Source organism: Aegilops tauschii, chromosome 7 (genome assembly GCF_002575655.3).
Source record: "Aegilops tauschii subsp. strangulata cultivar AL8/78 chromosome 7, Aet v6.0, whole genome shotgun sequence".
NCBI lineage: Eukaryota > Viridiplantae > Streptophyta > Magnoliopsida > Poales > Poaceae > Aegilops > Aegilops tauschii.
The window spans coordinates 406,287,023-406,359,111 of NC_053041.3; the positions used below are offsets into that span (position 1 = coordinate 406,287,023).

At 54.7% G+C, this 72,089-nt stretch overlaps 1 protein-coding gene and 2 long non-coding RNA genes across 3 annotated transcripts; 2 read left to right on the forward strand and 1 right to left on the reverse strand.

Annotated features, from left to right (window-relative positions):
- Nucleotides 1-9,634: 9,634 nt before the first annotated feature.
- On the reverse strand, nt 9,635-14,010 carry LOC141028078 (uncharacterized). Its single transcript, XR_012190335.1, has 3 exons — nt 11,721-14,010; nt 11,242-11,353; nt 9,635-11,148 (listed from the first exon to the last, which is right to left on the reverse strand). It is a non-coding gene; the product is annotated as an uncharacterized lncRNA (long non-coding RNA).
- Nucleotides 14,011-27,966: 13,956 nt separating this feature from the next.
- LOC109779890 (protein IQ-DOMAIN 18) lies at nt 27,967-30,450 on the forward strand. Its single transcript, XM_020338500.4, has 5 exons — nt 27,967-28,385; nt 28,523-28,825; nt 28,926-29,204; nt 29,297-29,443; nt 29,568-30,450. The coding sequence occupies exons 1-5, from the start codon at nt 28,257-28,259 to the stop codon at nt 30,345-30,347; spliced, it is 1,638 nt and encodes a 545-aa protein (XP_020194089.1). The 5' UTR covers nt 27,967-28,256; the 3' UTR covers nt 30,348-30,450.
- An 847-nt stretch (nt 30,451-31,297) lies between these two features.
- Nucleotides 31,298-33,667, forward strand: LOC109779891 (uncharacterized). Its single transcript, XR_005764475.2, has 3 exons — nt 31,298-31,623; nt 32,472-32,581; nt 32,711-33,667. It is a non-coding gene; the product is annotated as an uncharacterized lncRNA (long non-coding RNA).
- The last annotated feature ends 38,422 nt before the right edge of the window (nt 33,668-72,089 follow it).

A 72,089-nucleotide genomic window follows, 5' to 3' on the forward strand; every position in this document is an offset into this window, starting at 1 on the left:
ACCGACACATTCTTCTTTCGCTGCAACTCAGTGACGGTAACGATTGTGATCCCAACCCATTATGAATCTTCATATTGATCTTGGGTGATCGTAGGTGCGATTTTTTGTTTTCTACTATATTTTCCAAACAGTAGCATATATGTGGTGTCATGCAACACTTTATTTAATAGATTGTAGACTCATCTTGTCTTGGTATGTCTGATATTACTCATAGTGTGAGTAACTAACTATGTTACTCAATTGGTCTCTCTCCTCATTAATTAGGTGCCACATCATCTTTTTTCCTTAGGTGTCATCTATGTTACTCCCACTATGGGTAGTCTCATTCAAGAACGGAGGGAGTAGTTGTGTTCGTGGTAACACTCTTCTTCAACACACGGCTCTTGACCTGGCTTGTCCACCACCGATTGGGTCGCGCCTAGGCCTTTGGCTAGGTTGACTATCGGCATAGGCCTACCCGGTGGGGATTCCGTGAGTCCATTAGGGTCTCGCTGCAAAGGACGAATGTGCCTTGCATGGAAATGATTCCAATTAACACCTATACGTCCATTTTCATCACTAGTTCTTATTTAAATTTAGTCTTTATTAATGATAGTTTGTACATTATTGCTCAATTCTAATGCTTTTCTCCCATCAATTTGCATCTGATATTATGTTTTTCATTTCTGAGTTTACAACTATGTTCATTCTCTATTCCTCTGTTTTTGATGTTTCTATACATTTTGATGTTATGTATTCCAGCATTCTAAACGGCCAGCGATACTAGTTCGAACATTGCACAGACTGATCTAGCCTGCCTCCTGGGTCGCTTTCGCAACTCCAGAGCCCCCCACGTCGCCACCTAGCAAAAGTTCCGCTGCGGGCCACCCTCCACTTGTCGTCACAAGAGGAGGCCCAAGGGCGAAGTCCCACGGCAGACAGCGGCAGCGAGGAACTGCGTGGCCCCATCCATGCTCGCTTCCCTCTATCTTCGCACCACCTCCACCCATTAGATCCAACTCTTGTGCGACTTCCCCGATTGGTTGTGGCGTTCTGGAACTTTGTTCCCTGGCCAGTTGTGGCTTCTCCGGCGGCCGGCCACGTCCCTCACCCCTCGCAGCTTCGGTTCGCCCCCTCCAGGCGGCGGCCTTCGAGTTGCTAGTGGTGCCTCGCGGCTGCTGCCTCTTGTAGTGCACCGGTTGGAACTTGACTATGCGCGTGCCCACCACCACGACCACCAAACATCTCTAGCAGGGGCGACTCCAGCCCAGCGGCCATGGCCGGCTGGGGCGGCTCTGGTCCCAGCGCTCCCCAGGAGTTGTGCTCCTTACGGCTCATTCGGCTCGCCAGCACCTCGATGCCTCCGCACCCCCACACTGATGATGCCCTTGCTGGGCCGCCGCGCATCTTCTATTCTCACGCACTACGAGAGATGTGCCCCCTCCAGCTCCTTGGGCCCATCAGCGTCCTTGCTACTCCGGTCTTGGTGACCCGGATCTGGGCTACTCTTCGGATCCTGGCTCGCTAATGACCCACAAGTATAGGGGCTCGCAACAGTATTCGTGGGTAGTATGTCACCCAAATTTATTGATTTGACACAAGGGGAGACAAAGAATATAAGCCTTAGCAGTTGAATTGTCAATTCAACCATGATACGTCTCCGTTGTATCTATAATTTTTTATTGTTTCATGCCAAATTCTACAAATTTCATATACTTTTGGCAACATTTTATGTTATTTTGGGACTAACATATTGATCCAGTGCAAGTTCCTGTTTTTTGCATGTTTTTTGTTTCACAGAAAATCCATATCAAACGAAGTCCAAACGCGATAAAATTTTACAGACATTTATTTTGGAATATATGTGATTTTTGGGAATAAGAATCAACGCAAGACGGTGCCCGAGGTGGCCACAAGGCAACAGGGCACGGCCAGGGGTTAGGTCGTGTCGTGTTGCCTTTGACTCCATCGTAGGTCGGTTGCAGTTCTTCTTTTGTCACAAGAAATATAATTTCCGGATAAAAATCCCTTCAATATTTCAGCCCAATGGGAGTTATGGGTCTCCGGAATATAAAAAATGGTGAAGGGGTCCAAAAATAGACGTGAAACAGAAGAGAAACACACACACACATAGAGAGAGATAGATAGATAGGTAGAGAGAGAGAGATCCAATCTCGGAGGGGCTCCTGTCCTCCGGGAGCCATGGCAGCCATGGACCTGAGGGGAAACTATGCTTCCATCTAGGGGGAGACGAAGGAAAAAAGAAGAAGGAGGGGGCTCTCTCCCCCACTCTCCCGGTGGCACCGGAAGACCGTCGGGGCAATCATCATGACGATGATCTACACCAGCAACTTCGCCGCCGCCATCACCAACTCTTTTCCCCTCAATGCAGCGGTGTAACCTCTCTCTTCCCGATGTAATCTCTACTTAAACATGGTGCTTTATGCTACATATTATTATCCAATTATGTGTTGCCATCCTATGATGTTTGAGTAGATTCGTTTTGTCCTATGGGTTGATTGATGATTCATTTTGGCCTTCTGACTCCCTCATAAGTTGGTTGCAGCCCTTCTTTCGCCGCAAGAAAGATAATTTCCGCATAAAATCCCCTCAAAATTTCAGCCCAATCGGAGTTACGGATCTCCGGGAATATAAAAACGGTGAAGGGGTCCGAAAACAGACGTGAAACCTAAGAGAAACACACACACACAGATATCCAATCTCGGAGGGGCTCCTGCCCTCCGGGAGCCATGGCAGTCATTGACCAGAGGGGAGACTCTCGGCCCATCTAGGGGGGAGACCAAGGAATAAGAAGGAGGGGGCTCTCTCCCCCTCTATCCCGATGGCGCCGGAACGCCGTCGGGGCAATCATCATGACGGCGATCTACACCAACAACTTCGCCGCCGTCATCACCAACTCTATCCCCCTCAATGCAGCGGTGTAACCTCTCTCTTCCCGTTGTAATCTCTACTTAAACATGGTGCTTTATGCCACATATTATTATCCAATGATGTGTTGTCATGCATCCTATGATGTTTGAGTAGATTCGTTTTGTCCTATGGGTTGATTGATGATCGTGGTTGTTGCGTATGGGAGTAAAGAGGACTTGTTACTTAATGCTATGGTTGGGTTTTACCTTAATGATATTTAGTAGTTACGGATGCTTGCTAGAGTTCCAATCATAAGTGCATATGATCCAAGTACCGAAAGTATGTTAGCTCATGCCTCGCCCTCATATAAAATTGCAATAATGATTATCGGTTTAGTTATCAATTGCCTAGGAAGAAATTCTTCTCTTGTGTTACAAAAGCTTTCTACTAAACAACTAACTTTTATTATCTTGCAAATTACTCCTTGTTTTATTCTCGCTAAGTACTTCTAGTTTTTTTTTCTCGTAAACTTATCCTTACACCTACAAAGAAGTTTTATTCTTGTTCTAGGTAAAGCGACCGTTAAGTGTGCGTAGAGTTGTATCAGTGGTCGATAGAACTTGAAGGGAATATAAATTCTACCTTTAGCTCCTCTTTGTGTTCGACACTCTAACTTATCGAGAAAGGCTATCCCCTATACTTGTGGGTTATCAGACCACGCCCGAGAATCACTTCGTTGCATTAATTTATTATTAGCACAGTAATATGATAGTAGTGATAAAAATAGTAACGGTAATAGTGGCAGTAACAGTAGTAGCAATTTTGTAGCAAACAGAGCAGCAGTAGTAACTTGAGCAAAGCAATGATATTAAAGTGTAGGCATGGAGTAGCGATGGATATTTAGATAAGGTTCAATATGTAGCAGTCACAACCTATAGCGATACACAATAACTCCAATTCATCAATCATATGTAGGCATGTATTCCGTGTATAGTCAAACATGCTTGTGGTAAGAACTTGCACGCCATCTTTTGCCCCACCTTTCATGGCAATGTGGTCATAATGGAAACTAAGGGTAACTAAGGCGCTCTTTTTAATAGAGAACCGGAACAAAACATTAGCATAGAGTGAATACATGAACTCCTTAAGTTAAAGTCATCCCCGTTGATATCCCAATCATTGTCACCCTGGGGTCTAAGGTTCAGAATGATAATAGGTGCAGAGAACTTGCAGGTAAGATCAATATATCAAATATATTCACAAAAGTATAAGTGCTCAGATACGAAATCATGGCACTCAGGCCCTAGTGACAAGCATTAAGCATAGGAGAGTCATAGGAACATTAGTCTCAGAACATAGTGGATACGAGGGATCAAGCCCTAAAAAATTGAGACGATTACATAAGAAATCCTATCCATCTCCTCTACCTTCAGCATGCCTACAAGGGAATTACTCAATAATGATGGTGAGCATCATGAATTTTTTTATGGAGAAGGGTTGGTGATGACAACGGCGATGAATCCCTCTCTTCAGAGCCTCGAACGGACACTAGATTAGGGCTCCCAATGAAGAACAAGAGGTGGCGGCGGCTCCGTATCGTAAAACACAATGAAACTTTCTCTCTGATTTTTCTCTCGGGAAGACGGAATTTATAGGCTTGCAATTCGGTCAGTCGGAGGTCTGTGGGACCCACAAGCCAGCATGGCGTGCCCCTCGCTTGTGGCCTCATGGTGGCCCTCCTCTGGTACTTCTTTGCTCCAGTATTTTTTATATATTTCATAAAAAAATCTCCACAAAATTTTGTCCAATTTCGAGAACTTCTATTTCTACACAGAAATAACACCAAGATAGTTCTGCTGAAAACAACATCATTCCGGGTTAGTTTAATTTAAATCATGCAAATTAGAGTCCAAAACAAGAGCAAAAGTGTTTGGAAAAGTAGATACGTTGGGGCCGTACCTCTGACCACCGTCATATCCCCCACCGCCTCCCATTCCGCCCAGCCGCCTACCTCTGTGCCTCGTTACTCCCGCGTCTGGCGGCACCTGGAGCCTCTTCGACGGCGGGCGTTGCTCCCCTTCTTGCGTTCATGGTTTCGGCGCATTCCCGACTTTCTCTTCTCCCATTCGTGCTCCGGCGGCTTGGGATTTACTCGAACTCTGGCCAGGGCAAAATCCTTGCATCCTATGCTGGCAGCGACAACACCAGCGGATGTCGTCCCCTTCTCGGAGGCGCTGTCACGCCAGTTATCTGTGCCCCTCCTCGAACAACAAGGGAAACTCTAGGTCCGGTTCTCCGGATCGGACGGCGACGACGTCTTGGTGTCGTTTTCCTTCGTGAAGGTGATGTCTTGTTTGCTGAAGGCGTCCCCGGTTCTGGATCTGGAGATGTTGGCCGTCTGTTGTTGGTCTGGGCTACTTCTGAGGGTGGCGAGTTTAGCTATGTTTTTCTCTGTTTGGGCCAAGCATCTCGTGTCTCTCTACTTCGGGCATCATGTTCGCACCTCTTACGTCTGTAACATGTGTTGTACAACATCTTTTACTCGCTCTAACTTCTTCTATCAATAAAATAATACGCAAGCTTTGATAACAAAGATATTACTTCATACGAAGATAAAAGGGTGCAGCATTGCGCAGCATAGCAGGCCGGCGAGTGCATATGCATTCATGCATGTCCAACAAGTTCCCGTGAATATCTGGGAGAAAGCAGAACTGGCATGTACTAGCTATGCATGCATGCGGATGCAGTGGCACCATCACATCATGCAGTACAACTAACCTGTTCTGTGTTCAGGCCAGGGCCAATCGGCTCCCCGCGGGCGCTATAGCTCAAAATACTCGCCAATTAGTTCAGCTTAACTTATTATATGCCTGCCGCTGCAGAAAGCACGTGATGGGGTTCGATGGAAACGATTGGTTTGACCGGGATTTGACCGTAAGATTAGTGGCAAACGCCGCATGTCCATGAATGGGAGATCGAGCTCGAAGGGAAAAAGAATGGCCTTTTGGCGTCCCCCCAGGGCGGAATCGTCAGAGTCCCAACGCCAACAGTTGCGTTGAGTGCGCCGGCCGGAGATGCGTTACGCATGTCCTGTCTGTGCCGCAGACCCATTGGGAGGCCGAAGAAGGCCCAACAAACACCCACCACTGTGGCACTGCATACCGTGTGTACATAGCGTGCATTGGAACAGCGTTTGGGAAAACAATTTCTTTTCATATGGTGACAAAGACTGAAGACTATTGTATAATTATACAGCTTGGTATTTTGGCGCCAAGAAAGAAGAGTTCGAAGACCCACAGAAGAGAGTATGAGAGAGATTAGCCACATTTCAAAGCTAGGACGAGGAAGAAAGAAAAAAAGTCACCTGTATATAGACACTAGGAAGAGCACAGTGACTAGTCGTCTAGTGCAGCTACTAGCAGTACCACGAAAAACGAAAAACACAGTACGATGACATGTCAAGCGTGTTGGCTGTGCCTCTGTCCGGGCCAGCGAAGGCGATGCCCGGTGCGGTCTGCAGCCGTCCATGCCAAGGCGGCAGTCACCCGGTCGGCTCGCGTCCAGCATCGATTCCCGTGCGCATTGCCTCGTTTGCCGCGACGCACCACCACCACCCCATCGGCCTGCACCCACAACAGCCAAAAGGTACCTCACCAGTGCGCGCGCCCGCCCTGCCATTCCAAACCTCCAAATTATCTTAATCCTCTTGCGAGAGTACTAGCAAACAAGTGTCACGATCTTTTCAAGTTCAGGCAAGTGTTAACCCAAACCCGACGAGGACGCACAGAGCAGACCAACCATATATGAAGGCAAAGCAGCGTCACGTGCACCCAACCCAATTCGTCCATCGATCCAGTGGATGGCATATGGTGGGGCACTCGTAACGATGGACCTTGCCTGCCCTGTAGACGCCCCGCACGTACCTAAGGAGACAGGTCTTGTTATGTAGTGGTGCCCTACGAACGTGCAGATGAGATGACCTGACCAGAACCTTAGCTTCATTCTCCTTGCATATCATCCATGGACCTATACATTTCTCCAAAATCACAGTTTTAACCGTTTAGTCGAAGGTTAGCACGATTTGATCCAAACTTTGCTCGGACCAGACCCTTCAGGTAACGCAGTAATTGTGACGGTAAGAGCATCTACAGCCGGCCGCCTCCCCCGTCGGGAGCGGACGCCCCGATCAATGATCGGTCAAAAAAAAAGCCGACCCATAAGGACATCTCAAATGGTCCCCAAACGCCAGGGCTAACCGGCACCCCTTATATTCAGCTCAAATATGGAGAGTATATAGAGAGGCCTGGGCGCGTCCGCCACGTCGGACTGACGACTGGGTCCCACACGGAATCGCCCGAAAACCCAAGAGTTTGTCGAACATCTTCTCCGATAGGGGTGTGGACGCCGCGTGGCGCCACTCTGGCTCGTCCTTCGAGGCCAAAATCCGGCAATTTAAGCCAGACGGCGTCCCCAACCCTAGCCACAACCTCTTTCTCCCTCTCCGAGCCGCCATCCCGAGCACATATCTCTCCGTCTCCACCTTCTTCCTCCCTCGTCGTCCGACATGGCCCGACAGAAGCAGACCACTTACTCTATGCTAACGCCGGAGCGCCACTTCCAGATCAAGGAGGAGATCCAGGCGAGGCGCGCGGCTCGGATCGCAGCGAGCCTGCCTCCGGACTTGTCGGAGCTGGAGGAGGATGATGGGGAGGGGAGCAGCAGTCGGAGCCCACGGAGGAGGCGGATCCAGAGGAGGCAGATGCGGCGGAGCCAGAGGAGGAGCCAACGCCGGTTGCGGGCTTCACCATGAAGGAGGCCATGTCGGAGTTCGCCGTCGCCCAAGCGGCGGAGATGGCGGAGTAGACAACCATCCTGGAGTCCATCAAGGATGATGCGTACACTAGTAGAAAAAGGGGCTTTTGTCCCGGTTGGTAAGGCCCTTTAGTCCCGGTGTCGTTACTAATGCCTCTCCCCTTTAGTCCCGGTTCTGGCCACGTGGAGCTCCACCTTTAGTCCCGGTTGGTGTTACCAACCGTAACACCAACCGGGACTAAAGGAAATTTTATGATTTTTTTTGAATTTTTTTTTTTGATTTTCAAATTTCTGAATTATTTTAACCTCTAATCTCTAATCATCACCCCTCATCACTACTCAATTTATCCTCTAATCTCTAATCACCCCTCATCATTCCAAATCATCTAACTTCCCGAACGGTCACCCATCCTCCCACTTCCCTAGCCTGAGCACGCTTAACTTCCGGGTTCTATTCTCCCTCGTTTCCAAGTCTGCACTTTTTGTTTTCCTGACAATAGTAAGATGTCAATCCTATTAACCCTCAGGAATTTTGCTTGAGCATGAAGTGACACATTTCACTGTTTGAGTTTGAAACTATTGTTTTAAAAAACAATAATTATTTAGTAACACTAATATTTCTTGAACAATTAGTTTGACCATTGTTTGACCACAGTTTGACCAGATTTGACCAAAATTCAAAATAACTGAAATAATTATTTAGTAACACTAATATTCTAGAATAATTAGTTTGACCATTGTTTGACCACATTTTGACCACAGTTTGACCAAAATTCAAAATAACTAAAATAATTATTTAGTAACACTAATATTCTAGAATAATTAGTTTGACCATTGTTTGACCACAATTTGACCACAGTTTGAAATTTTTTCGATTTTTTCCACTCTAGATCTTAAAAGCCCCGTAACTTTTTTTCTGTTAGGTTTTTGAGGATTTTGAAAATGTTTAACAAGGTTCTCCCGTTAAATTCAGATGTAACTTTTCGAGTAGATGATTTTTCATATAAAAAACTTTTTCATCCGAGTTCGTATGCAAAAGTTATGCCCATTTTACAAATTCCAGAGAGATTTTGCAAATAAAGTCGAAATTCATATTTGTTAATTTTCCCAACAACTAGACCACATATCACATGGGAAACTTATTTTTTTTATTTTTTTTACATTTCCATCATTTTCTTTTGTTTTTTCTAAAACTGAAAAGGCGGTCCGGGGGGGTGTAGAGTTTGAAAATGGGACCTTTAGTACCGGTTCATGCCATGAACCGGTACTAATGCCTCAAAGCCCATTAGTACCGGTTGGTGGCACCAACCGGGACTAAAGGTCACCAACCGGGACTAATGGGCATCGCACCCTTTAGTCCCGGTTCGTGGCACCAACCGGGACTAAAGGGCCCAAGTGAACCGGGACTAATGCCTTAGCCACACGAACCGGGACGAATGTGTCATTCGTCCCGGTTCGTGACTGAACCGGGACTAATGTGAATACTGCCCTGTGACCAAAGCCCTGTTTTCTACTAGTGGTACCTCAAGTCCAACCGGCGCTTCCTTCGGCAAGAACAGGCGAAGATCGACGTGCTCTTCGACGAGGTGGAAGCGGAGATGGAGGTAGAGGCAGAGGAGGAGCCGGACTTGCGTATGTCCCCCATGTACTCGGAGCCCGGAATGGAGATAGTGGACATCTTCGACGACAACAAGTAGCATAGTCAAGGACAGTTCATCTACGTGCTACCTAGATGTTTTCTTTGCATTGTTTGTATGGTTTTAAGATTTGACATATGAGGTGTTCGGATGTAGAGAGAGTTATTTGTGGAGGCCTTAGTCACTGCCCGTGGACGCGCCTGACGCGGGCGTTTGAGGGGACAGATTTGGTGACCACGCCTGTAGATGCTCTAAGGGTACATTACGTATTTCCCGAGGCCCTGGTGGAAGGGACTGGTTGCCGCCCTAAATCACAGTGATGTGGCAAAAAAAAGGGCCCAACGCTATAGCCAACATCCGTAGGCCCTTTACCTTACCGTCAGGCCCTTCGAAGGTAGACCCATGATGGAGTAAGTGGCTAGGGCTCGCGGGTGGGCTACACACCAACCCATTCACCCCACTCTCCCTCCTACCTAAATTATTGGCCTCCTTCCTCCCCACCATTCAAACCCCACTCAAATCTCTCTCTCAGATTGGACCCGTTTGTCTAGTGAATTGGAGGCATTTTCATCCCTTGAGGTAACCTCTCTCATCCCCCACAATTTGGTTGGTTGGAATCATGTTATTTGATAGCGTTTTTTTTACTTTTCAGCAAACCCTAGTTTTGATGATCTCTCTTAAATCCATTGCTAAAATAGTGAAATGTAGGGTTTGAACGTCTACAATGTATCTATAATTTTTGATTGCTTTATGCTATTATATTATCAATCTTAGATAGTTTATATGCAATTTTATATCATTTTGGGAAATAACCTATTAACTCAGCGCCCATTGCTAGTTCCTATTTTTGCCTATTACTAGGAAATTGCCCGTGCGTTGCAACGGGGACATAAGTATTCTAGTGGTTCAGCATTAATTGTATGAAATATGTATCTCTGATAGGATGCACCTGCTATAAGATAACATATTTAATACAAAATAAACCATAGCCAACATTTTTGGTACCACATAATCACTCTATTCTTCTCCCACCAAATTCAATAAAGCGCACACTATCAAAATAAAATTAGAACTAAATTCTATCATATATAATTTAAACCAAACCAGTTCAACGAACAAGTTAAAGAGAATCAATATAGGAATCAAGCACACTGTACTTATATAATTATTATAGATATGGATGTTGTGTGTCTGGTCCAATGCCATCACGAATCAAGTAGTGTTTACTGGTTAAGATTTGTGAGCTATGTGAAGATCACATCTTGGACTTTGAGTTAAATTCTCTTGAGCGCTCCTTTCTCCTTTGTTCCTTTTGCTCCCTTGAGTTCTTCCTTCCTACAAAATAGTTAAATGTCAGTACCAGAGTAAAAAGGCAAAAAAAAAAAGTACATCAATGCAAAATTTCAGTACGGAACCTCGTCAGAGAGGGCCAACAAGGTAAATTATAGTACAACAGTAACATGTTAAATGTTAGTACAAGAAGTCTGAGTATCTTGACAAAAATTCAGTAGAAATCAAATTTCTGTGCAAGGGAGTATTTCAATGACTACAGAAAAAGGCAGTACAAGCAAAAAATTCAATATCCCCAGAGAAATTTTTGCATGAATATGAAACGAAAGTGGTCTCCGAGAAGGAAAGTTCCTGACAAGGTACATCATCTTATAATCCACATTGAAGGTGTACACATGAATAATACATTCCAGGTCATGATTCCATGGTTATAAGAAAAAAATTCACCATTTGTACAAGTGTTCATAGAGATTATTAACAAACTGTGCCAGCTATACATCAAAGCTGAATAAGGTTTCAGAATTTTCCACTGAAGGGCATCCTCCGCTGGACGAACATACTGCATGCAAACAAAATAGTTATTTTCAAGAGTCCACAGGAAGTTGCAATTGCATTACATTAGAATTAACCTAAAAACGTATATCTAGTTTACCTCGTTTTAGCTTCCAAATTTGCAAGATCTTTTGAAGCAATATACATGTATAGACTTGTACTTTGAATATACCAGTGGGGAATAGATCAATCACGACATGCTTTTTAAAGGCCTGCAGAGGGCAATAAGACAACCATCCTGACATGTTTTTGTTCAATAACAAACTTGCAGACATTTAAGAAATTAACAGAGCGTGTAAGAGGTGAAACCGCACAAAAAAAATTACAAAGAAATTCATTAGGTCAGCTTCGGTCTCTCAGTGCACCAGCTGGAAAAAAGTCAGCTTCTGTCTGCCATCACGCATACAACAACGCTCAAATTCGAAGCCAAATTTTCTATTTCAAAAACCCTATCTCATAAAATACCAGTAGATCAGAAGACTAACATGGAGGGACAAATAATGATGATAGTACAATCTATCTTGTACCAAATGCATGGTAAACATTCTGTTGAACAGGTTGCATGCTGAAGTGTTGTACCTGCACAAAACAGACATGCAGCAGGATGCCGCGTAGGGCGGAAGCATGGAAGGATGAGATCTTCCCGGCTTCACGATATGACTTCCTCGGCGAAAAACCTAGCGGCGCCGTGTGAAACCTGGAGCGAGGTAAGGCACATCGCTGGAACAGCTCCAATTGCAACAGTGCTCGCTCTCCCTGGTCCAAGATGAGTGCAGTGCATCGGGGTGGGCGTGATGGAGATGGACGGAGAGAGGCGCACCGTCTCCTGAAGCGCGGGCACGCGTTGCTGCCTCCGCCGGAGAAGGAGGGGGTATGGCTCGAGATGGCATGTTGCTATCAGTGTGCGGAGGATAGGATGGCATGCTGCTGTCAGTGTGCGGGTAGTTGGGGTGGTGGAGAGCAGCATGATGGAAGCCCGGTAGATGGAGCGGTGAAGAGCAGCGGCTGCATGGTCACGACCTCACCAGCGGGCGGAGGTGGGAATGGGGAAGGCCCCGTGACGGCAGCCGGGAGAAGTGGATCGATGGTCGGATTGGATGAGATCGTGTGCGGGGGTGCGGGGGTGGGATTTGATCAGTTCTTCCTATATCCACAGTTGCAGGGTGGATAGGCGCTCGCCTTGCACACCGATCGACCGTGCCTCCAGCAGCAAGCACCGCGGCTGATCTCCTCGATGTTCCGCTCATTCTCCCACTTAGCATCTTTCATGGGTGGAGCAAGAGAAAGAACGGGATGTGAGGCAACCCCTCCTCTAGATTAGATCGAGCGGGGCCGGAAGATCGGGCAGGGCATGTTTGTGAGGACGAAAAGCAAGGAAAATGAACGGGAATTACGGGAGCGATTAAATCAGGGAATCGCGACATGGATTGCGACCGGACTAAAAACAGGAAACTCAACAGGAATTACAGAAGCGAATAAATAAGGGAATCAGGAGGGACGAGATGTTGCATGAAGGGAAGACTGGGGTTGGATGTGTCGACAAAACCATTGACGTAAGAGGGGAGAGGGAACTTTACGTATCTTTTCCTAAAAACGTATATCTAGTTTACCTTGTTTTAGCTTCCAAATTTGCAAGATCTTTTGAAGCAATATACATGTATAGACCTGTACTTTGAATATACCAGTGGGGAATAGATCAATCACGACATGCTTTTTAAAGGCCTAGAGAGGGCAATAAGACAACCATCCTGACATGTTTTTGTTCAATAACAAACTTGCAGATATCTAAGAAATTAACAGAGCGTGTAAGAGGTGAAACTGCACAAAATTTTTTACAAAGAAATTCATTAGGTCAGCTTCTGTCTCTCAGTGCACCAGCTGGAAAAAAGACAGCTTCTGTCTGCCATCACGCATACAACAACGCTCAAATTCGAAGCCAAATTTTCTATTTCAAAAACCCTATCTCATAAAATACCAGTAGATCAAAAGACTAACCAATGGAGGGACAAATAATGACGATAGTACAATCTATCTTGTACCAAATGCATGGTAAACATTCTGTTGAACAGGTTGCATGCTGAAGTGTTGTACCTGCACAAAACAGACATGCAGCAGGATGCCGCGTAGGGCGGAAGCATGGAAGGATGAGATCTTCCCGGCTTCACGATATGACTTCCTCGGCGAAAAACCTAGCGGCGCCGTGTGAAACCTGGAGCGAGGTAAGGCACATCGCCGGAACAGCTCCAATTGCAACAGTGCTCGCTCTCCCTGGTCCAAGATGAGTGCAGTGCATCGGGGTGGGCGCGATGGAGATGGATGGAGAGAGGCGCACCATCTCCTGAAGCGCGGGCACGCGTTGCTGCCTCCGCCGGAGAAGGAGGGGGTATGGCTCGAGATGGCATGCTGCTGTCAGTGTGCGGAGGATAGGATGGCATGCTGCTGTCAGTGTGCGGGTTGGTGGGGTGGTGGAAAGCAGCGTGACAGAAGCCGGGTAGATGGAGCGGCGAAGAGCAGTGGCTGCGTGGTCGCAACATCACCAGCGGGTGGAGGTGGGAATGGGGAAGGCCCCGTGATGGCAGCCGGGAGAAGTGGATCGATGGTGGGATTGGATGATATCGTGTGCGGGGGTACGGGGGTGGGATTTGATCAGTTCTTCCTATATCCACAGTTGCAGGGTGGATAGGCGCTCGCCTTGCACACTGATCGACCGCGCCTCTAGCAGCAAGCACCGCGGCTGATCTCCTCGATGTTGTCGCTCATTCTCCCACTTAGCATCTATCATGGGTGGAGCAAGAGAAAGGACGGGATGTGAGGCAACCCCTCCTCTAGATTAGATCGAGCGGGGGCGGAAGATCGGGCAGGGCATGTTTGTGAGGACGAAAAGCAAGGAAAATGAACGGGAATTACGGGAGCGATTAAATCAGGGAATCGCGACATGGATTGCAACCAGGCTAAAAACAGGAAACTCAACGGGAATTACAGAAGCGAATAAATAAGGGAATCAGGAGGGACGAGATGTTGCACGAAGGGAAGACTGGGGTTGGAGGTGTCCACGAAACCATTGACGTAAGAGGGGAGAGGGAACTTTACGTATCTTTTAGGTAGTAGAGATTTTGTTTCGCAGAAAATCAATACCAAACAAAGTACAAACACGATGAAACTTTACGGTAATTTTTCAGGACCAAAAGGGGCCCTAGAAGCTTCCCGAGGAGGCCAGAAGATGTACGAGAGGGCCAGAAGATCACACAGCGAGCCCCCAGGGGGCATGTCACCTGAGCTTGTGGGCCCCACGTACTCCGTTTGACCTAATTCCGCTTCTATTAATTCTCATAAATCCCAAAACCAACTGAGAGCCACCCGAAACAATTTTTCTGCAGCCGCAAGTCTTTGTTCTTTCGCGATCCCATCTGGAGACCTTTCCCGGTACTCTGCCGGAGGGGGAATCGATCACGGAGGTCCTATAAATAAACCTTGTTGCACATTCGATGATGTGTGAGTACCTTACCATAGACCTACTGGTCCATAGTGATTAGCTAGATGACTTATCTCTCTTTGATATCCAATACAATGTTCTCCTCGGAGTTCTATCCGTTGTAATCTTCTTTCGCGGTGTATTTGTTGGGATTCGATGAATTGTGGGTTTATGCTCAGATTATTCATTGAAAGTAGTTGAGTCTTTTTGAACTTTATTATGCATGATTATTATAGCTTTTTATTTCTCTTTGATCTATTCGTTTGGTTTGGCCAACTAGATTGATTTATCTTCCGTGGGAGAGGTGCTTTGTAGTGGGTTCAATCCTACGGTGTCCTGCTACCTCTTGAGCATGTGTTGATTTTTCCTTGAAGAGGAAAGGGTGATGCAGCAAAGTAGCATAAGTATTTCCTTTAGTTTTTGAGAACCAAGGGATCAATCCAGTAGGAGATTACACGCAAGTCACCTAATAACTGCACAAACAATTAAGAACCTTGCAACCAACGCGATAAAGGGGTTGTCAATCCCTTCATGGTCGCTCGCAAAAGTGAGATCTAATAAATATAGTAAAGTAAATATTTTTGGTATTTTTGTTGTATAGATTGGAAAGAAAAGATTCCAAAATAAACGGCGACAGAAATTGGCAAGTTGACGGGAAACTAATATGATGTAAAATAGACCCGGGGGCCATAGGTTTCACTAGTGGCTTCTCTCATGATAGCATATATTATGGTAGGTGAACAAATTACTGCCGAGCAATTGATAGAAAAGCGAATGGTTATGAGAATATCTAGGCAATGATCATGAATATAGGCATCACGTCCGTGTCAAGTAGACCGAAACGATTCTGCATCTACTACTATTAGTCCACACATCGACCGCTATCCAGCATGCATCTAGAGTATTAAGTTCATAAGAACAGAGTAACACATTAGGCAAGATGACATGATGTAGAGGGATAAACTCAAGCAATATGATATAAACCCCATCTTTTTATCCTCGATGGCAACAATACAATATGTGCCTTGTTGCCCCTACTGTCACTGGGAAAGGACACCGCAAGATTGAACCCAAAGCTAAGCACTTCTCCCATTGCAAGAAAGATCAATCTAGTAGGCCAAACTAAACCAATAATTCGAAGAGACTTGCAAAGATATCAAATCATGCATATAAGAATTCAGAGAAGAACGAAATATTATTCATAGATAATCTTGATCATAAATCCACAATTCATCGGATCTCGGCAAACACACCGCAAAAGAGTATTACATCGAATAGATCTCCAAGAACATCGAGGAGAACTTTGTATTGAGAACAAAAGAGAGAGAAGAAGCATCTAGATAATAACTATGGACCCGAAGGTCTGTGGTAAACTACTCACGCTTCATCGGAGAGGCTATGGTGTTGATGTAGAAGCCCTCCGTGATCGATTCCCCCTCCGGCAGATCGCCGGAAAAGGCCCCAAGATGGGATCTCACGTGTACAGAAGGTTGCAGCGGTGGAAAAGTGGTTTCGTGCCCCCCTGATGTTTTTAGGGTATAAGAGTATATATAGTCGGTGGAGCTCCGTGGGGCCCACGAGGGTGGGGGGGCGCGCCTACCCCCCTGGGCGCACCCTCCTTCCTTGTGGCCGCCTCGCGGAGTTACAGACTTCAACTCCAAGTCTTCTGGACTGTGTTTGTTCCAAGAAAGATCATCGCGAAGGTTTCATTCCGTTTGGATTCCGTTTGGTATTCCTTTTCTGCAAAACACTGAAATAGGCAAAAAAACTGAAACTAGCACTGGGCGTTTGGTTAATAGGTTAGTCCCAAAAATAATATAAAATAGCATATTAAAGCCCATTAAACATCCAAAACAGATAATATAATAGCATGAAACAATCAAAAATTATAGATACGTTGGAGACGTATCAAGCATCCCCAAGCTTAATTCCTGCTCGTCCTCGAGTAGGTAAATGATAAAAACAGAATTTTGATGTGGAATGCTACCTAACATAATTTTCAATGTAATTCTCTTTATTGTGGCATGAATTTTCAGATCCATAAGATTCAAAATAAAAGTTTAATATTGACATAAAAGCAATAATACTTCAAGCATACTAATAAAGCAATCATGTCTTCTCAAAATAACATGGCCAAAGAAAGTTATCCCTACAAAATCATATAGTCTGGCTATGATCTATCTTCATCACACAAAGTATTTAATCATGCACAACCCCGATGACAAGCCAGGCAATTGTTTCATACTTTTGATGTTCTCAAACTTTTTCAATCTTCACGCAATACATGAGCGTGAGCCATGGACATAGCACTATAGGTGGAATAGAATGGTGGTTGTGGAGAAGACAATAAGGAGAAGATAGTCTCACATCAACTAGGCGTATCAACAGGCTATGGAGATGCCCATCAATAGATATCAATGTGAGTGAGTAGGGATTGTCATGCAACGGATGCACTAGAGCTATAAGTGTATGAAAGCTCAACAAAAGAAACTAAGTGGGTGTGCATCCAACTTGCTTGCTCACGAAGACCTAGGGCAATTTGAGGAAGCCCATCATTGGAATATACCAGCCAAGGTTCTATAATGTAAAATTCCCACTAGTATAAAAGTGACAACATAGGAGACTCTCTATCATGAAGATCATGGTGCTACTTTGAAGCACAAGTGTGGTAAAGGGATAGTAGCATTGTCCCTTCTCTCTTTTTCTCTCATTTTTTATTTGGGCCTTTCTCTTTTTTATGGCCTTTTTTTCGTCCGGAGTCTCATCCCGACTTGTGGGGGAATCATAGTCTCCATCATCCTTTCCTCACTGGGACAATGCTCTAATAATAAGGATCATCACACTTTTATTTACTTACAACTCAATACTTAGAACAAAATATGACTCTATGTGAATGCCTCCGGCGGTGTACCGGGATGTGCAATGATTCAAGAGTGACATGTATGAAAAAATATGAATGGTGGCTTTGGCACAAATACGATGTCAACTACATGATCATGCAAAGCAATATGACAATGATGGAGCGTGTCATCATAAACGGAACGGTGGAAAGTTGCATGGTAATATATCTCGGAATGGCTATGGAAATGCCATCATAGGTAGGTATGGTGGGTGTATGATACCAGCGAAAGATGCGCGGTATTAGAGAGGCTAGCAATGGTGGAAGGGTGAGAGTGCGTATAATCCATGGACTCAACATTAGTCATAAAGAACTCATATACTTATTGCAAAAATCTATTAGTTATCGAAACGAAGTACTACGCGCATGCTCCTAGGGGGATAGATTGGTAGGAAAAGACCATCGCTCGTCCCCGACCGCCACTCATAAGGAAGACAATCAATAAATAAACCATGCTCCGACTTCATCACATAACGGTTCACCATACGTGCATGCTACGGGAATCACAAACTTTAACACAAGTATCTCTCAAATTCACAACTACTCAACTAGCATGACTCTAATATCACCATCTTCATATCTCAAAACAATCATAATGAATCAAACTTCTCATAGTATTCAATGCACTTCATATGATAGTTTTTATTATACCCATCTTGGATGCTCATCATATTAGGACTAATTTTATAGCCAAAGCAAATTACCATGATGTTCTAAAAGACTCTCAAAATAATACAAGTGAATCATGAGAGATCAATTAAAATAAAACCACCATCGCGCTCTAAAAAGATATAAGTGAAGCACTAGAGCAAAATTATCTAGCTCAAAAGATATAAGTGAAGCACATAGAGTATTCTAATAAATTCCGATTCATGCGTGTCTCTCCAAAAGGTGTGTACAGCAAGGATGATTGTGGTAAACTAAAAAGGCAAAGACTCAAATCATACAAGACGCTCCAAGAAAAACACATATCATGTGGTGAATAAAAATATAGCCTCAAGTAAAGTTACCAATAGACGAAGACGGAAGAGGGGATGCCTTCCGGGGCATCCCCAAGCTTACGCTTTTGGTTGTCCTTGAATTTTACCTTGGGGTGCCTTTGGCATCCCCAAGCTTAGGATCTTGTCACTCCTTATTCCAAAATCCATCAAATCTTTACTCAAAACTTGAAAACTTCACAACGCAAAACTTAAACAGAAAATCTCATGAGCTCCGTTAGTATAAGAAAATAAACCACCACTTTAAGGTACTGTTATGAACTCATTCTTTATTTATATTAGTGTTAAACCTGCTGTGTTCCAACTTCTCTATGGTTCATACCCCCTGATACTACTCATCGATTCATTAAAATAAGCAAACAACACACGAAAAGCAGAATTTGTCAAAACAGAACAGTCTGTAGCAATCTGTATCAAACGGATACTTCTGGAACTCCAAAAATTCTTAAATAAATTGTTGGACGTGAGGAATTTGTCTATTAAACATCTGAAAAAAGAATCAACCTAAAAGCACTCTCCAGTAAAAAAATGGCATCTAATCTCGTGAGCGCAAAAGTTTTTGTTTTTTACAGCAAGATTGCAAAGACTTCACCCACGTCTTCCCAAAGGTTCTACTTGGCGCAAACACTAATTAAAACATAAAACTACATATAAACAGAGGCTAGATGAATTATTTATTACTAAACAGGAACAAAAATCAAAGAACAAAAATAAAATTGGGTTGCCTCCCAACAAGCGCTATCATTTAACGCCCCTAGCTAGGCATTGATAATTTTAATGATGCTCACATCAAAGACAAGAATTAAAGCATAAAGAGAGCGTCATAGAACACGTGATAAACACATCTAAGTCTAACATACTTCCTATGCATAGGCACTTTGTAAGCAAACAAATTTTCAAGGCAAGAAAAAACTAGCATATGCAAGGAAAAAGAAAGAGACGATAGCATTCTCAACATGAAGAGAGGTAATTTAGTAACATTAAAATTTCTACAACCATATTTTCCTCTCTCATAATAATTACATGTAGGATCATAAGCAAATTCAACAGCATAGCTATAAAATATTCTCTTTATGAACCACATGCATGCAAAGTTGACACTCTTCCAAAATAGTGGGATTAACATTTAACTAAAGTCATGACCTCTCCAAACCCACTTTTATCTAAAATTTCATAAGATTGAAAATCCTCCAAATATGTGGGATCTAAAGTTTACACTCTTCCAAACCCACTTTCAATATTATTGCAAACACTATGATCAATTTCATATTCATCATGGGGCTTAAATAAATTTTCAAGATCATAGGAAGAATCACCCCAATCATGATCATTGCAACAAGTAGACATAGCAAAACTAGCATCCCCAAGCTTAGGGTTTTGCATATTATTAGCACAATTGACATCAAGAGAATTTATAGTAAAATCGTTGCAATCATGCTTTTGATTTAAGGAACTATCAAGTATGGGTGCAATAGCAATAATCTCATGTTTAACATAGGGAACTATAGCAAATTCATCTCCATAAATATTGGCATCATGGCCATAAGAATAGAAAGCATGATGTTCATCGAGGGATATTTCAATCAAATCATCGGAATCATAATTATCTATAGATTTGTGCATATCATTATTTTCTTCCAAAGCAACGGTCATTCTCTCAATAAATTCCTTAACATAGGCATTATAAGCATAGTTTTCATAGCAATATTTAAGTATGTCGGAATTTTCAGATTTGTAGAGAGTAATATCATACTTTTCAATCAAAGAAGCAACTTCATGAGCACCCTTAAAAACGACAAATTCATCAATTTGTTCGATATCATAGTAACTATAAACACCCTTTTCATAAGAAGATAAGATTTCATTATCATTAAACACATATAGGTAGGGAAGGTGTTTTTAGGGTTCTTAGAGCAACAAGTAAAATCATAAATTTCACAAAGATTCTAAGCATAGCATAGCAAACTATTTATTTGATACCATAAGAGCTTCCCCTTTTCAGACAAACGATGACGCGCAAAATGAGCATGCTCATCTAAAGATTTTCCCTCAACTAAACTAGTTGGGGTTTCAGCACGAGCACATATAGATCGAAGATGATCCAAGTAGAACGCTTTAAGTGGATCCATATCAATAGATTTTTAGCAAGCAAAGATGCAAGCAAATAGAAGGCACATGGAAACACAAACAAAAAGACATACGGGAAGAAGGCGAAGAAAAGGCAAAGGTTTTTCAAAAATCGTTTTAGAAGTGGGGGAGAGGAAAACGAGAGGCGAATGGCAAATAATGTAATGCGAGGGAGAAGAGTTTATGATGGGTACTTAGAATGTCTTGACTTGAGCGTAGATCTCCCCGGCAACGGCGCCAGAAATCCTTCTTGCTACCTCCTGAGCATGCGTTGGTTTTCCCTTGAAGAGGAAAGGGTGATGCAGCAAAGTAGCGTAAGTATTTCCCTCAGTTTTTGAGAACCAAGGTATCAATCCAGTAGGAGATTACACGCAAGTCACCTAGTACCTGCACAAACAGTCAAGAACCTTGCAACCAACGTGATAAAGGGGTTGTCAATCCCTTCACGGTCACTCGCAAAAGTGAGATCTAATAAAGATAGTAAAGTAAATATTTTTGGTATTTTTGTTGTGTAGATTGGAAAGTAAAGATTGCAAAATAAACGGCGACAGAAATTGGCAAGTTGACGGGAAACTAATATGATGTAAAATAGACCCGGGGGCCATAGGTTTCACTAGTGGCTTCTCTCATGATAGCATATATTACGGTGGGTGAACAAATTACTGCCGAGCAATTGATAGAAAAGCGCATAGTTATGAGAATATCTAGGCAATGATCATGAATATAGGCATCACGTCCGTGTCAAGTAGACCGAAACGATTCTGCATGTACTACTATTAGTCCACACATCGACCGCTATCCAGTATGCATCTAGAGTATTAAGTTCATAAGAACAGAGTAACGCATTAGGCAAGATGACATGATGTAGAGGGATAATCTCAAGCAATATGATATAAACCCCATCTTTTTATCCTCGATGGCAAAAATACAATACGTGCCTTGCTACCCCTACTATCACTGGGAAAGGACACCGCACGACTGAACCCAAAGCTAAGCACTTCTCCCATTGCAAGAAAGATCAATCTAGTAGGCCAAACTAAACCGATAATTCGAAGAGACTTGCAAAGATATCAAATCATGCATATAAGAATTCAGAGAAAAACCAAATATTATTCATAAATAATCTTGATCATAAATCCACAATTCATCGGATCTCGGCAAACACACGGCAAAAGAGTATTACATCGAATAGATCTCCAAGAACATCGAGGGGAACTTTGTATTGAGAACCAAAGAGAGAGAAGAAGCCATCTAGCTAATAACTATGGACCCGAAGGTCTGTGGTAAACTACTCACGCTTCATCGGAGAGGCTATGGTGTTGATGTAGAAGCCCTCCGTGATCGATTCCCCCTCCGGCAGATCGCCGGAAACGGCCCCAAGATGGGATCTCACGGGTACAGAAGGTTGCGGCGGTGGAAAAGTGGTTTCGTAGCTCCCCCTGATGTTTTTAGGGTATAAGAGTATATATAGGCGAAAGAAGTACGTCGGTGGAGCTTCATGGGGCCCACGAGGGTGGGGGGCGCGCCTACCCCCCTGGGCGTGCCCTCCTGCCTTGTGGCCGCCTCGCGGAGTTCCAGACTTCAACTCCAAGTCTTCTGGATTGCGTTTGTTCCAAGAAAGATCATCACGAAGGTTTCATTCCGTTTGGATTCCGTTTGGTATTCATTTTCTGCAAAACACTGAAATAGGCAAAAAACAGAAACTGGCACTGGGCCTTCGATTAATAGGTTAGTCCCAAAAATAATATAAAAGATCATATTAAAGCCCATTAAACATCCAAAACAGATAATATAATAGCATGGAACAATCAAAAATTATAGATACGTTTGAGATGTATCATGTCCTCACCTCATGACAAAAGGGGTAGCAAGGCACGTATTGTATTGTTGCTACTAAGAGAAAACGACGCGGTTTAATTATATTGCTTGGTTTTACTTTGTCTACATTATGTCATCATACTTCATGCATTACTCTGTTTGTTACGAACTTAATATGTAGAGAGGCAAGCATAGATGCGCTCTCGAAGTGGACTAATAGTAGTCGATGCAGGCATGAGTTGGTCTACTTGTCATGGACGTAATTCCTATATACATGATCATTGCCATGAATAACGTCATAACTATGCGCTTTTATATCAATTGCCCAACAGTAATTTGTCTACCCGTCGTATGCTATTTTTACGAGAGAGAGGCCTCTAGTGAAAACTATGGACCCAGGGTCTACTTTAATCATATTACAAAAAAACAAATTTAGCTTGCTATAATTTTAATTCTTTTATTTTACTTTGCAATTTATCTATCACCTATCACCACATTTGATCCTTGCAATTAACGAGTACAAGGGGATTGGCAACCCTCTTGCGCGCGTTGGGTGCAAGTATTTGCTCTTGTGTGTGCATGTACCGTTGACTACTATCCCCATCCTGGTTTATTAGTCCTCTTTGTATTTTGTGCCAAACTTTGAACTTAAATTTAACCAACAAATGTTAATGCATGTCATAAAAAATAATATCATTTAAAATTATGTTCAAGTACGAATCCAACGATATAATTTTTTGTGAAATGCACTAACATTTTGTCAGTTAAATCTATAGTCAAAAGTTAGCACAAAACGCGAAGGGGACTGATAAGCCAGGACGGAGGTAGTAGGTGTTTGCGTGGTTCTCCTATTGGTTCGATAACATTGGTTCTCACTGAGGAAAATACTATCTGCTACTATATTGCTTCACCCTTCCTCTTGGGGGAAAATCCCAACAGAGCTCACAAGTAGGATGGTTCTTTGAGTTTGATGATTTGTAGTAGGCATTATCCTTGTGGTTTGTAAAGAACTAGGGTTAGGGTATGTGTCAGGTAATGCCATGATTTATTGAATATGTTAGTTGTGGCGTGCTTTTCATATAATGCATTACCAATGCCTCCATATAATACATTGGACTTGGCATTGATACATTAAGTTTCTTGTCATTATTTCTAGATGGCGAGACTCGTTAATGTTCATCATTTGGAAAAGGTGACATTTTTTATTAACAATGCTGACATTCTTGACAACAATGAGAAAGTCATGGTATTTAATACAAGTCCTAGTTATGAGGAGGTTGTCGAGAGGGTACAATATGTGTTGAATTGGATGGACCCGAATGATATAGTTCAACCAATACGAAGGTATGATGCTGGAGTGTGATCAAAATCTCGATTGAAGAATATACCTATCACCTCGGATTTGCATTGGGAGATATACAAGGATAAAGTTGCAAAATTGGAAGATGGGTCACTGGAATTGTTTGCTGCCATGGTCGAAGGTCGACATTTGGAAATTGACTTGAACCAACATGTGTCCTTCCCCAAGTCATGATATGAGCCAGAGTAGAAGTCCGTGGTGTGTTGATGATAGGGTTGAGATGCATGCCCCCAATGCTTCTAGCCAACCACCAACTAGCCAAGAGGTGAATTCTAGTGACCGAGTCAATGAAGAAGATGGTGATGGTGGTGATTATGGTCATGGTGGTTATGGTGATGATTATGAGCAAGAGTATGAGATTCATGATAATGATATCGATGACTTGGAGGGCCATGTCGCATAGCAGAACATAGACCATGAGATCCCCTCGAATGACCATGGTCCGGAGAAAGAATTAGACGAGGATGGATTCGCGGAGAAAGAAAACCAAATTTGCTTAGAGGTGACAGGACTTGAAATTAGAACTCCATTGTTTCATGATCATAGCTGTGCCTATAAGGCTATAGCTGATGGTGGCATGAGTAAGGCTATAGCTGATGATCGCCCTATATAGCCAACCTCACCTCACCTCCCAAACTCCCGCCACCACTCCCCCCTTTCAAGCTTTCCCTTTCGCGCGGATCAACACTGACGACTAGGTAAGCGACCCTTCTTCTCTGGCCATCGGTTCATGGCGGTGGCAATTCTAGTCCTTCACTTCTCCAGCATGTTTCGTGCCTCCTTTCGGCTACATCGATGATTGTGAGTTCGATCACCCCCTCCTCTCTACTTATTCGTCTTAGCTAGATCTGCGAGTGTGTGATAGGATTAGTCATGTGGCCATATTGTAGCATTGTGCACTGTCGATATGTGAGAATGTGATGTTCTAGTTGGTACAAGTGATGGTTTTATAGCATGCTGGGAGTTGTTTGCAAGCACGTGTGGTATTTTGTTGACCTCCTTTGTATGATTTGAGCTGGTGTGTCGAACTAAATGATGTGTCTGTAGTTGTGTGGTGTTCGTTCATACTGTCCATATGTAGTGCTCGTTCATACCATCCATGTTTAGTGCTCGTTCCTACTGTCAATGTAGTGTGCTCCACTCTTGCCGATGCTTATGTTTGTAGGACCGAGCACACAGGAGTTTAGTCAAGCCATTGTCTTGTCCCAGAGTCAATTCATGTTGTCCTACGTCGAGGACTCCCAGCCTCTCATCGAGGAGCATAGTCCTCCTGATTCAGATGTTTTCGAGGTGTCTGTTATGATTCCCCCATTCGTTCCTACAACATATGTGCTGGTTGAGCCCAATGTTGCAGCTACTGATGCTGCTCAAAAGGCACCCGCCAAGGTAAAGAAGGATGGCAGGAGAAACTCCATGGAATAGCCGCCGTTCCTATCGACATTCGTGCTTAACAAGACGTGTGAAATCATAACAAGTGGGTGAGGACTGAGGACTGACAAGGGCTTCGAGGAGGTGCACTTAAACTCTGTTGCAAAGCAGGTGTTCGAGGTTTGTGGCGAGGAGGCCACGTCGACCAAGGTCTACAACCACCTCCGGGAGTGGAGAGCGAGATGGATCCAAGTGTCCAAGCTCACACACCTGAGCGACATTTCATGGGATCAGGAGACCCGCTCGATCGTTTTGGAGGTGGAGCACTACCAAGGCCACACCGCGGTTAGCTCACGTACCACCTGTTTAAGCCTGTGTACCATGCCAATCACAACTAACCAAGATGTTGTGTAACTAACCACGTTGTAGTGTTTCTTTCTTAGGATCACCCCAAGGACGTAGAGTTCCTCAAAACACCCATTCAAAACTACTCACAGATGCAGCAAATCTTCTTCTTTGGGCCGGCAACCGGCAAGCATGCCCTGGACTCCGGTCAGCCACTCGGTCTGCCTATGCTCAACTATCCAGACGCCCTGAAGTTAGATATCATCGCCCTTTATGGTCCTAATAAGGATGGTGATCACGCTCCTGTGCTTGATAGGAAGTGGAAGAGGGGCGGCTTGATGGATGAAGAGCTACGCGCCTTCAACATCATGACTCAGGCCGTCAAGGAGGTGGCAGCCGTCCTCAAGGAGAGCAAACCGGTCGACGTCCACCCTGACCTCTAGATCGTCATAATGGGCCGAGGTGGCTTCAACCCAGAGGCTCTGATGGCTGCTCTGAGCCACATGCTGGACAAAACGGCTCAGGCTGTTGGGTTTGTTGCCATGGCAAACTCCCATAGGGTGCTCTGGCTTACGACCTGATCCTCGACGATGATGACGATGGTGATGACAATGTACATTTTGTGGTAGTTAGGGCTTGAACACCGATGCTGCCCTACATATTTTGATGATGTGGCATATACTAACCCCTCACACTGATGGCAAACTTACGGGGTAGGAATACACCCTCTTTTGGACGTGGTGGTAGATGACACCATAGTAGATAGGATGAATTTGCTCTGCCTTGTGATCATGCATCCTTAAGTTTCATCTGTTCCATGTGTACTGATGCTACTTTGATTATTGCTTGAATTCTTACTCTCCTGTCATTGCTAGGACAAGTGGTATGTGGTGGACAAAGGGAGGATTCCAGTGATTTACAGTTTCTGGGATGCATGCGAAGAACAAGTCAACCATTACCCAAAGAACTCCTACAAAGGGTTTAAGACTAGACAACACATAGTGGACGCTTACTCCAAATTTGTGCACAAGCATTGCAAGTAATGTCGTACTCCCTCCGTTCCTAAATATAAGTCTTTTTAGACATTTCAAATGGATTACAACATACGGATGTATGTAGACATATTTTAGAGTATAGATCCACTCATTTTGCTCCGTATGTAGTCGCTTGTTGGAATCTCCAAAAAGACTTATATTTGGGAACGGAGGGAGTAGTAGGCAAGGCTCCTCGTCAGTTTGGCTGTGTGAGATGAGAACTTCATCATCGTCGTCCAGTTCATTTGTGATTGCAGTGATGTTTTATTGGTGTGATCGGTGTGCATATGTGTAAGGTGTAGCTGATAAGCTCAGTACATAGGGTACACGATAAACAGACCTTGTTTTTGCAAGCAATCGAACAATATGTGATAGTATGAAGCCAGCCAATGTAGGAACCAAGCACATGGCCTAGAGTTGGCGCTACTACGCACATAACAACATACAGACAAATAAACTACATGCAGATGATGATTTTTACCTTGCATTTGTTCAACCGGGCTCAAGTGAAACAAGTATGCAAAGTGAAAAAACGCTGGAGCAACCAAACGCGTTGGCGTTGCAAGTTGCTTGGCGTGCAGTGCATGCATGCACGCAGGTGCGATCATCTGCACGTACTGCGATCCACGATACGCACTCCCATTTTTTCCTTGGGATACGTACTCCCATTAACTATACCTGGCCCATCAACAAAACATTCAATTTTTGCAAGTACTTCAAACTGGGTGCGTATGGGCAGCCAACTAGCCGGTGTGGCTGCTGGTCCGGTCCGGACCACGCATGTGTCACCAATGCGGGCATGTGACTTGCTGGAGCGCGCACGCGGCTGGACCCCCACCGTATCTGCGTCCCACTACTTGGGTTGAGGCAGTCAACCCTAGATCGGTCCATCTCAGCACACACAAAAACAGAAAATGATTCGTCTGCATGAGGTGCAGTGCGTGCCGACAAATTACATAAATCCATTGAGGATAAGAAACAATCATGCTCACAAGTTTATTCAAATGTATATTTGTTCCCGGTTGGTGGTTACATGGAGTCGTACCTAGCTAGCTAACGGTGCCAACTCCCCCTCTAGACACTTTCTTCAGTCATTATCAACTCATTTAGTATCATCTACATATAATCCTAAAAAAAAAGGTATCATCTACATATACTCCAAAATGATGCTCGTAGTAGAAAAATGCTGCGCGAATCATTTCGCACCTGCAGCGCACACGTCCGTCCACTCATCATCACACCCGAACGGATTAGACAAACGGCTCAAAAGGCTTTCCCCCCGGGCTCCACCCCATCGTAACGTTCACCCACCAGGACCCTACCCACCCCACCACAGCATGGGGAAAGGATACTGGCCCCACCTGTCGGCGAGTGAGCAACTGGTAGCAGCAGTGCCGACGGCAGCACAGTCTTCTTCACTCCACTCATCCACTCCGCTCCCCTCTGCTGCGCGTCTGCTGCTAATGGATGCTCCACATAAAAGACGCAGGGAGGGCGCGTGAGTCATCAAACCCCCCACTGCCCGCGCCAGCCAGCCGCGGCAATAATAATAACTCCGCCGCCTCCTGCCATGCCGCACGCTAGTAGTAGCACGCTAGGATCGAGTAGCTCGTAGCGTAGCCGTGCGAGGGAGGGAGGTGGGTCGATGCCCGCGGCCGTGCAACCACAGCAACCGCGAGCCGGTGGTGTTGGCCATGGGGAATAAGAAGGGCGGGTCGTCGTGGCTCACCGCCGTCAAGCGGGCCTTCCGCTCGCCGTCCAAGGAGGACAGCCCCAAGAAGTCTGCACGCCTCCGCGAGGACCCTGACGCCGACGAGGACAAGGTCTTCCCCTACCCTTCCCCCGTTTCTTCTCTCAATGCATCTCCTCTCTGGCCGTCCTCCCCGGCGTTCGATTCTTGATTAGTCTTTACGAGTTAATGCGTGACTGACGCTGTGTCTCGTGCGCTCGCACCGCGCAGACCAAGAGGGAGAGGAGGAGATGGCTCTTCAGGAGATCCTCGTCCCCGTCTCCGTCTCCGGCGTCTGCCCCCGCGCCGCCGGAGCAGCAGCAGTCGGCGTCGAGGTCGGCACCTGCACCCGCTGTGACGGACGAGCAGCGTCACGCCATCGCGCTGGCCGTGGCGACCGCGGCGACGGCCGAGGCTGCCGTGGCCACGGCGCAGGCGGCGGCCGAGGTCGTCCGCCTGACCCGCCCCTCCTCCAGCTTCGTGCGGGAGCACTACGCTGCCATCGTCGTACAGACCGCCTTCCGAGGCTACCTGGTAGCTAACTGCGTGCAATGGCTGCGCCTCACTTGCCGTCGATCTCATTCTCCATTCTCCCTCGAGGTGTTTGCCGTAATGCGTTTTTGCCCTTGCACAGGCGAGGCGTGCTCTGCGCGCGCTCAAGGGGCTGGTGAAGCTGCAAGCGCTAGTGCGCGGGCACAACGTGCGGAAGCAGGCCAACATGACGCTGCGGTGCATGCAGGCGCTGGTGCGCGTCCAGGCGCGGGTGCGCGACCAGCGGATGCGACTCTCCCAGGAGTCCTTGTCCGCCGCCGGTGCGGCTGCGTGCGGCAGCAGCAAATCCTCGTACAGCGTTGACACCTCCGCTTTCTGGGACTCCAAGTACACCCAAGAATACGCCGAACGCCGCTCTGTGGTCCGTCTCTACCAACCAGCATTCGCATCTGTCGATCTCGTGGCGCTGCTTGTTAGTACAAGTTTGATTGTGATGGATTGATTGGGTTGCAGGAGCGGTCGCGAGACGGCAGCAGCTTCGCCGCCGAAGACTGGGACGACCGGCCGCGGACGATAGAGGAGATTCAGGCGATGCTGCAGACGAGGAAAGACGCTGCTCTCAAGCGTGAGAGAGCGCTCTCATACGCCTTTTCTCACCAAGTAAGAAACTCAGTGCATCAACAAGTCCACTCCAGCAACATGTTTGTTGATTGCATTTAAAGTTTTGACAAATTTTTGCACAAGTGTTCGATCTTATTGTTTGCTGTTGTGTGGTTGCTTAAAGATTTGGAGGAACGCCGCGCCGTCAGTCGAGGAGGAGATGAACGTCGACGGGCAGCCGCGCTGGGCGGAGAGGTGGATGGCGTCGCGCGCGTCGTTTGATACAAACAGGAGCAGCGCCCGAACTGCCGCGGCGGCGGCTGCTGCGGCACCAGGGCGCGCGTCCACGGACCACCGCGACCAGGTCAAGACGTTGGAGATCGACACCGCACGGCCATTCTCCTACTCCACGCCTCGCCGGCATGCCCCACCGTCGCAGCACGGGAACGGCTCGCCGATGCACCGTGCGCACCACCAGGCTTCGGTCACGCCGTCACCGGGGAAGGCGAGGCCACCGATTCAGGTGCGCTCCGCGAGCCCGCGAGTGGAGCGCGGCACAAGTGGTGGAGGAGGAAGCTACACACCGAGCTTGCACTCCCAGCGCCACGCGTCCTCCGGCTCGGCGGTGCCGAACTACATGGCGGCCACGGAATCTGCAAAGGCACGTATCCGCTCCCAGAGCGCGCCACGGCAACGCCCTGCAACCCCGGAGCGCGACCGGCCACAGACCGCCTATAACCCCGCCGGAGGGAGCGCCAAGAAGCGGCTGTCGTTCCCCGTCCCGCAGGACCCGTACGGCGTTGGGTACGCGCAGAGCCTGCGGAGCCCGAGCTTCAAGAGCGCGACGGGGCGGTTCACCTCCGAGCAGCGTTCGACCGTCTCGTCTCTGTCGTGCGCAGAGAGCGTCGGCGGGGAACCAGTCTCCCCGTCGTCCACCACTGACCTCCGCCGCTGGCTCCGTTGAGTTGAGCCCCCGGCGAGGTGTTCGTTGTAATACCTGCGTTGCTAATTTTCTCGTAATCTCCTCGGAGAAAAATGACCTTCTCGTAATCTATTTTTTTGCTGCCTTTTGGTGTCATTCTGTGCGGTGGGGCTTGAGTGTCAGGGCGCAGGCTGTAAAGGGCAGTTCGTTAATTGGGTACTGTTGGAGTTCGGGAAAGTGGTAAAAGCGCTGGCTTTTCGTGCGGCGTCTTACGCTTTTCACGTAGTGCAGCGGCTCCAGCTGTGTGCGTGCTCCCACGAGTACAACCGGAGCAATGCTACGGTAAATTAGGGGCATTTGACTGATTTTCAATTGGATTTCACTCAAGTTTCCTGACAAATAAACATAAGACACCTGTATGTCCAACCCCCCAGACAATTATATGTAGGGGTTCGCTCGAAACGACTCCTTGGCGATCGATCGCGGGAGCGATCGATTCCGACCGAGCGCGGCGCGCGTCCTATTCCCCTTCCCTTTCCTGCTCGTTTCCTTTTTTTGGAAAAAGCCCACCCGACCGCTATCTATTCCCTTTTCCCTTTCGCCATCCCCTCCTACTCTGCCCTGCCGCTTCCCCTTCTCGCCGGCGGCTCCTCCCTCGCGGCAGCGACCAATACGGCGAGACGCCGCAGCCACACGAGCGACCACGAGGTCAGCGGCGAATAGGCCGAGGCGCCGCGGCCGCACGAGCGCCCGCGAGGTCAGCGGTGAATACGGCGAGGCGCTGCGCCCGCACGGGTGCGCCGAGGTCCAGGGGCGGAAGCGGCCAATACGGCGAGGCGGTGGCTGTCCGGCGGCGTACTTCCTCCTGCCTGTGCTCGACCTCCCGCTGTGCGTCCCCACCCGCATCACCAAGCTTCCGAGCGGCGTCCGCGTCGGCTCCGAGGATGTCCCGGTACCCCCCCCCCCCCCCCCCCCCCCCCCCCCCCCCCTCCCCTCTTCCTTTCGATGAGTCCATAGCTGACGGCGGCCACCGTCTCCGAGCTCACGAAACACCCAGATTTGGCAGGGAGCAGCACATGGATGTCGATTTTGGCAGCTCTGCTCTCATGAAGGTAGCATGGATAGGTAGTTCCCGTCACGCACAGTTTGCTCGTTTTCAGCATCAGGAGAAAGAAGATGATTCAATTTTCTTGGAAGGACTAATCCAGTGAGGATGCTGAACAAGAAAATATGGAATATGGAACTCAACACTGAAGAAAAGCAGGCCACCTTGGTGGCTCTGTGCTCAGAAAAGAGGATTGTTTACTGTTTCACAAAAGTATGATTTTTCGACAGCAACTCATCCGCCTCAGTCTCGTCTTTCGTTGGCGGCGGAGCACAATGTAGTAGTGTTCGTGGGCGCATCTCTGTGAAAATCCATACAAGTATCGGAACCGACTGTCGAGATGGGAAAGAGAAAATCCCTAAATGCATCTGTGAAAAAATGACATTTTTTCAGTCAATGAACTAAGACTAGCAGTTCATTTTTATTCTGTAGGGGGAACTTTTTTGGGTGAAATTCTGAACGCTATTCAAAGATATAAGCAGCTGCCATTGTCCAACAATGCACTAATTATCTGAACATTGTTTTGTTTTTCTGTAGCAAGTTATTCTATAAATACTGAACACTACGCAAGGAAATCAGCAGTTGCCACTGTTCAGAGAATGAGCTAATTCCCAGAAAGTCGTTTTGTTTTTCTGTAGCAAGTTATTCTATAAATATTGAACACTATGCAAGGAAATCAGCAGCTGCCATTGTTCAGAGAATGAGCTAATCTGCTGAAAATCGTTTTGTTTTTCTCTAGCAAACTATTGTATGGATTAGCTAAGAAATTGAGCTCTGAACATTGTTCAAACAACAGAGATAGAGCACAGACTGTATATGCATTGAGCATTAAGCTAGAAGAATTCTTAGCTAATCCTTGACGAGACATTGGTGTGCTGAATGATCTCTGCTACCCACCATAATTTATTTATTTTTATATGAAATATGCATGCTTGTATGTGCTGTCCCATTTTAGTACTTGCGGTTTCATCTTCAATTTTGTCATAAATTAGGATTTTGTTTAGTTATAAATTCTAGGTTTCTAATCTGGTGCCTGCTACTCCTTTTGACCATTTTTGCAGGTCAGAGTTGAAACAGACCCATAAGACAGAACTCAGCTCCGGATTAGTCCTTCCGGAGCTAAGTTATTTTACACCAGTTTACCCCCTTTTAGCAGCTGCCATTATTCCTGGTACTCCTTTTGACCATTTGTTCAAAGAAATCAGCAGCTCCCCTTATTTTACATCAGTTTACCCCCTTTTAGCACAAAGGAACAACTCATTTTCTCGCTACTCCAATTTTTTATTGTGCTTTTGTGTAGGAGGAGAAATTGATTCTCAGACCACAAGAACCACAGAACAGCAAGGGTGATATTCAGGTTGAAATATCTCCATAGACAATCTAACCTGTACAGGGATGAGTAAGAGATGAAACACTTCAATTGAAAGCACCGCGAAGGTATCTAAGCAATGGCAACATCATTTGAAGAACATCCTTTTTCTTTTCCTAATTTTTTGTAGGTTAATAACTTACAGCGAAAATGTCAATAACTTACAGCATAAATATCTTCTTATAGGCAGTCTTTCACACTAAAACGACAACACAGGCCTTACATACACATAAGTAAAAATGCTCATCGTTTTTCTCTGCGCCCACCATGCAAAAAAACAAATGTGCCCCAACAAGATAATTGCCTCCTTTTCTTTTCCCATAGCATCCTATGCGCGTTGTAGCTCTTTGGTCCAGCCCACGGCGCCATAACAGATAAAGGGAATTAGTTCCTTCTGCTTCTATATAAGAAAATATGATAGCCATAATAAACCCTATAAGATTAATACTGCTAGTCCAGAAAATTTAAGCATTACTGGGTTCTTTTGGGGACATTGTGGCTTTCGATGGCCTGGCAGCTTGCACTTGGAACACTTCTTTATTGCTGACTGCAGATTTTTTTAACCTTTCTTCCAATTGTGTACTGCAGATTTTTCTCACTACTAAAATACATTTTGTTTTGTATGCGGATCATCACAATATGATTAAACCATGTCTCAAAGCTCCCGGACGATCACCCAAGGACGGCAAAATGCTGGACACATGACAATGACTCATCGATAAGAGGATTTTCCGGCGAAATACTATTTTTTAGATAAATAGTTTTCTTGCTTTTTAGTACGGACACACATACAATTTTATTGATGCTTTTTTTGGATAGAGATGACATTTTTGTCCGACGCTATTTTTGATTATTTTTGTTTGGATACAAATTAATTGATACCACTCTTACCCTGTCTATCTTAGGGTTACGCGAGTCGAGGCGGACGTCCTCGCGGTAGCGACGACGGATGCCGAGATGAGCACGTGACACAAATTTTAGGATAACGCGAGTCGAGGCGGACGTCGTCACGGTAGCGACGACGGACGCCGAGAAGAGCACGTGATACCACTGCCACCCTGTCTATCTTAGGGTAACGCGAGTCGAGGCGGACGTCGTCGCGGTAGCGACGTCGGACGCCGAGACAAGCACGTGACATCACTGCCACCCTGTCTATCTTAGGGTAACGCAAGTCGAGGCGGACGTCGTCGCGGTAGCGACGACGGACGCCGAGACGAGCACGTTACACCACTGCCACCCTGTCTATCTTATGGTAACGCGAGTCGAGGCGGACGTCGTCGCGTTAGCGACGACGGACGCCGAGACGAGCACGTGACACCAGAGCCACCTTGTCTATCTTAGGTTAACGCGAGTCGAGGCGGACGTCGTCGCAGTAGCGAGGACGGACGCCGAGACGAGCACGTGACACCACTGCAACCCTATCTATCTTAGGGTAACGCGAGTCGAGGCGGACGTCGTCGCGGTAACGATGACGGACGCCGAGACGAGCACGTGACACCAGGGCCACCCTGTCTATCTTAGGGTAAAGCGAGTCGAGGCGGACATCGTCGCGCTAGCGACGACGGACGCCTAGACGGTCACGTGACACCACTGCCACCCTATCTATCTTAGGGTAACGCGAGTCGAGGCGGACGTCGTCGCGGTAGCGACGAAGGACGCCGAGACGGGCACGTGACACCACTGCCACCCTGTCTATCTAAGCGTAATGCAAGTCGAGGCGGACGTCGTCGCGGTAGCGACAACGGACGCCGAGACGAGCACGTGACGCCAGGGCCACCCTGTCTATATTAGGGTAACACGAGTCGAGGCGGACGTCGTCGCGGTAGCGACGACGGACGCCGAGACGAGCACGTGACACCACTGCCACCCTGTCTATCTTAGGGTAACGCGAGTCGAGACGGACGTCGTCGCGGTAGCGATGATGGACGCCGAGACGGGCATGTGATAGCACTGCCACCCTATCTATCTAAGGGTAACGCGAGTCGAGGCGGACGTCGTCGCGGTAGCGACCACGGACGCCGAGACGAGCACGTGCACCAGGGCCACCCTGTCTATGTTAGGATAACGCGAGTCGAGGCGGACGTCGTCGCAGTAGCGACGACGGACGCCGAGACGACCACGTGACACTAGGGCCACCCTGTCTATCCTAGGGTCACGCGAGTCGAGACGGACGTCGTCGCGGTAGCGACGACGGACGCGGAGACGAGCATGTGACACCAGGGCCACCCTGTCTATCTTAAGGTAACGCGAGTCGAGGCGGACGTCGTCGCGGTAGCGACGACGGACGCCGATACGAGCACCACTGCCACCCTATCTATCTTAGGGTAACGCGAGTCGAGGCGGACGTCGTCGCGGTAGCGACGATGGACGCCGAGACGAGCACGTGACACCACTGCCACCCTGTCTATCTTAGGGTAATGCGAGTCGAGGCCGCGACGACGTACGCCGAGACGAGCACGTGACACCAGGGCCACCCTGTCTATCTTAGGGTAACGCGAGTCTAGGCGGACGTCGTCACGGTAGCGACGACGGACGCCGAGACGAGCACGTGACACCACTGCCACCCTGTCTATCTTAGGGTAACGCGAGTCGAGGCGGACGTCGTCGCGGTAGCGACGTCGGACGCCGAGACGAGCACGTGACATCACTGCCACCCTGTCTATCTGAGGGTAACGCGAGTCGAGGCGGACGTCGTCGCGGTAACAACGACGGACGCGGAGACGAGCACGTGACACCAGGGCCACCCTGTCTATCTTAGGGTAAAGCGAGTCGAGGCGGACGTCGTCGCGGTAGCGACGACGGACGCCGAGACGAGCACGTGACACCACTGCCACCCTATCTATCTTACGGTAACGCGAGTCGAGGCGGACGTCGTCGCGGTAGCGACGATGCACGCCGAGACGGGCACGTGACACCACTGCCACCCTATCTATCTAAGCGTAACGTGAGTCGAGCCGGCCGTGGTCGCGGTAGCGACGACGGACGCCGAGACGAGCATGTGACACCAGGGCCACCCTGTCTATCTTAGGGTAACGCGAGTCGAGGCGGACGTCGTCGCGGTAGCGACGACGGACGCCGAGACGAGCACGTGACACTAGGGCCACCCTGTCTATCTTAGGGTCAGGCGAGTCGAGGCGGACGTGGTCGTTACGCACGCGGAGACGAGCACGTGACACCAGGGCCAGCCTGTCTATCTTAGGCTAATGTGAGTCGAGGCGGACGTCGTCGCGGTAGCGACGACGGACGCCGAGACGAGCACGTGACACCACTGCCACCCTGTCTATCTTAGGGTAACGCGAGTCGAGGCGGACGTCGTCGCGGTAGCGACGACGGACGCCGAGACGAGCACGTGACACCACTGCCACCCTGTCTATCTTAGGGTAACGCGAGTCGAGGCGGACGTCGTCGCGGTAGCGACGATGGACGCCGAGACGGGCACGTGATAGCACTGCTACCCTCTCTATCTAAGGGTAACGCGAGTCGAGGCGGACGTCGTCGCGGTAGCGACCACGGACGCCGAGACGAGCACGTGACACCAGGGCCACCCTGTCTATCTTAGGGTAACGCGAGTCGAGGCGGACGTCGTCGCAGTAGCGACGACGGACGCCGATACGAGCACCACTGCCACCCTATCTATCTTAGGGTAACGCGAGTCGAGGCGGACGTCATCGCGGTAGCGACGATGGACGCCGAGACGAGCACGTGACACCACTGCCACCCTGTCTATCTTAGGGTAATGCGAGTCGAGGCCGCGACGACGTACGCCGAGACGAGCACGTGACACTAGGGCCACCCTGTCTATCTTAGGGTCACGCGAGTCGAGGCGGACGTTGTCGCTACGCACGCGGAGACGAGCACGTGACACCAGGGCCAGCCTGTCTATCTTAGGCTAATGCGAGTCGAGGCGGACGTCGTCGCGGTAGCGACGACGGACGCCGAGACGAGCACGTGACACCACTGCCACCCTGTCTATCTTAGGGTAACGCGAGTCGAGGCGGACGTCGTCGCGGTAGTGACGACGGACGCCGAGACGAGCACGTGACACCACTGCCACCCTGCCTATCTTAGGGTAACGCGAGTCGAGGCGGACGTCGTCGCGGTAGCGATGACGGACGCCGAGACGAGCACGTGACACCACTGCCACCCTGTCTATCTTAGGGTAACGCGAGTCGAGGCGGACGTCGTCGCGGTAGCGACGATGGACGCCGAGACGGGCAAGTGATAGCACTGCTACCCTCTCTATCTAAGGGTAACGAGAGTCGAGGCGGACATCGTCGCGGTAGCGACCACGGACGCCGAGACGAGCACGTGACACCAGGGCCACCCTGTCTATCTTAGGGTAACGCGAGTCGAGGCGGACGTCGTCGCAGTAGCGACGACGGACGCCGATACGAGCACCACTGCCACCCTATCTATCTTAGGGTAACGCGAGTCGAGGCGGACGTCATCGCGGTAGCGACGATGGACGCCGAGACGAGCACGTGACACCACTGCCACCCTGTCTATCTTAGGGTAATGCGAGTCGAGGCCGCGACGACGTACGCCGAGACGAGCACGTGACACCAGGGCCACCCTGTCTATCTTAGGGTAACGCGAGTCTAGGCAGACGTCGTCACGGTAGAGACGACGGACGCCGAGACGAGCACGTGACACCACTGCCACCCTGTCTATCTTAGGGTAACGCGAGTCGAGGCGGACGTTGTCGCGGTAGCGACGTCGGACGCCGAGACGAGCACGTGACATCACTGCCACCCTGTCTATCTGAGGGTAACGCGAGTCGAGGCGGACGTCGTCGCGGTAACAACGACGGACGCGGAGACGAGCACGTGACACCAGGGCCACCCTGTCTATCTTAGGGTAACGCGAGTCGAGGCGGACGTCGTCGCGGTAGCGACGATGCACGCCGAGACGGGCACGTGACACCACTGCCACCCTATCTATCTAAGCGTAACGTGAGTCGAGCCGGCCGTGGTCGCGGTAGCGACGACGGACGCCGAGACGAGCACGTGACACTAGGGCCACCCTGTCTATCTTAGGGTAAAGCGAGTCGAGGCGGACGTCGTCGCGGTAGCGACGATGTACGCCGAGAAGGGCACGTGATAGCACTGCTACCCTCTCTACCTAAGGGTAACACGAGTCGAGGCGGACGTCGTCGCGGTAGCGACCACGGACGCCGAGACGAGCACGTGACACCAGGGCCACCCTGTCTATCTTAGGGTAACGCGAGTCGAGGCGGACGTCGTCGCGGTAGCGACGTCGGACGCCGAGACAAGCACGTGACACCACTGCCACCCTGTCTATCTTAGGGTAACGCGAGTCGAGGCGGACGTCGTCGCGGTAGCGACGTCGGACGCCGAGACAAGCACGTGACATCACTGCCACCCTGTCTATCTTAGGGTAACGCAAGTCGAGGCGGACGTCGTCGCGGTAGCGACGACGGACGCCGAGACGAGCACGTTACACCACTGCCACCCTGTCTATCTTATGGTAACGCGAGTCGAGGCGGACGTCGTCGCGTTAGCGACGACGTACGCCGAGACGAGCACGTGACACCAGAGCCACCTTGTCTATCTTAGGTTAACGCGAGTCGAGGCGGACGTCGTCGCAGTAGCGAGGACGGACGCCGAGACGAGCACGTGACACCACTGCAACCCTATCTATCTTAGGGTAACGCGAGTCGAGGCGGACGTCGTCGCGGTAACGATGACGGACGCCGAGACGAGCACGTGACACCAGGGCCACCCTGTCTATCTTAGGGTAAAGCGAGTCGAGGCGGACATCGTCGCGCTAGCGACGACGGACGCCTAGACGGTCACGTGACACCACTGCCACCCTATCTATCTTAGGGTAACGCGAGTCGAGGCGGACGTCGTCGCGGTAGCGACGAAGGACGCCGAGACGGGCACGTGACACCACTGCCACCCTGTCTATCTAAGCGTAATGCAAGTCGAGGCGGACGTCGTCGCGGTAGCGACGACGGACGCCGAGACGAGCACGTGACGCCAGGGCCACCCTGTCTATATTAGGGTAACACGAGTCGAGGCGGACGTCGTCGCGGTAGCGACGACGGACGCCGAGACGAGCACGTGACACCACTGCCACCCTGTCTATCTTAGGGTAACGCGAGTCGAGACGGACGTCGTCGCGGTAGCGATGATGGACGCCGAGACGGGCATGTGATAGCACTGCCACCCTATCTATCTAAGGGTAACGCGAGTCGAGGCGGACGTCGTCGCGGTAGCGACCACGGACGCCGAGACGAGCACGTGCACCAGGGCCACCCTGTCTATGTTAGGATAACGCGAGTCGAGGCGGACGTCGTCGCAGTAGCGACGACGGACGCCGAGACGACCACGTGACACTAGGGCCACCCTGTCTATCCTAGGGTCACGCGAGTCGAGACGGACGTCGTCGCGGTAGCGACGACGGACGCGGAGACGAGCATGTGACACCAGGGCCACCCTGTCTATCTTAAGGTAACGCGAGTCGAGGCGGACGTCGTCGCGGTAGCGACGACGGACGCCGATACGAGCACCACTGCCACCCTATCTATCTTAGGGTAACGCGAGTCGAGGCGGACGTCGTCGCGGTAGCGACGATGGACGCCGAGACGAGCACGTGACACCACTGCCACCCTGTCTATCTTAGGGTAATGCGAGTCGAGGCCGCGACGACGTACGCCGAGACGAGCACGTGACACCAGGGCCACCCTGTCTATCTTAGGGTAACGCGAGTCTAGGCGGACGTCGTCACGGTAGCGACGACGGACGCCGAGACGAGCACGTGACACCACTGCCACCCTGTCTATCTTAGGGTAACGCGAGTCGAGGCGGACGTCGTCGCGGTAGCGACGTCGGACGCCGAGACGAGCACGTGACATCACTGCCACCCTGTCTATCTGAGGGTAACGCGAGTCGAGGCGGACGTCGTCGCGGTAACAACGACGGACGCGGAGACGAGCACGTGACACCAGGGCCACCCTGTCTATCTTAGGGTAAAGCGAGTCGAGGCGGACGTCGTCGCGGTAGCGACGACGGACGCCGAGACGAGCACGTGACACCACTGCCACCCTATCTATCTTACGGTAACGCGAGTCGAGGCGGACGTCGTCGCGGTAGCGACGATGCACGCCGAGACGGGCACGTGACACCACTGCCACCCTATCTATCTAAGCGTAACGTGAGTCGAGCCGGCCGTGGTCGCGGTAGCGACGACGGACGCCGAGACGAGCATGTGACACCAGGGCCACCCTGTCTATCTTAGGGTAACGCGAGTCGAGGCGGACGTCGTCGCGGTAGCGACGACGGACGCCGAGACGAGCACGTGACACTAGGGCCACCCTGTCTATCTTAGGGTCAGGCGAGTCGAGGCGGACGTGGTCGTTACGCACGCGGAGACGAGCACGTGACACCAGGGCCAGCCTGTCTATCTTAGGCTAATGTGAGTCGAGGCGGACGTCGTCGCGGTAGCGACGACGGACGCCGAGACGAGCACGTGACACCACTGCCACCCTGTCTATCTTAGGGTAACGCGAGTCGAGGCGGACGTCGTCGCGGTAGCGACGACGGACGCCGAGACGAGCACGTGACACCACTGCCACCCTGTCTATCTTAGGGTAACGCGAGTCGAGGCGGACGTCGTCGCGGTAGCGACGATGGACGCCGAGACGGGCACGTGATAGCACTGCTACCCTCTCTATCTAAGGGTAACGCGAGTCGAGGCGGACGTCGTCGCGGTAGCGACCACGGACGCCGAGACGAGCACGTGACACCAGGGCCACCCTGTCTATCTTAGGGTAACGCGAGTCGAGGCGGACGTCGTCGCAGTAGCGACGACGGACGCCGATACGAGCACCACTGCCACCCTATCTATCTTAGGGTAACGCGAGTCGAGGCGGACGTCATCGCGGTAGCGACGATGGACGCCGAGACGAGCACGTGACACCACTGCCACCCTGTCTATCTTAGGGTAATGCGAGTCGAGGCCGCGACGACGTACGCTGAGACGAGCACGTGACACTAGGGCCACCCTGTCTATCTTAGGGTCACGCGAGTCGAGGCGGACGTTGTCGCTACGCACGCGGAGACGAGCACGTGACACCAGGGCCAGCCTGTCTATCTTAGGCTAATGCGAGTCGAGGCGGACGTCGTCGCGGTAGCGACGACGGACGCCGAGACGAGCACGTGACACCACTGCCACCCTGTCTATCTTATGGTAACGCGAGTCGAGGCGGACGTCGTCGCGGTAGTGACGACGGACGCCGAGACGAGCACGTGACACCACTGCCACCCTGCCTATCTTAGGGTAACGCGAGTCGAGGCGGACGTCGTCGCGGTAGCGATGACGGACGCCGAGACGAGCACGTGACACCACTGCCACCCTGTCTATCTTAGGGTAACGCGAGTCGAGGCGGACGTCGTCGCGGTAGCGACGATGGACGCCGAGACGGGCAAGTGATAGCACTGCTACCCTCTCTATCTAAGGGTAACGAGAGTCGAGGCGGACATCGTCGCGGTAGCGACCACGGACGCCGAGACGAGCACGTGACACCAGGGCCACCCTGTCTATCTTAGGGTAACGCGAGTCGAGGCGGACGTCGTCGCAGTAGCGACGACGGACGCCGATACGAGCACCACTGCCACCCTATCTATCTTAGGGTAACGCGAGTCGAGGCGGACGTCATCGCGGTAGCGACGATGGACGCCGAGACGAGCACGTGACACCACTGCCACCCTGTCTATCTTAGGGTAATGCGAGTCGAGGCCGCGACGACGTACGCCGAGACGAGCACGTGACACCACTGCAACCCTATCTATCTTAGGGTAACGCGAGTCGAGGCGGACGTCGTCGCGGTAACGAAGACGGACACCGAGACGAGCACGTGACACCAGGGCCACCCTGTCTATCTTAGGGTAACGCGAGTCTAGGCAGACGTCGTCACGGTAGAGACGACGGACGCCGAGACGAGCACGTGACACCACTGCCACCCTGTCTATCTTAGGGTAACGCGAGTCGAGGCGGACGTTGTCGCGGTAGCGACGTCGGACGCCGAGACGAGCACGTGACATCACTGCCACCCTGTCTATCTGAGGGTAACGCGAGTCGAGGCGGACGTCGTCGCGGTAACAACGACGGACGCGGAGACGAGCACGTGACACCAGGGCCACCCTGTCTATCTTAGGGTAACGCGAGTCGAGGCGGACGTCGTCGCGGTAGCGACGATGCACGCCGAGACGGGCACGTGACACCACTGCCACCCTATCTATCTAAGCGTAACGTGAGTCGAGCCGGCCGTGGTCGCGGTAGCGACGACGGACGCCGAGACGAGCACGTGACACTAGGGCCACCCTGTCTATCTTAGGGTAAAGCGAGTCGAGGCGGACGTCGTCGCGGTAGCGACGATGTACGCCGAGAAGGGCACGTGATAGCACTGCTACCCTCTCTATCTAAGGGTAACACGAGTCGAGGCGGACGTCGTCGCGGTAGCGACCACGGACGCCGAGACGAGCACGTGACACCAGGGCCACCCTGTCTATCTTAGGGTAACGCGAGTCGAGGCAGGCGTCGTCGCAGTAGCGACGACGGACGCCGAGACGAGCACGTGACACTAGGGCCACCCTGTCTATCTTAGGGTCACGCGAGTCGAGGCGGACGTCGTCGCAGTAGCGACGACGGACGCCGAGACGAGCATCACTGCCACCCTATCTATCTTAGGGTAACGCGAGTCAAGGCGGACGTCGTCGCGGTAGCGACGACGGACGCCGAGTCGAGCACGTGACACCACTGCCACCCTGTCTATCTTAGGGCAACGCGAGTCGAGGCGGACGTCGTGGCGGTAGCGACGACGGACGCCGAGACGAGCACGTGACACCACTGCCACCCTGTCTATCTTAGGGTAACGCGAGTCGAGGCGGACGTCGTCGCGGTAGCGACGATGGACGCCGAGACGGGCACGTGACACCACTGCCACCCTATCTATCTAAGCGTAACGTGAGTTGAGGCGGCCGTCGTCGCGGTAGCGACGACGGACGCCGAGACGAGCACGTGACACCAGGGCCACCCTGTCTATCTTAGGGTAACGCGAGTCGAGGCGGACGTCGTCACGGTAGCGACGACGGACGCCGAGACGAGCACGTGACACCTGGGCCACCTTGTCTATCTAGGTTAACGCGAGTCGAGGCGGACGTCGTCGCAGTAGCGACGACGGACGCCGAGACGAGCACGTGACACCACTGCAACCCTGTCTATCTGAGGGTAACGCGAGTCGAGGCGGACGTCGTCGCGGTAACGACGACGGACACCGAGACGAGCACGTGACACCAGGGCCACCCTGTCTATCTTAGGGTAAAGCGAGTCGAGGCGGACATCGTCGCGCTAGTGACGACGGACTCCTAGACGAGCACGTGACACCACTGCCACCCTATCTATCTTAGGGTAACGCGAGTCGAGGCGGACGTCGTCGCGGTAGCGACGATCGACGCCGAGACGGGCACGTGACTCCATTGCCACCCTGTCTATCTTAGGGTAACGCGAGTCGAGGCGGACGTCGTCACGGTAGCGACGACGGACACCGAGACGAGCACGTGACACCACTGCCACCCTGTCTATCTTAGGGTAACGCGAGTCGAGGCGGACGTCGTCGTGGTAGCGACGTCGGACGCCGAGACGTGCACGTGACACCATTGCCACCCTGTCTATCTGAGGGTAACGCGAGTCGAGGCGGACGTCGTCGCGGTAACAACGACGGACGCCGAGACGAGCACGTGACACCAGGTCCACCCTGTCTATCTTAGGGTAAAGCGAGTCGAGGCGGACGTCGTCGCGGTAGCGACGACGGACGCCGAGACGAGCACGTGACACAACTGCCACCCTATCTATCTTAGGGTAACGCGAGTCGAGGCGGACGTCGTCGCGGTAGCGACGATTCACGCAGAGACGCGCACGTGACAACACTGCCACCCTATCTATCTAAGCGTAACGTGAGTCGAGGCGGCCGTGGTCGCGGTAGCGACGACGGACGCCGAGACGAGCATGTGACACCAGGGCCACCCTGTCTATCTTAGGGTAACGCGAGTCGAGGCGGACGTCGTCGCGGTAGCGACGACGGACGCCGAGACGAGCACGTGACACCAGGGCCACCCTGTCTATCTTAGGGTAACGCGAGTCGAGGCGGACTTCGTCGCGGTAGCGACGACGGACGCCGAGACGAGCACGTGACACCATTGCCACCCTGTCTATCTTAGGGTAACGCGAGTCGAGGCGAAGGTCGTCGCGGTAGTGACGACGGACGCCGAGACGAGCACGTGACACCACTGCCACCCTGTCTATCTTAGGGTAACGCGAGTCGAGGCGGACGTCGTCGTGGTAGCGACGACGGACGCCGAGACGAGCACGTGACACCACTGCCACCCTGTCTATCTTAGGGTAACGCGAGTCGAGGCGGACGTCGTCGCGGTAGCGACGACGGACGCCGAGACGAGCACGTGACACCACTGCCACCCTGTCTATCTTATGGTAACGCGAGTCGAGGCGGACGTCGTCGCGTTAGCGATGACGGACGCCGAGACGAGCACGTGACACCAGGGCCACCTTGTCTATCTTAGGTTAACGCAAGTCGAGGCGGACGTCGTCGCAGTAGCGACGACGGACGCCGAGACGAGCACGTGACACCACTCCAACCCTATCTATCTTAGGGTAACGCGAGTCGAGGCGGACGTCGTCGCGGTAACGACGACGGACACCGAGACGAGCACGTGACACCAGGGCCACCCTGTCTATCTTAGGGTAAAGCGAGTCGAGGCGGACATCGTCACGCTAGCGATGACAGACGCCTAGACGGTCACGTGACACCACTGCCACCCTATCTATCTTAGGGTAACGCGAGTCGAGGCGGACGTCGTCGCGGTAGCGACGACGGACGCCGAGGCGGGCACGTGACACCACTGCCACCCTGTCTATCTAAGCGTAACGCAAGTCGAGGCGGACGTCGTCGCGGTAGCGACGACGGACGCCGAGACGAGCACGTGACGCCAGGGCCACCCTGTCTATCTTAGGGTAACACGAGTCGAGGCGGACGTCGTCGCGGTAGCGACGACGGACGCCGAGACGAGCACGTGACACCACTGCCACCCTGTCTATCTTAGGGTAACGCGAGTCGAGGCGGACGTCGTCGCAGTAGCGACGACGGACGCCGAGACGAGCACGTGACACCACTGCAACCCTGTCTATCTGAGGGTAACGCGAGTCGAGGCGGACGTCGTCGCGGTAACGACGACGGACACCGAGACGAGCACGTGACACCAGGGCCACCCTGTCTATCTTAGGGTAAAGCGAGTCGAGGCGGACATCGTCGCGCTAGCGACGACGGACTCCTAGACGAGCACGTGACACCACTGCCACCCTATCTATCTTAGGGTAACGCGAGTCGAGGCGGACGTCGTCGCGGAGCGACGATGGACGCCGAGACGGGCACGTGACTCCATTGCCACCCTGTCTATCTTAGGGTAACGCGAGTCGAGGCGGACGTCGTCACGGTATCGACGACGGACACCGAGACGAGCACGTGACACCAGGGCCACCCTGTCTATCTTAGGGTAAAGCGAGTCGAGGCGGACATCGTCACGCTAGCGACGACAGACGCCTAGACGGTCACGTGACACCACTGCCACCCTATCTATCTTAGGGTAACGCGAGTCGAGGCGGACGTCGTCGCGGTAGCGACGACGGACGCCGAGGCGGGCACGTGACACCACTGCCACCCTGTCTATCTAAGCGTAACGCAAGTCGAGGCGGACGTCGTCGCGGTAGCGACGACGGACGCCGAGACGAGCACGTGACGCCAGGGCCACCCTGTCTATCTTAGGGTAACACGAGTCGAGGCGGACGTCGTCGCGGTAGCGACGACGGACGCCGAGACGAGCACGTGACACCACTGCCACCCTGTCTATCTTAGGGTAACGCGAGTCGAGGCGGACGTCGTCGCAGTAGCGACGACGGACGCCGAGACGAGCACGTGACACCACTGCAACCCTGTCTATCTGAGGGTAACGCGAGTCGAGGCGGACGTCGTCGCGGTAACGACGACGGACACCGAGACGAGCACGTGACACCAGGGCCACCCTGTCTATCTTAGGGTAAAGCGAGTCGAGGCGGACATCGTCGCGCTAGCGACGACGGACTCCTAGACGAGCACGTGACACCACTGCCACCCTATCTATCTTAGGGTAACGCGAGTCGAGGCGGACGTCGTCGCGGAGCGACGATAGACGCCGAGACGGGCACGTGACTCCATTGCCACCCTGTCTATCTTAGGGTAACGCGAGTCGAGGCGGACGTCGTCACGGTATCGACGACGGACACCGAGACGAGCACGTGACACCACTGCCACCCTGTCTATCTTAGGGTAATGCGAGTCGAGGCGGACGTCGTCGTGGTAGCGACGTCGGACGCCGAGACGAGCACGTGACACCACTGCCACCCTGTCTATCTGAGGGTAACGCGAGTCGAGGCGGACGTCGTCGCGGTAACAACGACGGACGCCGAGACGAGCACGTGACACCAGGGCCACCCTGTCTATCTTAGGGTAAAGCGAGTCGAGGCGGACGTCGTCGCGGTAGCGACGACGGACGCCGAGACGAGCACGTGACACAACTGCCACCCTATCTATCTTAGGGTAACGCGAGTCGAGGCGGACGTCGTCGCGGTAGCGACGATTCACGCAGAGACGCGCACGTGACAACACTGCCACCCTATCTATCTAAGCGTAACGTGAGTCGAGGCGGCCGTGGTCGCGGTAGCGACGACGGACGCCGAGACGAGCATGTGACACCAGGGCCACCCTGTCTATCTTAGGGTAACGCGAGTCGAGGCGGACGTCGTCGCGGTAGCGACGACGGACGCCGAGACGAGCACGTGACACCAGGGCCACCCTGTCTATCTTAGGGTAACGCGAGTCGAGGCGGACTTCGTCGCGGTAGCGACGACGGACGCCGAGACGAGCACGTGACACCACTGCAACCCTGTCTATCTTAGGGTAATCGAGTCGAGGCGAAGGTCGTTGCGGTAGTGACGACGGACGCCGAGACGAGCACGTGACACCACTGCCACCCTGTCTATCTTAGGGTAACGCGAGTCGAGGCGGACGTCGTCGCGGTAGCGACGACGGACGCCGAGACGAGCACGTGACACCACTGCCACCCTGTCTATCTTATGGTAACGCGAGTCGAGGCGGACGTCGTCGCGTTAGCGATGACGGACGCCGAGACGAGCACGTGACACCAGGGCCACCTTGTCTATCTTAGGTTAACGCAAGTCGAGGCGGACGTCGTCGCAGTAGCGACGACGGACGCCGAGACGAGCATGTGACACCACTCCAACCCTATCTATCTTAGGGTAACGCGAGTCGAGGCGGACGTCGTCGCGGTAACGACGACGGACACCGAGACGAGCACGTGACACCAGGGCCACCCTGTCTATCTTAGGGTAAAGCGAGTCGAGGCGGACATCGTCGCGCTAGCGACGACAGACGCCTAGACGGTCACGTGACACCACTGCCACCCTATCTATCTTAGGGTAACGCGAGTCGAGGCGGACGTCGTCGCGGTAGCGACGACGGACGCCGAGGCGGGCACGTGACACCACTGCCACCCTGTCTATCTAAGCGTAACGCAAGTCGAGGCGGACGTCGTCGCGGTAGCGACGACGGACGCCGAGACGAGCACGTGACGCCAGGGCCACCCTGTCTATCTTAGGCTAACACGAGTCGAGGCGGACGTCGTCGCGGTAGCGACGACGGACGCCGAGACGAGCACGTGACACCACTGCCACCCTGTCTATCTTAGGGTAACGCGAGTCGAGGCGGACGTCGTCGCGGTAGCGACGACGGACGCCGAGACGAGCACGTGACACCAGGGCCACCCTCTCTATCTTAGGGTAACGCGAGTCGACGCGGACGTCGTCGCGGTAGCGACGACGGACGCCGAGACGAGCACGTGACACTAGGGCCACCCTGTCTATGTTAGGGTCACGCGAGTCGAGGCGGACGTTGTCGCGGTAGCGACGACGGACGCCGAGACGAGCACGTGACACCACTACAACCCTGTCTATCTTAGGGTAACGCGAGTCGAGGTGGACGTCGTCGCGGTAGTGACGACGGACGCCGAGACGAGCACGTGACACCTCTGCCACCCAGTCTATCTTAGGGTAACGCGAGTCGAGGCGGACGTCGTCGCGGTAGCGACGACGGACGCCGAGACGAGCACGTGACACCACTGCCACCCTGTCTATCTTAGGGTAACGCGAGTCGAGGCGGACGTCGTCGCGGTAGCGACGATGGACGCCGAGAAGGGCACGTGATAGCACTGCTACCCTCTCTATCTAAGGGTAACACGAGTCGAGGCGGACGTCGTCGCGGTAGCGACCACGGACGCCGAGACGAGCGCGTGACACCAGGGCCACCCTGTCTATCTTAGGGTAACGCGAGTCGAGGCGGACGTCGTCGCAGTAACGACGACGGACGCCGAGACGAGCACGTGACACTAGGGCCACCCTGTCTATCTTAGGGTCACGCGAGTCGAGGCGGACGTCGTCGCAGTAGCGATGACGGACGCCGAGACGAGCATCACTGCCACCCTATCTATCTTAGGGTAACGCGAGTCAAGGCGGACGTCGTCGCGGTAGCGACGACGGACGCCCAGTCGAGCACGTGACACCACTGCCACCCTGTCTATCTTAGGGTAACGCGAGTCGAGGCGGACGTCGTGGCGGTAGCGACGACGGACGCCGAGACGAGCACGTGACACCAGGGCCACCCTGTCTATCTTAGGGTAACGCGAGTCGAGGCGGACGTCGTCACGGTAGCGAGGACGGACGCCGACACGAGCACGTGACACCACTGCCACCCTGTCTATCTGAGGGTAACGCGAGTCGAGGCGGACGTCGTCGCGGTAGCGACGACGGACGCCGAGACGAGCACGTGACACCACTGCCACCCTGTCTATCTTAGGGTAACGCGAGTCGAGGCGGACATCGTCGCGGTAGCGACGATGGACGCCGAGACGGGCACGTGACATCACTGCCACCCTATCTATCTAAGCGTAACGTGAGTTGAGGCGGCCGTCGTCGCGGTAGCGACGACGGACGCCGAGACGAGCACGTGACACCAGGGCCACCCTGTCTATCTTAGGGTAACGCGAGTCGAGGCGGACGTCGTCGCGGTAGCGACGACGGACGCCGAGACGAGCACGTGACACCAGGGCCACCTTGTCTATCTTAGGTTAACGCGAGTCGAGGCGGACGTCGTCGCAGTAGCGACGACGGACGCCGAGACGAGCACATGACACCACTGCAACCCTGTCTATCTGAGGGTAACGCGAGTCGAGGCGGACGTCGTCGCGGTAACGACGACGGACACCGAGACGAGCACGTGACACCAGGGCCACCCTGTCTATCTTAGGGTAAAGCGAGTCGAGGCGGACATCGTCGCGCTAGCGACGACGGACTCCTAGACGAGCACGTGACACCACTGCCACCCTATCTATATTAGGGTAACGCGAGTCGAGGCGGACGTCGTCGCGGTAGCGACGATGGACGCCTAGACGGGCACGTGACTCCATTGCCACCCTGTCTATCTTAGGGTAACGCGAGTCGAGGCGGACGTCGTCACGGTAGCGATGACGGACACCGAGACGAGCACGTGACACCACTGCCACCCTGTCTATCTTAGGGTAACGCGAGTCGAGGCGGACGTCGTCGCGGTAGCGACGTCGGACGCCGAGACGAGCACGTGACATCACTGCCACCCTGTCTATCTGAGGGTAACGCGAGTCGAGGCGGACGTCGTCGCGGTAACAACGACGGACGCCGAGACGAGCACGTGACACCAGGGCCACCCTGTCTATCTTAGGGTAAAGCGAGTCGAGGCGGACGTCGTCGCGGTAGCGACGACGGACGCCGAGACGAGCACGTGACACAACTGCCACCCTATCTATCTTAGGGTAACGCGAGTCGAGGCGGACGTCGTCGCGGTAGCAACGATTCACGCAGAGACGCGCACGTGACACCACTGCCACCCTATCTATCTAAGCGTAACGTGAGTCGAGGCGGCCGTGGTCGCGGTAGCGACGACGGACGCAGAGACGAGCAGGTGACACCAGGGCCACCCTGTTTATCTTAGGGTAACGCGAGTCGAGGCGGACGTCGTCGCGGTAGCGACGACGTACGCCGAGACGAGCACGTGACACCACTTCAACCCTGTCTATCTTAGGGTAACGCGAGTCGAGGCGAAGGTCGTCGCGGTAGTGACGACGGACGCCGAGACGAGCACGTGACACCACTGCCACTCTGTCTATCTTAGGGTAACGCGAGTCGAGGCGGACGTCGTCGCGGTAGCGACGACGGACGCCGAGACGAGCACGTGACACCACTGCCACCCTGTCTATCTTATGGTAACGCGAGTTGAGGCGGACGTCGTCGCGTTAGCGACGACGGACGCCGAGACGAGCACGTGACACCAGGGCCACCTTGTCTATCTTAGGTTAACGCGAGTCGAGGCGGACGTCGTCGCAGTAGCGACGACGGACGCCGAGACGAGCACGTGACACCACTGCAACCCTATCTATCTTAGGGTAACGCGAGTCGAGGCGGACGTCGTCGCGGTAACGACGACGGACACCGAGACGAGCACGTGACACCAGGGCCACCCTGTCTATCTTAGGGTAAAGCGAGTCGAGGCGGACATCGTCGCGCTAGCGACGACGGACGCCTAGACGGTCACGTGACACCACTGCCACCCTATCTATCTTAGGGTAACGCGAGTCGAGGCGGACGTCGTCGCGGTAGCGACGACGGACGCCGAGACGGGCACGTGACACCACTGCCACCCTGTCTATCAAAGCGTAACGCAAGTCGAGGCGGACGTCGTCGCGGTAGCGACGACGGACGCCGAGACGAGCACGTGACGCCAGGGCCACCCTGTCTATCTTAGGGTAACACGAATCGAGGCGGACGTCGTCGCGGTAGCGACGACGGACGCCGAGACGAGCACGTGACACCACTGCCACCCTGTCTATCTTAGGGTAACGCGAGTCGAGGCGGACGTCGTCGCGGTAGCGACGATGGACGCCGAGACGGGCATGTGATAGCACTGCCACCCTCTCTATCTAAGGGTAATGCGAGTCGAGGCGGACGTCGTCGCGGTAGCGACCACGGACGCCGAGACGAGCACGTGACACCAGGGCCACCCTATCTATGTTAGGATAACGCGAGTCGAGGCGGACGTCGTCGCAGTAGCGACGACGGACGCCGAGACGACCACGTGACACTAGGGCCACCCTGTCTATCTTAGGGTCACGCGAGTCGAGACGGACGTCGTCGCGGTAGCGACGACGGACGCGGAGACGAGCATGTGACACCAGGGCCATCCTGTCTATCTTAGGGTAACGCGAGTCGAGGCGGACGTCGTCGCGGTAGCGACGACGGACGCCGATACGAGCACGTGACACTAGGGCCACCCTGTCTATCTTAGGGTCACGCGAGTCGAGGCGGACGTTGTCGCGGTAGCGACGACGCACGCGGAGACGAGCACGTGACACCAGGGCCAGCCTGTCTATCTTAGGGTAATGCGAGTCGAGGCGGACGTCGTCGCGGTAGCGACGACGGACGCCGAGACGAGCACGTGACACCACTGCCACCCTGTCTATCTTAGGGTAACGCGAGTCAAGGCGGACGTCGTCGCGGTAGTGACGACGGACGCCGAGACGAGCACGTGACACCACTGCCACCCTGTCTATCTTAGGGTAACGCGAGTCGAGGCGGACGTCGTCGCGGTAGCGACGACGGACGCCGAGACGGGCACGTGATAGCACTGCTACCCTCTCTATCTAAGGGTAACGCGAGTCGAGGCGGACGTCGTCGCGGTAGGGACCACGGACGCCGAGACGAGCACGTGACACCAGGGCCACCCTGTCTATCTTAGGGTAACGCGAGTCGAGGCGGACGTCGTCGCAGTAGCGACGACCGACGCCGAGACGAGCACGTGACACTAGGGCCACCATGTCTATCTTAGGGTCATGCGAGTCGAGGTGGACGTCGTCGCGGTAGCGACGACGGACGCGGAGACGAGCATGTGACACCAGGGCCACCCTGTCTATCTTAGGGTAACGCGAGTCGAGGCGGACGTCTTCGCAGTAGCGACGACGGACGCCGAGACGAGCACGTGACACCATTGCTACCCTGTTTATCTTAGGGTAATACGAGTCGAGGCGGACGTCGTCGCGGTAGCGACGACGTACGCCGAGACGAGCACGTGACACCAGGGCCACCCTGTCTATCTTAGGGTAACGCGAGTCTAGGCGGACGTCGTCACGGTAGCGACGACGGACACCGAGACGAGCACGTGACACCACTGCCACCCTGTCTATCTTAGGGTAACGCGAGTCGAGGCGGACGTCGTCGCGGTAGCGACGTCGGACGCCGAGACGAGCACGTGACATCACTGCCACCCTGTCTATCTGAGGGTAACGCGAGTCGAGGCGGACGTCGTCGCGGTAACAACGACGGACGCCGAGAAGAGCACGTGACACCAGGGCCACCCTGTCTATCTTAGGGTAAAGCGAGTTGAGGCGGACGTCGTCGCGGTAGCGACGACGGACGCCGAGACGAGCACGTGACACCACTGCCACCCTATCTATCTTAGGGTAACGCGAGTCGAGGCGGACGTCGTCGCGGTAGCGACGATGCACGCCGAGACGCGCACGTGACACCACTGCCACCCTATCTATCTAAGCGTAACGTGAGTTGAGGCGGCCGTGGTCGCGGTAGTAACGACGGACGCCGAGACGAGCATGTGACACCAGGGCCACCCTGTCTATCTTAGGGTAACGCGAGTCGAGGCGGACGTCGTCGCGGTAGCGACGACGGACGCCGAGACGAGCACGTGACACCAGGGCCACCCTGTCTATCTTAGGGTAACGCGAGTCGACGCGGACGTCGTCGCGGTAGCGACGACGGACGCCGAGACGAGCACGTGACACTAGGGCCACCCTGTCTATGTTAGGGTCACGCGAGTCGAGGCGGACGTTGTCGCGGTAGCGACGACGGACGCCGAGACGAGCACGTGACACCACTACAACCCTGTCTATCTTAGGGTAACGCGAGTCGAGGCGGACGTCGTCGCGGTAGTGACGACGGACGCCGAGACGAGCACGTGACACCTCTGCCACCCTGTCTATCTTAGGGTAACGCGAGTCGAGGCGGACGTCGTCGCGGTAGCGACGACGGACGCCGAGACGAGCACGTGACACCACTGCCACCCTGTCTATCTTAGGGTAACGCGAGTCGAGGCGGACGTCGTCGCGGTAGCGACGATGGACGCCGAGAAGGGCACGTGATAGCACTGCTACCCTCTCTATCTAAGGGTAACACGAGTCGAGGCGGACGTCGTCGCGGTAGCGACCATGGACGCCGAGACGAGCGCGTGACACCAGGGCCACCCTGTCTATCTTAGGGTAACGCGAGTCGAGGCCGACGTCGTCGCAGTAACGACGACGGACGCCGAGACGAGCACGTGACACTAGGGCCACCCTGTCTATCTTAGGGTCACGCGAGTCGAGGCGGACGTCGTCGCAGTAGCGATGACGGACGCCGAGACGAGCATCACTGCCACCCTATCTATCTTAGGGTAACGCGAGTCAAGGCGGACGTCGTCGCGGTAGCGACGACGGACGCCCAGTCGAGCACGTGACACCACTGCCACCCTGTCTATCTTAGGGTAACGCGAGTCGAGGCGGACGTCGTGGCGGTAGCGACGACGGACGCCGAGACGAGCACGTGACACCAGGGCCACCCTGTCTATCTTAGGGTAACGCTAGTCGAGGCGGACGTCGTCACGGTAGCGAGGACGGACGCCGACACGAGCACGTGACACCACTGCCACCCTGTCTATCTGAGGGTAACGCGAGTCGAGGCGGACGTCGTCGCGGTAGCGACGACGGACGCCGAGACGAGCACGTGACACCACTGCCACCCTGTCTATCTTAGGGTAACGCGAGTCGAGGCGGCCGTCGTCGCGGTAGCGACGATGGACGCCGAGACGGGCACGTGACATCACTGCCACCCTATCTATCTAAGCGTAACGTGAGTTGAGGCGGCCGTCGTCGCGGTAGCGACGACGGACGCCGAGACGAGCACGTGACACCAGGGCCACCCTGTCTATCTTAGGGTAACGCGAGTCGAGGCGGACGTCGTCGCGGTAGCGACGACGGACGCCGAGACGAGCACGTGACACCAGGGCCACCTTGTCTATCTTAGGTTAACGCGAGTCGAGGCGGACGTCGTCGCAGTAGCGACGACGGACGCCGAGACGAGCACGTGACACCACTGCAACCCTGTCTATCTGAGGGTAACGCGAGTCGAGGCGGACGTCGTCGCGGTAACGACGACGGACACCGAGACGAGCACGTGACACCAGGGCCACCCTGTCTATCTTAGGGTAAAGCGAGTCGAGGCGGACATCGTCGCGCTAGCGACGACGGACTCCTAGACGAGCACGTGACACCACTGCCACCCTATCTATATTAGGGTAATGCGAGTCGAGGCGGACGTCGTCGCGGTAGCGACGATGGACGCCGAGACGGGCACGTGACTCCATTGCCACCCTGTCTATCTTAGGGTAACGCGAGTCGAGGCGGACGTCGTCACGGTAGCGATGACGGACACCGAGACGAGCACGTGACACCACTGCCACCCTGTCTATCTTAGGGTAACGCGAGTCGAGGCGGACGTCGTCGCGGTAGCGACGTCGGACGCCGAGACGAGCACGTGACATCACTGCCACCCTGTCTATCTGAGGGTAACGCGAGTCGAGGCGGACGTCGTCGCGGTAACAACGACGGACGCCGAGACGAGCACGTGACACCAGGGCCACCCTGTCTATCTTAGGGTAAAGCGAGTCGAGGCGGACGTCGTCGCGGTAGCGACGACGGACGCCGAGACGAGCACGTGACACAACTGCCACCCTATCTATCTTAGGGTAACGCGAGTCGAGGCGGACGTCGTCGCGGTAGCGACGATTCACGCAGAGACGCGCACGTGACACCACTGCCACCCTATCTATCTAAGCGTAACGTGAGTCGAGGCGGCCGTGGTCGCGGTAGGGACGACGGACGCAGAGACGAGCACGTGACACCAGGGCCACCCTGTCTATCTTAGGGTAACGCGAGTCGAGGCGGACGTCGTCGCGGTAGCGACGACGTACGCCGAGACGAGCACGTGACACCACTTCAACCCTGTCTATCTTAGGGTAACGCGAGTCGAGGCGAAGGTCGTCGCGGTAGTGACGACGGACGCCGAGACGAGCACGTGACACCACTGCCACCCTGTCTATCTTAGGGTAACGCGAGTCGAGGCGGACGTCGTCGCGGTAGCGACGACGGACGCCGAGACGAGCACGTGACACCACTGCCACCCTGTCTATCTTATGGTAACGCGAGTTGAGGCGGACGTCGTCGCGTTAGCGACGACGGACGCCGAGACGAGCAGTGACACCAGGGCCACCTTGTCTATCTTAGGTTAACGCGAGTCGAGGCGGACGTCGTCGCAGTAGCGACGACGGACGCCGAGACGAGCACGTGACACCACTGCAACCCTATCTATCTTAGGGTAACGCGAGTCGAGGCGGACGTCGTCGCGGTAACGAAGACGGACACCGAGACGAGCACGTGACACCAGGGCCACCCTGTCTATCTTAGGGTAAAGCGAGTCGAGGCGGACATCGTCGCGCTAGCGACGACGGACGCCTAGACGGTCACGTGACACCACTGCCACCCTATCTATCTTAGGGTAACGCGAGTCGAGGCGGACGTCGTCGCGGTAGCGACGACGGACGCCGAGACGGGCACGTGACACCACTGCCACCCTGTCTATCTAAGCGTAACGCAAGTCGAGGCGGACGTTGTCGCGGTAGCGAGGACGGACGCCGAGACGAGCACGTGACGCCAGGGCCACCCTGTCTATCTTAGGGTAACACGAGTCGAGGCGGACGTCGTCGCGGTAGCGACGACGGACGCCGAGACGAGCACGTGACACCACTGCCACCCTGTCTATCTTAGGGTAACGCGAGTCGAGGCGGACGTCGTCGCGGTAGCGACGATGGACGCCGAGACGGGCGTGTGATAGCACTGCCACCCTCTCTATCTAAGGGTAACGCGAGTCGAGGCGGACGTCGTCGCGGTAGCGACCACGGACGCCGAGACGAGCACGTGACACCAGGGCCACCCTGTCTATGTTAGGATAACGCGAGTCGAGGCGGACGTCGTCGCAGTAGCGACGACGGACGCCGAGACAACCACGTGACACTAGGGCCACCCTGTCTATCTGAGGGTCACGCGAGTCGAGACGGACGTCGTCGCGGTAGCGACGATGGACGCGGAGACGAGCATGTGACACCAGGGCCACCCTGTCTATCTTAGGGTAACGCGAGTCGAGGCGGACGTCGTCGCGGTAGCGACGACGGACGCTGATACGAGCACCACTGCCACCCTATCTATCTTAGGGTAACGCGAGTCGAGGCGGACGTCGTCGCGGTAGCGACGATGGACGCCGAGACGAGCACGTGACACCACTGCCACCCTGTCTATCTTAGGGTAATGCGAGTCGAGGCCGCGACGACGTACGCCGAGACGAGCACGTGACACCAGGGCCACCCTGTCTATCTTAGGGTAACGCGAGTCTAGGCGGACGTCATCACGGTAGCGACGACGGACGCCGAGACGAGCACGTGACACCACTGCCACCCTGTCTATCTTAGGGTAACGCGAGTCGAGGCGGACGTCGTCGCGGTAGCGACGTCGGACGCCGAGACGAGCACGTCACATCACTGCCACACTGTCTATCTGAGGGTAATGCGAGTCGAGGCGGACGTCGTCGCGGTAACAACGACGGACGCGGAGACGAGCACGTGACACCAGGGCCACCCTGTCTATCTTAGGGTAAACCGAGTCGAGGCGGACGTCGTCGCGGTAGCGACGACGGACGCCGAGACGAGCACATGACACTACTGCCACCCTATCTATCTAAGCGTAACGTGAGTCGAGCCGGCCGTGGTCGCGGTAGCGACGACGGACACCGAGACGAGCATGTGACACCAGGGTCACCCTGTCTATCTTAGGGTAACGCGAGTCGAGGCGGACGTCGTCGCGGTAGCGACGACGGACGCCGAAACGAGCACGTGACACTAGGGCCACCCTGTCTATCTTAGGGTCACGCGAGTCGGGGCGGACGTTGTCGCGGTAGCGACGGCGCACGCGGAGATGAGCACGTGACACCAGGGCAGCCTGTCTATCTTAGGGTAATGCGAGTCGAGGTGGACGTCGTCGCGGTAGCAACGACGGACGCCGAGACGAGCACGTGACACCACTGCCACCCTGTCTATCTTAGGGTAACGCGAGTCGAGGCGGACGTCGTCGCGGTAGTGACGACGGACGCCGAGACGAGCACGTGACTCCACTGCAACCCTGTCTATCTTAGGGTAACGCGAGTCGAGGCGAAGGTCGTTGCGGTAGTGACGACGGACGCCGAGACGAGCACGTGACACCACTGCCACCCTGTCTATCTTAGGGTAACGCGAGTCGAGGCGGACGTCGTCGCGGTAGCGACGACGGACGCCGAGACGAGCACGTGACACCACTGCCACCCTGTCTATCTTAGGGTAACGCGAGTCGAGGCGGATGTCGTCGCGGTAACGACGACGGACGCCGAGACGAGCACGTGACACCAGTGCCACCCTGTCTATCTTAGGGTAACGCGAGTCGAGGCGGATGTCGTCGCGGTAACGACGACGGACGCCGAGACGAGCACGTGACACCACTGCCACCCTGTCTATCTTAGGGTAATGCGAGTCGAGGCCGCGACGACGTACGCCGAGACGAGCACGTGACACCAGGGCCACCCTGTCTATCTTAGGGTAACGCGAGTCTAGGCGGACGTCATCACGGTAGCGACGACGGACGCCGAGACGAGCACGTGACACCACTGCCAACCTGTCTATCTTAGGGTAACGCGAGTCGAGGCGGACGTCGTCGCGGTAGCGACGTCGGACGCCGAGACGAGCACGTCACATCACTGCCACGCTGTCTATCTGAGGGTAATGCGAGTCGAGTCGGACGTCGTCGCGGTAACAACGACGGACGCGGAGACGAGCACGTGACACCAGGGCCACCCTGTCTATCTTAGGGTAAAGCGAGTCGAGGCGGACGTCGTCGCGGTAGCGACGACGGACGCCGAGACGAGCACGTGACACCACTGCCACCCTATCTATCTTAGGGTAACGTGAGTCGAGGCGGACGTCGTCGCGGTAGCGACGATGCACGCCGAGACGGGCACGTGACACCACTGCCACCCTATCTATCTAAGCGTAACGTGAGTCGAGCCGGCCGTGGTCGCGGTAGCGACGACGGACACCGAGACGAGCATGTGACACCAGGGCCACCCTGTCTATCTTAGGGTAACGCGAGTCGAGGCGGACGTCGTCGCGGTAGCGACGACGGACGCCGAAACGAGCACGTGACACTAGGGCCACCCTGTCTATCTTAGGGTCACGCGAGTCGGGGCGGACGTTGTCGCGGTAGCGACGACGCACGCGGAGACGAGCACGTGACGCCAGGGCAGCCTGTCTATCTTAGGGTAATGCGAGTCGAGGCGGACGTCGTCGCGGTAGCAACGACGGACGCCGAGACGAGCACGTGACACCACTGCCACCCTGTCTATCTTAGGGTAACGCGAGTCGAGGCGGACGTCGTCGCGGTAGTGACGACGGACGCCGAGACGAGCACGTGACACCACTGCAACCCTGTCTATCTTAGGGTAACGCGAGTCGAGGCGAAGGTCGTTGCGGTAGTGACGACGGACGCCGAGACGAGCACGTGACACCACTGCCACCCTGTCTATCTTAGGGTAACGCGAGTCGAGGCGGACGTCGTCGCGGTAGCGACGACGGACGCCGAGACGAGCACGTGACACCACTGCCACCCTGTCTATCTTAGGGTAACGCGAGTCGAGGCGGATGTCGTCGCGGTAACGACGACGGACGCCGAGACGAGCACGTGACACCACTGCCACCCTGTCTATCTTATGGTAACGCGAGTCGAGGCGGACGTCGTCGCGTTAGCGACGACGGACGCCGAGACGAGCACGTGACACCAGGGCCACCTTGTCTATCTTAGGTTAACGCGAGTTGAGGCGGACGTCGTCGCAGTAGCGACGACGGACGCCGAGACGAGCACGTGACACCACTGCAACCCTATCTATCTTAGGGTAACGCGAGTCGAGGCGGACGTCGTCGCGGTAACGACGACGGACACCGAGACGAGCACGTGACACCAGGGCCACCCTGTCTATCTTAGGGTAAAGCGAGTCGAGGCGGACATCGTCGCGCTAGCGACGACGGACGCCTAGACGGTCACATGACAACACTGCCACCCTATCTATCTTAGGGTAACGCGAGTCGAGGCGGACGTCGTCGCGGTAGCGACGACGGACGCCGAGACGGGCACGTGACACCACAGCCACCCTGTCTATCTAGGCGTAACGCAAGTCGAGGCGGACGTCGTCGCGGTAGCGACGACGGACGCCGAGACGAGCACGTGACGCCAGGGCCACCCTGTCTATCTTAGGGTAACATGAGTCGAGGCGGACGTCGTCGCGGTAGCAACGACGGACGCCGAGACGAGCACGTGACACCACTGCCACCCTGTCTATCTTAGGGTAACGCGAGTCGAGGCAGACGTCGTCGCGGTAGCGACGATGGACGCCGAGACGGGCATGTGATAGCACTGCCACCCTCTCTATCTAAGGGTAACGCGAGTCGAGGCGGACGTCGTCGCGGTAGCGACCACGGACGCCGAGACGAGCACGTGACACTAGGGCCACCCTGTCTATCTTAGGGTCACGCGAGTCGAGGCGGACGTTGTCGCGGTAGCGACGACGGACGCCGAGACGAGCACGTGACACCACTGCAACCCTGTCTATCTTAGGGTAACGCGAGTCGAGGCGGACGTCGTCGCGGTAGTGACGAGGGACGCCGAGACGAGCACGTGACACCACTGCCACCCTGTCTATCTTAGGGTAACGCGAGTCGAGGCGGACGTCGTCGCGGTAGCGACGATGCACGCCGAGACGGGCACGTGACACCACTGCCACCCTATCTATCTAAGCGTAACGTGAGTCGAGCCGGCCGTGGTCGCGGTAGCGACGACGGACGCTAAGACGAGCATGTGACACCAGGGCCAACCCTGTCTATCTTAGGGTAACGCTAGTCGAGGCGGACGTCGTCGCGGTAGCGACGACGGACGCCGAAACGAGCACGTGACACTAGGGCCACCCTGTCTATCTTAGGGTCACGCGAGTCGAGGCGGACGTTGTCGCGGTAGCGACGACGGACGCGTAGACGAGCACGTGACACCAGGGCCAGCCTGTCTATCTTAGGGTAATGCGAGTCGAGGCGGACGTCGTCGTAGTAGCGACGACGGACGCCGAGACGAGCACGTGACACCACTGCCACCCTGTCTATCTTAAGGTAACGCGAGTCGAGGCGGACGTCGTCGCGGTAGTGACGACGTACGCCGAGACGAGCACGTGACACCAGGGCCACCCTGTCTATGTTAGGATAACGCGAGTCGAGGCGGACGTCGTCGCAGTAGCGACGACGGACGCCGAGACGACCACGTGACACTAGGGCCACCCTGTCTATCTTAGGGTCACGCGAGTCGAGACGGACGTCGTCGCGGTAGCGACGACGGACTCGGAGACGAGCATGTGACACCAGGGCCACCCTGTCTATCTTAGGGTAACGCGAGTCGAGGCGGACGTCGTCGTGGTAGCGACGACGGACGCCGATACGAGCACCACTGCCACCCTATCTATCTTAGGTTAACGCGAGTCGAGGCGAACGTCGTCGCGGTAGCGACGACGGACGCCGAGACGAGCACGTGACACCACTGCAACCCTGTCTATCTTAGGGTAACGCGAGTCAAGGCGAAGGTCGTCGCGGTAGTGACGACTGACGCCGAGACGAGCACGTGACACCACTGCCACCCTGTCTATCTTAGGGTAACGCGAGTCGAGGCGGACGTCATCGCGGTAGCGACGACGGACGCCGAGACGAGCACGTGACACCACTGCCACCCTGTCTATCTTAGGGTAACGCGAGTCGAGGCGGACGTCGTCGCGGTAGCGACGACGGAGGCCGAGACGAGCACGTGACACCACTGCCACCCTGTCTATCTTATGGTAACGCGAGTCGAGGCGGACGTCGTCGCGTTAGCGACGACGGACGCCGAGACGAGCACGTGACACCAGGGCCACCTTGTCTATCTTAGGTTAACGCGAGTCGAGGCGGACGTCGTCGCAGTAGCGACGACGGACGCCGAGACGAGCACGTGACACCACTGCAACCCTATCTATCTTAGGGTAACGCGAGTCGAGGCGGACGTCGTCGCGGTAACGACGACGGACACCGAGACGAGCACGTGACACCAGGGCCACCCTGTCTATCTTAGGGTAAACCGAGTCGAGGCGGACGTCGTCGCGGTAGCGACGACGGACGCCGAGACGAGCACATGACACCACTGCCACCCTATCTATCTAAGCGTAACGTGAGTCGAGCCGGACGTGGTCGCGGTAGCGACGACGGACACCGAGACGAGCATGTGACACCAGGGCCACCCTGTCTATCTTAGGGTAATGCGAGTCGAGGCGGACGTCGTCGCGGTAGCGACGACGGACGCCGAAACGAGCACGTGACACTAGGGCCACCCTGTCTATCTTAGGGTCACGCGAGTCGGGGCGGACGTTGTCGCGGTAGCGACGACGCACGCGGAGACGAGCACGTGACGCCAGGGCAGCCTGTCTATCTTAGGGTAATGCGAGTCGAGGCGGACGTCGTCGCGGTAGCAACGACGGACGCCGAGACGAGCACGTGACACCACTGCCACCCTGTCTATCTTAGGGTAACGCGAGTCGAGGCGGACGTCGTCGCGGTAGTGACGACGGACGCCGAGACGAGCACGTGACACCACTGCAACCCTGTCTATCTTAGGGTAACGCGAGTCGAGGCGAAGGTCGTTGCGGTAGTGACGACGGACGCCGAGACGAGCACGTGACACCACTGCCACCCTGTCTATCTTAGGGTAACGCGAGTCGAGGCGGACGTCGTCGCGGTAGCGACGACGGACGCCGAGACGAGCACGTGACACCACTGCCACCCTGTCTATCTTAGGGTAACGCGAGTCGAGGCGGATGTCGTCGCGGTAACGACGACGGACGCCGAGACGAGCACGTGACACCACTGCCACCCTGTCTATCTTATGGTAACGCGAGTCGAGGCGGACGTCGTCGCGTTAGCGACGACGGACGCCGAGACGAGCACGTGACACCAGGGCCACCTTGTCTATCTTAGGTTAACGCGAGTTGAGGCGGACGTCGTCGCAGTAGCGACGACGGACGCCGAGACGAGCACGTGACACCACTGCAACCCTATCTATCTTAGGGTAACGCGAGTCGAGGCGGACGTCGTCGCGGTAACGACGACGGACACCGAGACGAGCACGTGACACCAGGGCCACCCTGTCTATCTTAGGGTAAAGCGAGTCGAGGCGGACATCGTCGCGCTAGCGACGACGGACGCCTAGACGGTCACGTGACAACACTGCCACCCTATCTATCTTAGGGTAACTCGAGTCGAGGCGGACGTCGTCGCGGTAGCGACGACGGACGCCGAGACGGGCACGTGACACCACAGCCACCCTGTCTATCTAGGCGTAACGCAAGTCGAGGCGGACGTCGTCGCGGTAGCGACGACGGACGCCGAGACGAGCACGTGACGCCAGGGCCACCCTGTCTATCTTAGGGTAACACGAGTCGAGGCGGACGTCGTCGCGGTAGCAACGACGGACGCCGAGACGAGCACGTGACACCACTGCCACCCTGTCTATCTTAGGGTAACGCGAGTCGAGGCAGACGTCGTCGCGGTAGCGACGATGGACGCCGAGACGGGCATGTGATAGCACTGCCACCCTCTCTATCTAAGGGTAACGCGAGTCGAGGCGGACGTCGTCGCGGTAGCGACCACGGACGCCGAGACGAGCACGTGACACTAGGGCCACCCTGTCTATCTTAGGGTCACGCGAGTCGAGGCGGACGTTGTCGCGGTAGCGACGACGGACGCCGAGACGAGCACGTGACACCACTGCAACCCTGTCTATCTTAGGGTAACGCGAGTCGAGGCGGACGTCGTCGCGGTAGTGACGAGGGACGCCGAGACGAGCACGTGACACCACTGCCACCCTGTCTATCTTAGGGTAACGCGAGTCGAGGCGGACGTCGTCGCGGTAGCGACGATGCACGCCGAGACGGGCACGTGACACCACTGCCACCCTATCTATCTAAGCGTAACGTGAGTCGAGCCGGCCGTGGTCGCGGTAGCGACGACGGACGCTAAGACGAGCATGTGACACCAGGGCCAACCCTGTCTATCTTAGGGTAACGCTAGTCGAGGCGGACGTCGTCGCGGTAGCGACGACGGACGCCGAAACGAGCACGTGACACTAGGGCCACCCTGTCTATCTTAGGGTCACGCGAGTCGAGGCGGACGTTGTCGCGGTAGCGACGACGGACGCGTAGACGAGCACGTGACACCAGGGCCAGCCTGTCTATCTTAGGGTAATGCGAGTCGAGGCGGACGTCGTCGTAGTAGCGACGACGGACGCCGAGACGAGCACGTGACACCACTGCCACCCTGTCTATCTTAAGGTAACGCGAGTCGAGGCGGACGTCGTCGCGGTAGTGACGACGTACGCCGAGACGAGCACGTGACACCAGGGCCACCCTGTCTATGTTAGGATAACGCGAGTCGAGGCGGACGTCGTCGCAGTAGCGACGACGGACGCCGAGACGACCACGTGACACTAGGGCCACCCTGTCTATCTTAGGGTCACGCGAGTCGAGACGGACGTCGTCGCGGTAGCGACGACGGACTCGGAGACGAGCATGTGACACCAGGGCCACCCTGTCTATCTTAGGGTAACGCGAGTCGAGGCGGACGTCGTCGTGGTAGCGACGACGGACGCCGATACGAGCACCACTGCCACCCTATCTATCTTAGGTTAACGCGAGTCGAGGCGAACGTCGTCGCGGTAGCGACGACGGACGCCGAGACGAGCACGTGACACCACTGCAACCCTGTCTATCTTAGGGTAACGCGAGTCAAGGCGAAGGTCGTCGCGGTAGTGACGACTGACGCCGAGACGAGCACGTGACACCACTGCCACCCTGTCTATCTTAGGGTAACGCGAGTCGAGGCGGACGTCGTCGCGGTAGCGACGACGGACGCCGAGACGAGCACGTGACACCACTGCCACCCTGTCTATCTTAGGGTAACGCGAGTCGAGGCGGACGTCGTCGCGGTAGCGACGACGGAGGCCGAGACGAGCACGTGACACCACTGCCACCCTGTCTATCTTATGGTAACGCGAGTCGAGGCGGACGTCGTCGCGTTAGCGACGACGGACGCCGAGACGAGCACGTGACACCAGGGCCACCTTGTCTATCTTAGGTTAACGCGAGTCGAGGCGGACGTCGTCGCAGTAGCGACGACGGACGCCGAGACGAGCACGTGACACCACTGCAACCCTATCTATCTTAGGGTAACGCGAGTCGAGGCGGACGTCGTCGCGGTAACGACGACGGACACCGAGACGAGCACGTGACACCAGGGCCACCCTGTCTATCTTAGGGTAAAGCGAGTCGAGGCGGACATCGTCGCGCTAGCGACGACGGACGCCTAGACGGTCTCGTGACAACACTGCCACCCTATCTATCTTAGGGTAACGCGAGTCGAGGCGGACGTCGTCGCGGTAGCGACGACGGACGCCGAGACGGGCACGTGACACCACTGCCACCCTGTCTATCTAGGCGCAACGCAAGTCGAGGCGGACGTCGTCGCGCTAGCGACGACGGACGCCGAGACGAGCACGTGACGCCAGGGCCACCCTGTCTATCTTAGGGTAACACGAGTCGAGGCGGACGTCGTCGCGGTAGCGACGACGGACGCCGAGACGAGCACGTGACACCACTGCCACCCTGTCTATCTGAGGGTAACGCGAGTCGAGGCGGACGTCGTCGCGGTAGCGACGATGGACGCCGAGACGGGCATGTGATAGCACTGCCACCCTCTCTATCTAAGGGTAACGCGAGTCGAGGCGGACGTCGTAGCAGTAGCGACCACGGACGCCGAGACGAGCACGTGACACTAGGGCCACCCTGTCTATCTTAGGGTCACGCGAGTCGAGGCGGACGTTGTCGCGGTAGCGACGACGGACGCCGAGACGAGCACGTGACACCACTGCAACCCTGTCTATCTTAGGGTAACGCGAGTCGAGGCGGACGTCGTCGCGGTAGTGACGACGGACGCCGAGACGAGCACGTGACACCACTGCCACCCTGTCTATCTTAGGGTAACGCGAGTCGAGGCGGACGTCGTCGCGGTATCGACGATGCACGCCGAGACGGGCACGTGACACCACTGCCACCCTATCTATCTAAGCGTAACGTGAGTCGAGCCGGCCGTGGTCGCGGTAGCGACGACGGACGCTAAGACGAGCATGTGACACCAGGGCCAACCCTGTCTATCTTAGGGTAACGCTAGTCGAGGCGGACGTCGTCGCGGTAGCGACGACGGACGCCGAAACGAGCACGTGACACTAGGGCCACCCTGTCTATCTTAGGGTCACGCGAGTCGAGGCGGACGTTGTCGCGGTAGCGACGACAGACGCGAAGACGAGCACGTGACACCAGGGCCAGCCTGTCTATCTTAGGGTAATGCGAGTCGAGGCGGACGTCGTCGCGGTAGCGACGACGGACGCCGAGACGAGCACGTGACACCACTGCCACCCTGTCTATCTTAGGGTAACGCGAGTCGAGGCGGACGTCGTCGCGGTAGTGACGACGTACGCCGAGACGAGCACGTGACACCAGGGCCACCCTGTCTATGTTAGGATAACGCGAGTCGAGGCGGACGTCGTCGCAGTAGCGACGACGGACGCCGAGACGACCACGTGACACTAGGGCCACCCTGTCTATCTTAGGGTCACGCGAGTCGAGACGGACATCGTCGCGGTAGCGACGACGGACGCGGAGACGAGCATGTGACACCAGGGCCACCCTGTCTATATTAGGGTAACGCGAGTCGAGGCGGACGTCGTCGCGGTAGCGACGACGGACGCCGATACGAGCACCACTGCCACCCTATCTATCTTAGGGTAACGCGAGTCGAGGCGGACGTCGTCGCGGTAGCGACGACGGACGCCGAGACGAGCACGTGACACCACTGCAACCCTGTCTATCTTAGGGTAACGCGAGTCGAGGCGAAGGTCGTCGCGGTAGTGACGACGGACGCCGAGACGAGCACGTGACACCACTGCCACCCTGTCTATCTTAGGGTAACGCGAGTCGAGGCGGACGTCGTCGCGGTAGCGACGACGGACGCCGAGACGAGCACGTGACACCACTGCCACCCTGTCTATCTTAGGGTAACGCGAGTCGAGGCGGACGTCGTCGCGGTAGCGACGACGGACGCCGAGACGAGCACGTGACACCACTGCCACCCTGTCTATCTTATGGTAACGCGAGTCGAGGCGGACGTCGTCGCGTTAGCGACGACGGACGCCGAGACGAGCACGTGACACCAGGGCCACCTTGTCTATTTTAGGTTAACGCGAGTCGAGGCGGACGTCGTCGCAGTAGCGACGACGGACGCCGAGACGAGCACGTGACACCACTGCAACCCTATCTATCTTAGGGTAACGCGAGTCGAGGCGGACGTCGTCGCGGTAACGACGACGGACACCGAGACGAGCACGTGACACCAGGGCCACCCTGTCTATCTTAGGGTAAAGCGAGTCGAGGCGGACATCGTCGCGCTAGCGACGACGGACGCCTAGACGGTCACGTGACACCACTGCCACCCTATCTATCTTAGGGTAACGCGAGTCGAGGCGGACGTCATCGCGGTAGCGACGACGGACGCCGAGACGGGCACGTGACACCACTGCCACCCTATCTATCTTAGGGTAAAGCGAGTCGAGGCGGACGTCGTCGCGGTAACGACGACGGACACCGAGACGAGCACGTGACACCAGGGCCACCCTGTCTATCTTAGGGTAAAGCGAGTCGAGGCGGACATCGTCGCGCTAGCGACGACGGACGCCTAGACGGTCTCGTGACAACACTGCCACCCTATCTATCTTAGGGTAACGCGAGTCGAGGCGGACGTCGTCGCGGTAGCGACGACGGACGCCGAGACGGGCACGTGACACCACTGCCACCCTGTCTATCTAGGCGTAACGCAAGTCGAGGCGGACGTCGTCGCGGTAGCGACGACGGACGCCGAGACGAGCACGTGACGCCAGGGCCACCCTGTCTATCTTAGGGTAACACGAGTCGAGGCGGACGTCGTCGCGGTAGCAACGACGGACGCCGAGACGAGCACGTGACACCACTGCCACCCTGTCTATCTTAGGGTAACGCGAGTCGAGGCAGACGTCGTCGCGGTAGCGACGATGGACGCCGAGACGGGCATGTGATAGCACTGCCACCCTCTCTATCTAAGGGTAACGCGAGTCGAGGCGGACGTCGTCGCGGTAGCGACCACGGACGCCGAGACGAGCACGTGACACTAGGGCCACCCTGTCTATCTTAGGGTCACGCGAGTCGAGGCGGACGTTGTCGCGGTAGCGACGACGGACGCCGAGACGAGCACGTGACACCACTGCAACCCTGTCTATCTTAGGGTAACGCGAGTCGAGGCGGACGTCGTCGCGGTAGTGACGACGGACGCCGAGACGAGCACGTGACACCACTGCCACCCTGTCTATCTTAGGGTAACGCGAGTCGAGGCGGACGTCGTCGCGGTAGCGACGATGCACGCCGAGACGGGCACGTGACACCACTGCCACCCTATCTATCTAAGCGTAACGTGAGTCGAGCCGGCCGTGGTCGCGGTAGCGACGACGGACGCTAAGACGAGCATGTGACACCAGGGCCAACCCTGTCTATCTTAGGGTAACGCTAGTCGAGGCGGACGTCGTCGCGGTAGCGACGACGGACGCCGAAACGAGCACGTGACACTAGGGCCACCCTGTCTATCTTAGGGTCACGCGAGTCGAGGCGGACGTTGTCGCGGTAGCGACGACGGACGCGGAGACGAGCACGTGACACCAGGGCCAGCCTGTCTATCTTAGGGTAATGCGAGTCGAGGCGGACGTCGTCGCGGTAGTGACGACGTACGCCGAGACGAGCACGTGACACCACTGCCACCCTGTCTATCTTAGGGTAACGCGAGTCGAGGCGGACGTCGTCGCGGTAGTGACGACGTACGCCGAGACGAGCACGTGACACTAGGGCCACCCTGTCTATGTTAGGATAACGCGAGTCGAGGCGGACGTCGTCGCAGTAGCGACGACGGACGCCGAGACGACCACGTGACACTAGGGCCACCCTGTCTATCTTAGGGTCACGCGAGTCGAGACGGACGTCGTCGCGGTAGCGACGACGGACGCGGAGACGAGCATGTGACACCAGGGCCACCCTGTCTATCTTAGGGTAACGCGAGTCGAGGCCGACGTCGTCGTGGTAGCGACGACGGACGCCGATACGAGCACCACTGCCACCCTATCTATCTTAGGGTAACGCGAGTCGAGGCGAACGTCGTCGCGGTAGCGACGACGGACGCCGAGACGAGCACGTGACACCACTGCAACCCTGTCTATCTTAGGGTAACGCGAGTCAAGGCGAAGGTCGTCGCGGTAGTGACGACGGACGCCGAGACGAGCACGTGACACCACTGCCACCCTGTCTATCTTAGGGTAACGCGAGTCGAGGCGGACGTCGTCGCGGTAGCGACGACGGACGCAGAGACGAGCACGTGACACCACTGCCACCCTGTCTATCTTAGGGTAACGCGAGTCGAGGCGGACGTCGTCGCGGTAGCGACGACGGACGCCGAGACGAGCACGTGACACCACTGCCACCCTGTCTATCTTATGGTAACGCGAGTCGAGGCGGACGTCGTCGCGTTAGCGACGACGGACGCCGAGACGAGCACGTGACACCAGGGCCACCTTGTCTATCTTAGGTTAACGCGAGTCGAGGCGGACGTCGTCGCAGTAGCGACGACGGACGCCGAGACGAGCACGTGACACCACTGCAACCCTATCTATCTTAGGGTAACGCGAGTCGAGGCGGACGTCGTCGCGGTAACGACGACGGACACCGAGACGAGCACGTGACACCAGGGCCACCCTGTCTATCTTAGGGTAAAGCGAGTCGAGGCGGACATCGTCGCGCTAGCGACGACGGACGCCTAGACGGTCACGTGACACCACAGCCACCCTATCTATCTTAGGGTAACGCGAGTCGAGGCGGACGTCGTCGCGGTAGCGACGAGGGACGCCGAGACGGGCACGTGACACCACTGCCACCCTGTCTATCTAGGCGTAACGCAAGTCGAGGCGGACGTCGTCGCGCTAGCGACGACGGACGCCGAGACGAGCACGTGACGCCAGGGCCACCCTGTCTATCTTAGGGTAACACGAGTCGAGGCGGACGTCGTCGCGGTAGCGACGACGGACGCCGAGACGAGCACGTGACACCACTGCCACCCTGTCTATCTTAGGGTAACGTGAGTCGAGGCGGACGTCGTCGCGGTAGCGACGATGGACGCCGAGACGGGCAGGTGATAGCACTGCCACCCTCTCTATCTAAGGGTAACGCGAGTCGAGGCGGACGTCGTAGCAGTAGCGACCACGGACGCCGAGACGAGCACGTGACACTAGGGCCACCCTGTCTATCTTAGGGTCACGCGAGTCGAGGCGGACGTTGTCGCGGTAGCGACGACGGACGCCGAGACGAGCACGTGACACCACTGCAACCCTGTCTATCTTAGGGTAACGCGAGTCGAGGCGGACGTCGTCGCGGTAGTGACGACGGACGCCGAGACGAGCACGTGACACCACTGCCACCCTGTCTATCTTAGGGTAACGCGAGTCGAGGCGGACGTCGTCGCGGTATCGACGATGCACGCCGAGACGGGCACGTGACACCACTGCCACCCTATCTATCTAAGCGTAACGTGAGTCGAGCCGGCCGTGGTCGCGGTAGCGACGACGGACGCTAAGACGAGCATGTGACACCAGGGCCAACCCTGTCTATCTTAGGGTAACGCTAGTCGAGGCGGACGTCGTCGCGGTAGCGACGACGGACGCCGAAACGAGCACGTGACACTAGGGCCACCCTGTCTATCTTAGGGTCACGCGAGTCGAGGCGGACGTTGTCGCGGTAGCGACGACAGACGCGGAGACGAGCACGTGACACCAGGGCCAGCCTGTCTATCTTAGGGTAATGCGAGTCGAGGCGGACGTCGTCGCGGTAGCGACGACGGACGCCGAGACGAGCACGTGACACCACTGCCACCCTGTCTATCTTAGGGTAACGCGAGTCGAGGCGGACGTCGTCGCGGTAGCGACGATGGACGCCGAGACGGGCAGGTGATAGCACTGCCACCCTCTCTATCTAAGGGTAACGCGAGTCGAGGCGGACGTCGTAGCAGTAGCGACCACGGACGCCGAGACGAGCACGTGACACTAGGGCCACCCTGTCTATCTTAGGGTCACGCGAGTCGAGGCGGACGTTGTCGCGGTAGCGACGACGGACGCCGAGACGAGCACGTGACACCACTGCAACCCTGTCTATCTTAGGGTAACGCGAGTCGAGGCGGACGTCGTCGCGGTAGTGACGACGGACGCCGAGACGAGCACGTGACACCACTGCCACCCTGTCTATCTTAGGGTAACGCGAGTCGAGGCGGACGTCGTCGCGGTATCGACGATGCACGCCGAGACGGGCACGTGACACCACTGCCACCCTATCTATCTAAGCGTAACGTGAGTCGAGCCGGCCGTGGTCGCGGTAGCGACGACGGACGCTAAGACGAGCATGTGACACCAGGGCCAACCCTGTCTATCTTAGGGTAACGCTAGTCGAGGCGGACGTCGTCGCGGTAGCGACGACGGACGCCGAAACGAGCACGTGACACTAGGGCCACCCTGTCTATCTTAGGGTCACGCGAGTCGAGGCGGACGTTGTCGCGGTAGCGACGACAGACGCGGAGACGAGCACGTGACACCAGGGCCAGCCTGTCTATCTTAGGGTAATGCGAGTCGAGGCGGACGTCGTCGCGGTAGCGACGACGGACGCCGAGACGAGCACGTGACACCACTGCCACCCTGTCTATCTTAGGGTAACGCGAGTCGAGGCGGACGTCGTCGCGGTAGTGACGACGTACGCCGAGACGAGCACGTGACACCAGGGCCACCCTGTCTATGTTAGGATAACGCGAGTCGAGGCGGACGTCGTCGCAGTAGCGACGACGGACGCCGAGACGACCACGTGACACTAGGGCCACCCTGTCTATCTTAGGGTCACGCGAGTCGAGACGGACGTCGTCGCGGTAGCGACGACGGACGCGGAGACGAGCATGTGACACCAGGGCCACCCTGTCTATATTAGGGTAACGCGAGTCGAGGCGGACGTCGTCGCGGTAGCGACGACGGACGCCGATACGAGCACCACTGCCACCCTATCTATCTTAGGGTAACGCGAGTCGAGGCGGACGTCGTCGCGGTAGCGACGACGGACGCCGAGACGAGCACGTGACACCACTGCAACCCTGTCTATCTTAGGGTAACGCGAGTCGAGGCGAAGGTCGTCGCGGTAGTGACGACGGACGCCGAGACGAGCACGTGACACCACTGCCACCCTGTCTATCTTAGGGTAACGCGAGTCGAGGCGGACGTCGTCGCGGTAGCGACGACGGACGCCGAGACGAGCACGTGACACCACTTCCACCCTGTCTATCTTAGGGTAACGCGAGTCGAGGCGGACGTCGTCGCGGTAGCGACGACGGACGCCGAGACGAGCACGTGACACCACTGCCACCCTGTCTATCTTATGGTAACGCGAGTCGAGGCGGACGTCGTCGCGTTAGCGACGACGGACGCCGAGACGAGCACGTGACACCAGGGCCACCTTGTCTATTTTAGGTTAACGCGAGTCGAGGCGGACGTCGTCGCAGTAGCGACGACGGACGCCGAGACGAGCACGTGACACCACTACAACCCTATCTATCTTAGGGTAACGCGAGTCGAGGCGGACGTCGTCGCGGTAACGACGACGGACACCGAGACGAGCACGTGACACCAGGGCC

Excerpts from the sequence above, each read along its gene's own strand:
- LOC109779890 (XM_020338500.4), top strand. The coding sequence starts at position 28,257 with ATGGGGAATAAGAAGGGCGGGTCGTCGTGGCTCACCGCCGTCAAGCGG. Across the intron at positions 29,205-29,296 it reads ACGCCGAACGCCGCTCTGTG|GAGCGGTCGCGAGACGGCAG; the intron begins GTCCGTCTCTAC and ends ATTGGGTTGCAG. Across the intron at positions 29,444-29,567 it reads CATACGCCTTTTCTCACCAA|ATTTGGAGGAACGCCGCGCC; the intron begins GTAAGAAACTCA and ends GGTTGCTTAAAG.